This window comes from Eschrichtius robustus, chromosome 4 (assembly GCF_028021215.1).
Source record: "Eschrichtius robustus isolate mEscRob2 chromosome 4, mEscRob2.pri, whole genome shotgun sequence".
Classification (NCBI taxonomy): Eukaryota; Metazoa; Chordata; class Mammalia; order Artiodactyla; family Eschrichtiidae; genus Eschrichtius; species Eschrichtius robustus.
This window is the reverse complement of record NC_090827.1, coordinates 65078529-65150617: the sequence shown is the minus strand read 5'-3', so window position 1 is coordinate 65150617 and position 72089 is coordinate 65078529. Positions and strand designations below refer to the sequence as shown.

General features: G+C 34.2%; 1 protein-coding gene and 1 long non-coding RNA gene across 2 annotated transcripts; one reads left to right on the top strand and one right to left on the bottom strand.

The window, feature by feature from the left end:
• Positions 1 to 15920: 15920 nt before the first annotated feature.
• LOC137764133 (UDP-glucuronosyltransferase 2A2-like) lies at positions 15921 to 63532 on the bottom strand. Its single transcript, XM_068542856.1, is given in 8 exon segments — positions 15921 to 16200; positions 20206 to 20425; positions 20892 to 20979; positions 23468 to 23599; positions 26101 to 26249; positions 50024 to 50266; positions 50269 to 50652; positions 62815 to 63532. Coding segments are annotated over 8 exon segments (2214 nt in total).
• Positions 16002 to 47448, top strand: LOC137764137 (uncharacterized). Its single transcript, XR_011073923.1, has 3 exons — positions 16002 to 16059; positions 17018 to 17170; positions 47389 to 47448. It is a non-coding gene; the product is annotated as an uncharacterized lncRNA (long non-coding RNA).
• Positions 63533 to 72089: the final 8557 nt, after the last annotated feature.

The following is a 72089-nucleotide window of genomic DNA, read 5'->3' as shown; positions in this document are numbered from 1 at the left end:
AAAATTCACCTATAGCCCAACATCCAGGAAGTTTGGGAGAAACTTTTATCTTGCTAGTTGTAGAATTATGATTCTTTTTGGGCACTGGCATTTTGTGAAACCTTTGGGGGAGGGAAGGTGAGGCTGGGGAAGAAATGTGAATTATGTAGAAGGGTGTTTTCATGTTTCCTACCCTCTCCTAGAACCAGTACAACTTTCTTACCTGTGTCAGGTCCTAGTTCACCAGCTTTGTATCCAGTGATCATCTCATACAAGTTTGGCTTTACTTGGTGATAGTGCCCACAGCTAAGTTATCTGACATATTTGACTTTCAACAGTAACAAAAATGGTTTTGGATTTTGTTTTATTTCCTAAAAATATATACAATGTCAGAACTTCACATTTTATATACTAGTATCTGGCTATTAGTATTTTACAGGAACCGTAGTTCTTGGTGACTATATATACATATATATATATTGGGTGGGCCAAAAGATTTGTTCAGTTTTTTCTGTAAGATGGCTCCAGTAGCACTTAGTTGCCTTTAACTTCCTTCGAAACAATTTGGTTAGATTGCATGTGGCAGCTGTCAGATTAGCATGCATTTATAAAAAGACTTATCAAAATTGGTGAATTTTTGTGTAGCCATTGTAATATTGAAGAGGGAAGAAAAAAAGCAACATTTTCGGCATATTATGTTTATTATTTCAAGAAAAGTAAAAACTGAAACGTAAAACAAGATTCGTGCAGCGTGTGGAGAAGGTGCTGTGACTGATCGAATGTGTCAAACGTGGTTTGCGATGTTTCATGCTGGAGATTTCTCGCTGGACGATGCTCCATGGTATGTAGACCAGTTGAAGTTGATAGCGATCAAATTGAAACAATAATTGAGAACAATCAACGTTATACCATGAGGGAGATAGCCAACATACTCAAAATATCCAAATCAAGCGTTGAAAATCATTTGCACCAGCTTGGTTATATGAATCGCTTTCATGTTTGGGTTCCTCATAAGTCAAGGTAACAAAACCTTCTTGACCATATTTCCTCCTACGATTCTCTACTGAGATGTAATGAAAACGGTCCTTTTTTAAAGCAAATTGTGATGGGTGATGAAAAGTGGATACTGTACCAAAATGTGGAACAGAAGAGATCATGGAACAAGAGAAATGAACCACCACCAACTACACCAAAGGCCAGTCTTCACCCAAAGAAGGTGATGTTGTGTATATGGTGGGATTGGAAGGGAGTCCCCTATTATGAGCTTCTTCTGGAAAGCCCAACGATTAATTACAACAAGTACTGATCCCAATTAGACCAACTGAAAATGGCACTCAACGAAAGGTGTCCAGAATCAGTCAACAGAAAATGCATAATCTTCCATCAGGATAACTCAAGACCGCGTGTTTGTTTGATGACCAGGCAAAAAACTGCTACAGCTTGGCTGGGAAGTTATGATTCATCTGCTGTATTCACCAGACATTGCACCTTCAGTTTTCCATTTATTTCGTTCTTTACAAAATTCTCTTAATGGAAAAAAATTTCAATTCCCTGGAAGACTGTAAAAGTCACCTGGAACTGTTCTTTGCTCAAAAAGATAAAGAGTTTTGAGAAGATGGAATTATGAAGTTGCCTGAAAAATGGCAGAAGGTAGTGGAATAAAAGGGTGGATACGTTGTTCAATAAAGTTCTTGGTGAAAATGAAAAATGTGTCTTTTATTTTTACTTAAAAAACCGAAGGCACTTTTTGGCCCACCCAATATATATACATACATGTGTATATATATATGACTTTTTTTGTATACTAAGCGCTGTTTCAGTGTTACAATCATTTTTAGAGTTATTGTAATCAATGTGAATATCATGCTTTTTCAAATCTGAAAAAAAATAAATATTTATTTGAGTAGAATATTTTCTCTCACTGTTGTATTTTCTTAATATTGGGGTGACGATAGGTGTATACTTTGAGGAATCATACTCTAATTTACTACTGATGTTTTGGTCAAAATATAGCATTTATTTTGAAATTTTAAATGGTGTTTGTTATGGGCTGTATTGTGTCCCTCCAAAAAGTACTAACCCCAAGTGCCTCAGAATGTGAGTTTATTTGGAGATAGCACTTTGAAAGAGGAATTAAGGTAAAATAAGGTCATATAGGGCCCACCTTATATGGAGGACTTGTCAGAAGACCATGTGAAGACATCAGAGGAAGATGACCATATGTAAGCCAAGGAGAGAGATCTTAGATGAAACCAACCTTGCTGACACCTTGACTTTAGACTTCAAGCCTTCAGAATTGTGAGAAAATAAATTTTTATTGTTTAAACCACCCAGCTTATACTACTTTGCAGCATTGGCTCTAGCAAACTTGTACAGTGGTATATAGGAACAAATTTGAACTTTGAGTGTTGATGTGTTATGAAATACATTTTCAAAGTGTTGGGTTTGTATCAAGGCATGAAAGGAGGATTTTGCACCATTTGGATACATATATAACAAGTCATATGTATATATGATACATATATAACAAGTCAGATATATTTATCAAACTCATCATTTGAAGAAAGACCTGTCATGCTCCATGTTTATTTTCTGGGAAATCATTTGTATATTGAATAGTTGCATCTCAGATTTTTGTTTAGCTTTCATAAAGTTATAGTAGTAATAATCATTAACTCCAAGTTTATAAATATATTAGTTTTCTCAATAATAAGAACAAAACGTTGTACATTTGAGACTGTAGAGACAGGTGGTTAAGATTAGGATAATTTTTTTTGCTAGAACAAATATAAGAGTTCAGAGTTGGTGAGTAATTAGGAGAGAATGCAGAAATATATAGAATTAAATAATAAGGAATAAAAACAGACTAGGTGGTATACACACCAACTTTAAAGAAGTGCTTATTTTTAAAGTTTTAGTGGAATTTGAACTAGATAATATAGCAAGAGTATTTCCACTTTCTGTGTAACTATTTATTTATTTGACCCACATGCACTTTTGTTGGGAATGTAAATTGGTGTAGCCTCTATGGAAAATAGTATATAGTTTCCTCAAAAAATTAAGAATAGAGCTACCATATGATCCAACAATTCCACTTCTGGGTATTTATCCAAAGAAACTGAAAACTCTATTTCAGAAAGATATATGCACCCTTATTTTCGTTGCAGCATTGTTTTTAATAGCCAAGGTATGAAAGCAACCTAAATGCCTATCAACAGATGACTGGATAAGGAAGTGTGGTATATGTGTGTGCATGTATATATATGTGTGTATATATATGTATATATATAGATAGATAGATAGATATACATTTACATATATATACACAAACACAATGGAATATTAGTCATATAAAAGAAAGAATTCTTGTCATTTGCGACAACATGGATGGACCTAGAAGGTATTATTCTTAGTGAAATAAGTCAGACAGAGAAAGACAAATATCATTTAATTCCCTTATATGTGAAATCTAAAAATAAAACAAACAAACATAAGAAAACAGAAACAGACTCATAGATAGATACAGAAAACAAACAGGTGGTTTCCAGAGGGGAGAGGGCTGGGGGAATGAGTGAAATAGGTGAAGGAGATTAAAAGGTACAAACTTCCAGTTATAAAATAAATAAGTCAAAGTGATGTAATGTACAGCATAGGGAATATAGTCAATAATATCGTAGTATCTTTGTATGGTGACATGTTGTAACTAGACTTATACTAATGATTGTTTAGTAATGCATAAACATGTTGAGTCATTTTGTTGTACACCTGAAACAGATATAATTTTGTAATGCATTTATACTTTAATAAAAGATATAATAAAACTTCTATTCCATAAGAACATAATAAAAAGCCAAAAAGAAAAATAATTTTAAAAAATCAGAGAAATTGAAATATATAAAATGATTATAAAAGTAAAATATGTCAGTTTCACTAGAATATATCACTGGATAAAAATTTCCAAGTAAAAGATGTAAAGCTTACATAGGTTATAAAAATTCAGTTATGCACTGGGTAAAAGAGGTATACCTAGATATTAGTATAGTGTGTAACTTCCAAATAAGTAGAAAAAAAATAAAAAAGGAAAAGCACAGCAAAACAAAAAACATCCAATTCTAAAAACAAAAGAAAAATGGGAAAATATAAACTGAAATCCAGAAAACCCATGAAAAGATAATGACAATGAAATATAGTAGTTTCCAAATAAATAAATGCAGATTAAAATTTTGTGTTTAGAAAATACTCATAAACAGTAGATTAAAAAATATCTAATTATATTTTAGATAAAAAGACAACATCTAAAGCATTACAACATTTACACATTTAAAGTAAATATATGAAAAATATATCACATATATACTTGACTAAAGAATGCAGATATTGTTATATTGATATTAGAAAATAATTTACGTTGACTAAAAAAGCATTATCAAAAACAAAAGTCACTGAGAAAAAAATATTAAAATTTTCAGTTCACTGGGAAACTATAATAATTCTATGTGAGTGCAGCTAATAACATCACCTTAACTATAAGGGAAACTTTGATAGAAGTACATGAAAAGTGTAAAATTAAGTGAAAAATTGAGGTGGATATTTTGATTATATCTACAGTGTTGTGATAAAGAAAATGTGGTATTGAAATCTTTTTTAGATTTACAATGCAGTTATACACACAAATTTGCCTAAATAATTGTGGTATATTGATGTAATGGGATATTACAATGGTGAAAACGAACAAGCTACTGTTATTGCAAAAAAATGTCTGTAAATCAGAAAACATATCAAGAAAATTAAACATGGGAAATTTTGTAATCAAACTGCTTTATTCACACAGTTGTACAGCCACACAGACTTTGCCTCATTAGCCAGAGATAATGAAAGGGTCACATCTCTGCTATTTTATTAATTCCAGATAAGTAACACCAAAGCAAGATATAAAGATTTCCACTTCACAGTCTCAGGTGTAGTGGTATTTGTCATTCTGTGGCCTGCACTGGTATTTGTCATTCTGTGGCCTGTGCAAGTACTTTGTTTGCTTTTCCAAAAAGCTAATGGGTAGGACCAGCAGTTATATACAAGGAAACAAACAGGACTGACAGCACTTAGGAAGCCGGACAATTGAAACATTAGTGAAAGAGTTTTAAAAAGGCAGTGTTAACTTCTAACAAAAATCCCGAGAATTATCACTGAATTAGGTACGTGATTACATTGACGTTTTAGGGAAATGATGGGAAAGAGATAAGATTATATGAAAAGAACTTATTTTCTTTACTTTGATAAGTGGTAGGTCCTTATCACTGGAGCTGGAAATCAAAAATAATTGTATTTTGTGCAGCCCCTACTCACTTACTATGAGTGGTGACTGCAATTGGCACAAGCCTCTCCTACTACTACATGAGGATGGCAGAATATGGAGAAAGAGAAGTGGGGCCTCAGATGGAGACAGGGGAGTATGAAGTGGTTCATAAAGCCTGGACACACTCCCAGTAGAACAGGAGCAGAGGTCACTGCCTAGAGCTGGCAAAGGACACAGAGTTCACCAGGAGTGCTGGAAGATTTCTGAAGTGCTGCCAGCTGTAATTTGATGGTAGGTAAGATGAAGAGAGTGCTTCTCAGTATATGGAAGAACATAAGCAGTGCCTAGCTTGAGTTTAAAACACTTGAGTGCCTGTAGAACTTGAAGGAAATGTGAAAAAATCTTATACTCTACCTTTGAAATAGAAAATTAATACATCCAGACAGAATTTCCTAAAGGAAATGATTTTTAAAATTTAAATCAGTTTTACAAGAAAATATCCAAATATATTTTAAGTGTCTTTGTTTCAATGGCTCTAAAGGGAGCTGCTGCAAAAATTAGTTTATATAAGTATTTTGTGGTTTAGCCTATGATTCAAAGTTCAGCTCAGCTACTTCTCAGATATAGCCATTGTATGGCAGTGTGCTTGTTATTGATTTTTTTTTCATGTTCAAGTTCACATCAACGAAGGCACAAAGTTCCTTGGTTTTATACCATGTATCAATTAGAATACTTAAATTATTTCACAGTTGTTAATTCCTTTATTCTTGAATCATCCTCTCCTGGTTCCCTAACAACAGAACCCCCAGTTTTGCTCCTAATAACCAGCCACTCTTTCTTATTCTCACTTCATAGCTCCTGTTCCTCTGTCTCTGCTCTCAATGGTGACCCTGGAATGCTTTAATTATTCTTCATTTATCTCCCCAGATCTATCATCCTCAATTTTATTTTCTAATTTTGGATCTCAGGATGCTCAGCTTTGTGCACTACATCAACTAAATTCCTCTGCTATGTGGCTTCTGGCTGGATTTAGACAATGGGGGAAGAGAAATTGTATTTCATCACTGTTCTCTTCCTGGATTGGGACCGTGTCTTCAGCAATCGCTTTATCCTTCCATTACTACATTTTTTGCCATCTGTTTCTTCCTCCATGTTCCAATTCTCACTAATTTCTTGGAACGTTACTGCTTTCCTTTATGGTTTAGCCTAATAGGATATTAATGGCTTCCACTTTTACTAGTCTTTGGGTGCCTCACTATTCCTTTCAGTTCCCTTCACATTGTCCAGATATTTGTTAAGTACTCTTTTCATTAAAGTATCCCAATTTGAAATAACTGAGGTAAATTTTTTTATCTGCATGGAAAGTCAGTGATTCTGGTTTGGTAATAGTCATGGCCTCAGGAAAGAGACTATATAGTTAGAATCTGAGGTTGTTATCATATTTGATTAATATATGGGTACCTTCCTTGACAGAAGAAGCTAAAATATTGTAATGTTTTCATATAGTGGTGTATTAGTCTGCTCAGGTTGCCATAGCAAAATACCATAGACAAGGTGGCTAGAACAACAGGAATTTTATTTCTTCACAGTTCTGGAAGCTGGGATACCGAAAATCAAGGTGCTGGCTGATTCTGTTTTTGGTGAGAGCTGAGGACTCTCTTTCTGGCTTGCAGACAGCTGCTTTTTCCTTGTGTCCTTGCATGGTGGAGAGAGAGAGAGAGAAAGAGAGAGAGAGAGCAAGCTCTATAGTCTCTTCCTAAAAGGAAACTAATCCATTGGATTAGGACTCCACATTTATGACCTCACTTAACCTTAATTACATTCTTATAGGCCCTGTCTCTAAACACTGTCACATAGCTGGTTAAGCCTTCAATATATGAAATTTGGGGAGGGACACAATTCAGTCTATATAAATTTGTACCATGACTCTTCAAATAATCTTGGTTCGAAATGTGTTATAATTTGAAATGTGTTGAAATGTTTATAGTGAGTAAGCTTTGTGAGTTCAAATTAGCTCACTGTGGTTTTAATGGAAGTTTCAGACGGAAATGAGTGCTTCTGACTAAATTGAAAAACACAAAAACAGAAAAGATTAGGTTAAGACCTTGAACTCATAACTCATGGATGAAGAAACAAAATCCTGTATGGAAGTTGTAAAATAATACCTTATATGATGTAGCTGAATTGAAATCATGACTATCAGTCCCCAAATCTAATAGTGGTGGTAAATTACAATGCTCACTGGGTTAGGTTTCTAGGCCTGCCATAAAAAAATACCACAGATTGTGTGGTTTAGACAGTAAATTTTTTTTTCTGAGTTCTGAAGGCTAGAAGTCTGAAATCAAGGTGTTTCCAGAGTTGCTTTCTCTGGGATCTCTCTTCTTGGCATTTAGATGGCTATCTTCTTGTTCACATAGTGTTCTTTCTCTTTATGTGTTTGTATTGACTGTGTTTCCTTATTTTCTGTGTAAATGATGCTCTGGTATTTGGGACCTTGATCCTGGAGGGATCCTGGAGCTAGCTCCTCCCAGGTCTAGCTAATTCTTAGAGCCAGCAAATGACTTCCCTGAATGATTATTTTTTTAAAAAACACTTAAATATATGCTGTCTACAAGAGACTCATTTCAGCTATATGGACACACAGACTGAAAGTGATGGGTTGAAAAATGTTATTCCATGCAAATGGTACCAAAACAGAACAGTCATTATAGTTTTATCTTTCATTTGAAAAGATACATGCACCCCAATGTTCATAGTAACGCTATTTACAATAGCCAAGAAATGGAAGCAATCTGTGTCCATTGACAGATAAATGAATAAAGAAGATGCGGTACATATACACAATGGAATATTACTCAGTCATAAAAAGAATGAGATAATGCCATTTGCAAGAACATGGGTGGACCTAGAGATGATCATACTAAGTGAAGTAAATCAAACAAAGACAAGTATCATATATCGCTTATATGTGCAATCTAAAAAAATGATACAGATGAACTTATTTACAAAACAGAAACAGACTCACAGACATAGAAAACAAATTTATAGTTATCAAAGGGGGAAGGGAGGGACAAATTAGGAGTTAGGGATTAAAATATACACACTAGTATATATATATAAAACAAGGACCTACTGTATAGTACAGGGAACTATACTCAGTATCTTATAATAACCTATAATGGAAAAGAATCTTAAAAAGAGTATATATATATATATCTATATATATATATCTATATATATAGATATATATATACACACGACTGACTCACTTTGCTGTACACCTGAAACTAACAATATTATAAATCAACTATATTTCAATAAATTTTTTTAAAAAGATCAAACACTAAAAGAAAGAGAGCAGTTGTAATGATATTAGACAACATAGACAAAATAGATTTTAAATCAAAAACAGCTGAAAAGACAAAGAAGGACACTAGATAATGATAAAAGTGTCAATACACCAGGAAAATATAAAAATTATAAATATATACACACCCAGTATCAGAACACCCAAATATGTGAAGGAAACATTGACAGAACTGAAGAGAGAAATAGATAGCAATACAATAATAGTATTCAATATCCCACTATCAATAATAGATTGAAATCTAGACAGAAGATCAATAAGGAAGTAGCATACTCAAATGAAACAATAGACTAAATGGACCTAGCAGGCATATATAAAACAGCACCCAACAGCAGTACAATACATATTCTTCTTAAGAACAACAGAATGTTCTTCACAATAGATCACATATTAGGTCAAACACAAGTCCTAACAAATTTAAGAAGATTGAAAATATACCAAGTATCCTTTTCTATTACAATGGAATGAAACTAGGAATTAATAGTAGAAGGAACACAGGAAAATATTCAGATATGTGGAAATGAAACAACACACTCTTGAAAAATCAATGGATCAAAGAAGAAATTAAAAGTGAAATTAGAAAATATCTTAAGATAAACAAGAATGAAAATACAAGCTATCAAAACTTGTGAGATGCAGCAAAAGCTGTTCCAAGAGGAAAGTTTTTAATGATAAACACCTACATTAAAAAAGAAGAAAGATCTCAAATAAAACCTAACTTTACACCTCAAGGAAGTAGAAAAAGAAGAACAAACTATGTCCAAAATTAGTAGAAAGAAGAAAATCATAAAAATTAGAGCAGAAATAAATGAACTAGAGAATAGAAAAACAGTATTAAAAATCAATAAAACTGAGTTGTTTTTGAAAAGAGCAACAAAATTTTAGCTAGACTAAAATAAATAAAGAGAAAACTCAAAATCAGAAATGAAAAAGGAGACACTGAAAATTATGCCACAGAAATAAAAAGACTATTATGAACAATTATATGACAACAAATTGGTGAACTTAAAAGAAATGAATAAATTTCTAGAAACATACAACTTAACAAGACTGAATCATGAAGAAATTGAAAATCTGAGCAGATCTATAAGTAGTAAGGGCATTGAATCAATAATCAAAAGTCTCCCAACAAAGCAAAACCCAGGAACAGGTGACTTCACTGATTAATTCTACCAACATTTAAAGAAGAATTAATGTCAATCCTTCGCAACTCTTCCAAAAATTTGAAGAGAAGAAAACACTCCCAAATTCATTTCATGTGCCAGCATTATCCTGATACCAAAGCCAGATAAGGACACTTAAAAGAAAACTATAGGCCAATATCTCTGATGAATATAGATGCAAAATCCTCAACAAAATACTGTCAAAGAAGACTCAACAGCATGTTAAAAAAGATCACACATTCTTACCAAGTAGGCTCTATTCCTAGGATGTTTCAACATAAGAAAATCAATCAATATGATACACCACATTACAAAATGAAGGCTAAAAAAATCACATAATCATCTCAATATGCAGAAAAGAATTGACAAATCCTACACCTTTTCGTGATAAAAACTTTCAGCAAACTAGGAATAGAAGGAAATTACCCAACATAACAAAGGTCACATATGAAAAGCTCACAGCTAATGTCATACTCAATGGCGAAAAAATGAAAATTTTTCCTCTAAAGATCAGAAACAGGGCAACGATGCTCACTTTTGCCACATATATTCAATACAGTACTGGATGTTCTAGCCAGAGCAATCAGGAAAGAAATAGATATAATATCCATTCAAATTGAAAAGGAAGAAGTACAATCTATTCACAGAAGGCATGATCTTCTATGTGGAAAACCCTAAAGATTCCACAAAAAACTGTTAGAACAAATCAACTGATTCAGTAAGTTTACAGATTACAAAATCAATATAAAAAAATTTCCCTGGACTTCCCTGGTGGCGCAGTGGTTAAGAATCCGCCTGCCAATGCAGGGGACATGGGTTTGAGCCCTGGTCTGGGAAGATCCCACATGCCACGGAGCAACTAAGTCCGCGCGCCACAGCTACTGAGCCTGCGCTCTAGAGCCCTCAAGCCACAACTACTGAGCCCCCGTGCCACAACTGCTGAAGCCTGCGCGCCTAGACCCCGTGCTCCGCAGCAAGGGAAGCCACCGCAGTGAGAAGGCTGTGCACCACAACAAAGAGTAGCCCCCGCTCGCTGCAACTAGAGAAAAGCCCACACGTAGCAACGAAGACCCAACGCAGCCAAAAATCAATAAATAAATTTATTTTAAAAAAATTGTTTCCTACACACTAACAATGAACTATCTGAAAAGGAAATTAAAAAAAAGTCCCATTTATAACAACATTAAAAGGAATATACTTAGCCAAATATACTTAGGTATAAACTTAGCTAAAGAGGTGAAAGACTTGGATAGTTAAGACTACAAAACATTGATAAAGGAAATTAAAGAGGACACAAATAAGTGGAACGGCATCCTGTGCTCATGCATTGGAAGTACTAACATTATTAAATGTCCATACTACCCTAAACGATCTACAGATTCAATGAAATCCTTATCAAAATCCAACTGCAAATTTTTACAGAAATAGAAAAAAATTCTAAAATTGATTTGGAACCACAAAAGGCTCCAAATATCCAAAACAATTTCAAGAAAGAATAACAAAGCTGGAGGCATCACACTACCTGATTTCAAACATACTGCAAATAGTATGGTTCTGACTTAAAGACAGACATATAGACCAATGAAACAGAATAAAGAGTCCAAAAATAAACCCACACATATATGGTCAACTGATTTTTGACAAGGGACCAAGAATACACGGTGGGGAAAGGATAGTGTCTTTAAAAACTAGTGTTGTGAAACCTGGATATCCACATGCAAAAAAATGAAATCGGACTCTTACCTTACATCATGCACAAAGATTAACTCAAAATGCATTAAAGACTTAAATGTAAGACCTGAAACTGCAAACCCCCAAGAGGAAAACAGAGGAAAAGTTTCATGGCATTGGTATTGACCATGATTTATTGGATACAACACCAAAAGCACAGGAAAAAAAAGGCAAAAATAGACAAGTAAGATTACATCTCACTAAAAACTTCTGCAAAACAAAGGAAACCATTAGAAGGTTTAAAAGGCAACTTAATGAAATGGAAAAAAGATTTGCAAATCACATATCTCATAAGGGGTTAATATCCAAAATATATAAGGAACTCCTACAACTCAATAGCAAAAATCCCCAGAAAACTTAATTACAAAATAGGCAAAAGACTTGAATAAACATTTCTGCAAAGATAATATACAAATGGTGAACATGTATGTGTATATGAAGAGATGTTCAACATCCCTAATAATTAGGAAAATGCAAATAAAAACCAGTTTGATATCACCTCATACCTGTTAGGATGGCAATTATAAAACAAACAAACAAACAAAAAATAACAAGTATTGGCAGGGATCTGCAGAAGTTGGAATCTTTATGCACTGTTGGTGAGAAAGTAAAATGGTGTGTCCACTATTAGAAACAGTAAGGTGATTCCCCCAAACAGTAAAAATTGAATTACCATATGATGCAGCAATTTCTCTTCTGGGTATTTATCCAAAATAATTGAAATCACTATCTCAAAGGGATATCTGCACTTACATATTCATTGCAGCATTATTCACAATAACTAAGATATAGAAGCAAACTAAATGTAAATCCACAGATGAATGGATGAGGAAAATGTGGTATATACATACAATGGAATATTATTCAGCATCAAAAATGAAGGAAATCCTGTCACATGCTACAACAGGGAAGAAACTTGAGGACATTATGCTAAGTGAAATAGGCCAGTCATAGAAGAATAAAATACTGCGTAATTCCATTTACATGAGGTATCTTAAATAATCAACCTCATAGAAGCAGAAAGTAGAGTGGTGGATGCCAGCAGCTGGAGGGAAGGGACAATGGGAGTAGCTATTCAAGAAGTATGAGTTTCAGTTCTGCAAGGTGCACAAGTTCTAGAGATCTGTCGTACAACATTGTGCATATAGCTAACAATACTGTGTTGTACATGCAAAAATCTAAGAAGGTAGATATCATCTTTTTTTTACCACAATTAAAAAAAAAAGAAAGAATATCCAAGTGTACCTGCTGTGCTTGTAGCAGATAGCAGATAGTTAAATAAATGTTTGATAAGTGTCAGAAAAATAGAAGTCCTAGGATTCTGGAGCACTACTATGACCTATTTTTCTGACGTCTCTTCTCCATTAGAAGAAACAGTCCCTGGCTTGTTATTGAGCTCTGGTTGAGAATGAATACCTGATCATGGGTACCAAGTGACTGTTACTTATGATGACTATTATTTTGCAATAACAAAAATATAAGTGAACATTAGCAGCAACATTCTACAATTAAATAGATATAGTATATATGAGAACAGGCCAAAGCAGGTCCAGAAAAACAAGTAAATTGTCTCTGCAGGTGGCTTAGACTTTTGTGGAACCTACCAATGCTTTTAAAACCTCTCTATAGTAGTTCTGCCAGCATCACAAACCAGGGACATAGTCTTAATAAAAGTCATGGTAATGATATCAACATTGTGTATGAGCAGGAAACGTATTTACAGCTGAGGAAATTCCACAAAGTCTAATATCCATGGAATTTGCTGATTTTACCAGGTTCCCCATTAGGTAATGAAAGCTTTTCAGGGTTTTAGCTGGGGGTTAATACCCTGTATATTTTAGGTTCTGTCTTAAAGGAGGCAGTGTATGCTTTAAATTATGGCCTGATATACGATATATTCTGTATTTCTGTTTGAATACACATGGGTTACGATATCAAGGGGTTAAAAGTGGGAATGGATCCTCTAACAAGTATGCTTCCCTATTTCCCTTAGACAAGTTTGTTTTTCATTACTACAACTTGGAGACAGGCAGTTTGGAGGTTGCATTTCTCAAGAGACCAGTGATTCCACCCAGGCATATGGACATAATTTACTTAGATTGGAAGCATGCATACTTCTTAATTATTTTGAGCTCCTCTGCATCAGAATTCACTTAGAGAAGGGCTTACTCTCCTGGCTGTGATAATTTATCCAAAATACCAAAGATAAACTAGGTTGCTGACACATGATAAGTGTAGGCAAAATTATGCCTAGTATCCATCTCAATACTCTGATGTCCAATAGTAAAAGTCAGTGGAAAGCTGTGGCAAACCAGTCAGACAAGACATATTTTCACATTGATTTGGAGTGGAGAAAGATTTGGATCATCCTATCAGGTAAAGAACCCTGACCGGAGGATAAACGGCATGTGGAATGTTTATGAACAAAGTAAATAAAACTATTAAGTTCAGTCTCTCGGTCATACCTAAGGTCTGAGAAAGTAAGATTTATGTATAAGTACCCTGGCTGATGGGACTTGGTTTCTGCTTTATTATCCTAGAATGAACAGTTTTATGAATGACTGCTAAGGAAAGTCCATTCTTAACCTTTTTTAAAAAAAAAATCCAAATATATGCTGCAGTTATTCTAGCTAATGCAGTTGGTATCACCCAGGAACTTTTGCCAGATGACTTCTGATGATTCTCAGGCAAAGGAAGAAACCTGTAGATGATCAGAGGGCAGAAAGGGAGAAATCAGGTGAGCAGCAGCTGTAGAGCTGAAGTAAGTCAAACCAAATGGGTGCCTGCACTTGGGCAGTGTTCAGGGCCAGGGATGGCCAGCCCACCTCTCATTAGATCTTAGCTATTTGCTACGTTCTAATTACCAGAAATAAATTGAGCATAGAACAAACATAAACAACTCTTCTCCAAACATAATTGTAAAAGTCAAAACGTATCCGCATGAATCACTCTTTTAGAAAGACAGCATTTAACAAACACATTTTCAGCCTTCACAAAAAAATTTGTAAAATTTATTTGCATTTTCAGTAATGTACATATTCAAGAGGAAATACCTGTATGTTCTGGTGATACAATTATTTTTAAATTGGAAGTAATTTTCGATAAACCATATTGAAATAAAAAAGAATTTCAAAAAGTTCAGTAAGCTGATAGATGTCATTTATTGCTTCAATTATATATCAAATACTGAAATTAAAACTTTAATTAGACATGTCATTAAGTTTATGATGGGTAAAGAAAGTAAAATCTTTAATCTATTTGTTAAATTAATGCAAAGCTGAATCCAATATGAACATTTCTCTTTAGTGCTCTGCATTGATGCATGTTTACTACAACGTATCTTTGGTCAAACAGGTCTGCTAACATCTTATATCCTTGGCATAACAATTATTGATGAATTTAAATTTGTAGGCGATAGAGACTGAAAACTAATATAATAATCGTATCTTTCAGGTAAATATTTGTTTTTGACAGAAAACTACACCTTTGATTATAAATAGCAATTGTAGATTATGAGCATTAATGATTTTTAAATATAATGAATTGACATTTAACTTTAAGATTATCAACTGTACTGTAGATTAAAATTTTCATAAAATTATTTTAAAATTTTCCTATATTTCTTGTTATTTTTTTCTAAAAATTATCTGTTCCCCCTTAACATATTGCTTACATTCTCTGTCCCTGAGAAAAAAATCAATGATTCAATCGATCTCTTGTTTGAAGGCAGTGCTCAGTCTCTTGCACTAAAGGGCACACAAGAGTACTTGCTGACTAAAGGCAGGAATGTGGGTATGATTATCTATGTGTTTAATGGAAATTTGTAGACCTTTCATGGTGTGATGTGCCGTCACAATTATTATCAATTCGTGCTCTGACCCCAGTAACACTGGGCAAGCAGAAAGACTTATTTTTATGACAAATGAAATCATTACTCTTATCATATACTAGTCTCCTGTGATGGTTTCCTAATTTGTATGTTCTAGAGGAACTTGTGAATTTTTTTCTCTGTGGTCCCTGCATCTATCAACTTTGGCTTACATTTTGTGTGTTCCCCAGGATTCAGCATATTGTCAGTCAGCATATCACTTAAGGTTAAAAATAGAGAAAAAATTGATATTATTAATAGAATAAACATAGAATTATTAGTGAACCTTTGTCAGGAATGTTTGAGGAAGAGGGTAAAGCCACCTGGGAAAAGACAGAAGAAGAATGGGACATGCCCACCAGTTAATGCTATTGTTGAATTCTAGACTTTATCTCTAGCTTAAGGTAGAGAGGAATGGGAATTTTGAAAACAGGATGAAGATGTTATGTTTTCATTAAGGTCATTGTGGCTAGAATGAACAGAATTGCCCATACAAGCCTTTACCAAACTTAGAAAGATCTATTCTCTCTTTTTCTTCTTTCCTGTTTTAACACATTTTAGACAAGAAAACAAACAACATTTTGTGACCAAGAATACAGCAGTTGCCACACAGGCCAGCAAGAACCCAATCACATCCAAAGAGTGGTACTGGAACCAGGTGAGGTCGTGGGCAGCTGGCCTCAGGTGCTTGGCTCCTTTGTGGCGCATGACAAACTCGATCCAGAAGACTGCTCGGTCCAGGGGCTTTACAGGCTGATCATGGTGAATCCTTGATAACCTCACAGCATTCTCTTTATAACTGGTAGGCCAAAACAAACAAAAACATAGAAATTATAGAGCTTTTGTTTTCATTAAAAGTAAGTATACGATACATGATATGCGCTATGCAAGCCAAAAGCCATAGGTGTGTTCAGAAAAACATTTTAATTCTTGGCTGTGACATGAAGTTTGCTGGTCGCATAGCATGTTAAGAGTTGTGAAAGAGGGGTGTGGAAGAAATATATTCTTAACGGAATGTGGTAAAATGCAAACATATAAAAAAGATGGAATAAGTCAGTTGTAAATGTATAGCCTCAATTTTCCAAGAAGGAATTTTGGTATTGTGTGAATTATAGTTTCCAGGACTGTTCCAGACCAAGACTCTGAATAACCCTATTTTGAGAGAAAATACCCATTAGAGAGTCCATAAACATGGCCTCTAATGTCAGACTAACTAATGATGACAGAAACAGAAACTGATAGTCAACAGTAGTGAGACATTTTTGCAATGTCTGAGATCTTGACACTGTGATAATTCCTCCATTGCGCACACCTGTGCCTTTGTGATGCAAAAGACAGTGTCTGTATATTGGCAGTGTCAAGACTGGATGAAGATATTAAGGTAATTTTAGAAATGACAAGGACACGGGTTTTGAGTTTTTAAGGTAAATAGAAATATCTCACTAGCATAAAGCCCATAATCAATGTGGCACCACAAGAGCAATAGTTAACAACTCTAATAGTCTCTCAAACAACAATAGTTATAGGTATGTCTTCAAAAGGCATGTTCTGTCTTCACTGGAGATTTCTTGGTGGCTGAGCCAGAATTAGTATGTTTACCTTTGGTTTTGTGTTAGAGATAAAAGTTCCAGCCTGGAGACATGAAGATGACAGAAGGTAGAGATGTGAAGAGATGTCCTGGTGCAAGTTGGACATTGTTGGGATCAGAGAAGAAGAAATGTAATCATCATTCACCAGTGAACATGGTACACAACATCCAGCAGCAAGAGGTAATTTACTTGTGCTCTTTTTTTGTGCACAGTGAGAAAGAATAGTCATACTCTCTCTTTTTTGTTTGTTTGTTTGTTTTGCTTTTTGTTGTTGTTTTCATACTCTCTTTCAACCGGATTGAAATATAGGTAGGACTAGAAGAGTAGTTACACAAGTTTCATCCTAATACATTTTAGGCAAACTACAGTGGTGATAAGAGACTCTCTGTCCAAATCATATTTTTATTCAAGGTTTTCTCCACTTATAGATAGAGATTTAAAATTTGAAATATGCATATACTTGACAGATACACTTGTACATGTGAATACAAATAAAAATACAGTAAGCTTTCCTACAAATGAGATAAGATAAAATATGACTATGCCCATTAAGATGATTACTTAATATTTGTTGTACACTGTTTTATGACTGTTATGTTAAAATATTATGAAATTGCTATGGTTTATGTATTTAAATGTAATCTTCGTGTTCCTTAATTCCTTTAAGGAATAAGAAAATGGAATATAAATGAATTATATATATACTCTACACTAAACACTTTTGTTCCCAGATAATTTCAGACTTGAATTAAGTTTAGGGTTAAAGTTAAGGTATTTTTAAAATAAGTAATTTCAGGTATTTTCCTGGGAAATTCTAAGAGTATAATTTTTTCACATCAATAGTTTTCAAATCAACAAGAAAATTTAGTAAGCCTTCTATAAAACGAAGTAGAATTTTTAAAAATTACAGAATTTACCTACTCTGATATTTAGTAAAATGAACCAAATTATCAGCAATTAACAACTTGGTAATAGCCTAATAGATTAGACATCAAGATCATCATTTATGAGAAACAAAAGATCATAGTAAGCCTTGCTGAAACTCCTAACCTCCGTTTCCAGATCCTGAGGATATCTATAATATTCTGAAATTTATGATTTGAATATGTATCTTAACAAAAATCTTTTGACTGCAATGTGAGTGGGAGGGGAAAATGGACCACCAGGGCTGACTTTTTAGGATGAGTTCAAGGCAGATATTGAGTGCCTTCCCTTTTGGAAATGAATACATTGACCACTTTGTCTAGAAAACCTTGCTGCTAGGGTTTTAACAGATGGTTTTTCACAGACTAGTTCCACTAAAAAAAGCTGCAAAAAATTCCATTTAAGTTTACCTTCTCGCCTACCTCCTAAATTGCAGGTTTCAGTAATGTGAATGGAATATTACAACTATCCTTCAAGTTTTGCCTCTGAATAAAAATAATTGAGTCTGAGATAAACTGGAAACAAATTTTAAAATAAGGTATCTATACAAATGTGGAGCAAATAGTGAAAGCAAGATGAAAAACATGACAGCAACTTACACAGTATTGGGGAAAAGAACATAAAAATGACGGACTTAGAATGTAATTAGGCATAATACATAATTCAAAAGAAGAGGAAAGTTTGAGTAGAGTAAGAATGTGAGAGTTACGAATAAGAGCTCGAGGATCAGATTATGAAACAAGAGGAGGTAACAAAAGACAAGGTGAGCTATTGAAATTAGTTGTTAAAAATAGCACTTTAAAGGATTAATAAGAAAATTACAAATAGCAAGCAATGTTCATGAAAAAGTGAATTTACTAATTTATGGACTATTTGATGGAATCTCAGTAAATTAAGAAAAGCAAAAAATGATTAGAACAGTTAGAAAATAATAGAGAAAGAAAACAAACTCAAATATTTTAACATAGGGAATATTAAAATCTGATGTCCCTGAAATAAAGTTTAAAAATGGAACTAAAAGACATTTTAATAAACAAAAAAATTAATTTCTGAAAAGAAAAATTGAATAATTTTCAGCCTAGATTAACAGTGGTAAAAGAACACACTATAATCCCAGAAAAATGTAGAAAACAAATGGTAAGGATATACCATGTTTAAGTTTCTGAATTTAAAAAATACTATTTCTAGGCTGAACAAGAAACTCTTAAAAAGTAATACTGATCAGAAAGTCCTCAAAACCCTACAGCAGCATTTAAAGCCAGAAGATCATAAGTAACCCTGCACAGTTCAAAAGGAAAGAAAGTGAGATCTAAGTATGTTATATTCAGATAGGTGTCATCCTCCCATCAAGGCAATGAGCAAATATTGTTAACTGTGATTTCAGGGAGTCCACAACTCTTTGATGAAAGAAAATTCCACACGAAGCATTCAGTTAAGAATGAATTCAAAACATTTTGAAGAATCTCTGATTCAATGGTGAACATTGATTCTCTTAAAATATGTGAAAAGATTGAATTACTGTGAGGAAAATAAGTGCCATAAATATTGACAAATCAAAAATTTAAGTAATATATATTAGAGATGAGATAACTTCCAATTCAACTATTAGTGGCTAAAATTAAAACACATTGTTAAAAATAAACACTATGTATATATATATTAATTCTCAACCTTGGTGAGACCTTTCGGAGAAAAATATTAAGATATAACGATCTGTATCTAAAGTTCATATAGTTTATAAATGTAGTTTACAAATTTATTTTATCTTTAGCTGAATCAGAGAAAATTTAAAATTTTGTTTAAAAATACATATATAGTATCAATCGATATTTATAAAATTATTAACTACTCTAACTACTCCTCCCTGTATATATGCATATACTGATTAATGATATACACAGAGTGTTAACAATGATTATTTTTGAATGATCAATATTGGGTGAATTATCACTTCCATTTTTGTACTTACTGAATGGTTATAATATTTAAATAAACATATATATTTATTTATAAAATAAGCGGATTATCCAGAAAAATATCTAAGAATTTATGTAATCACCAACATTATGTATTTTGAAAAAACATTAATAGAATATTTGAAATCTTAGTTTGTTTTTTCATCTCAATCACTTCAGCAATTTGGGAAATGAAATAATAAAATAGTTTTTAAATGGTCATGTTATAGTTCTTATTTGAAAATACACTAGTTAGAAATGCATGAAACATTGGACATTTTTGAGTATGCTGGGGAGCATAATTAATGACAAGCCTTTAAAAGTAGTAGTACTTACGAAGGTTCATTAATGACTGTTCTCAAGGCGTTGAGCAAATCTGCACTTGTCATCGTGTTTATGTTCACCTCCACAGCTGCTCCTTTGGCCTTCATGTGAGCAATGTTGTCAGGCTGATCAGCAAACATGGGAACTCCCACCATAGGCACCCCATGATAGATAGCTTCATAGATCCCATTGGTTCCACCATGAGTGATAAAACCTTTTGCTTTGGGATGACCTAGTTTGGGGATTGGATGAGAAGCGGTGAGGATTTCATGATACATAATACATTAACAGAATTTCAGAGAGAGATGGGGAAAAAACTATTGGATAACTCAATGAAGAAGGCAGTGTTTTCTACAAAAGCCAAGAACATGGGGAATTGCTATCTCAGAAAATCGTGGTCCCTGAAAAAGGTGGAATTAACTTCCTCTGCGTTGTCTAGAAAGACTTACTGAGGAGGTCATATCAGAACCGAAATTGAAACTTGAAGAGTGATGAGAGTCTTAACTGAAGATTCTCTTTTATGAACCAGAGTAAGCATCAATCTATGAAATCAAGGGCCAATTCTTTAATTATATCTGCTTTAAAACTGCAAGTAAAATGTGGAAATTTAAATATTTAAAATGTTTATTGAATTTACTTGCTGTTAAACAGTTACTTGCCCATCATCCAACTGTACAGCTTTTTTTTCTTGGTCTTACCAAGAAGATCATTCTGTGGTATCCAGTCATAGAGCCGAGTATTGGCTCCTAATGTGGCCGGTTTCTTTCCTTTGTATCTCCATAAAACCTGTGGAAGACAATGCTTTAATTTTTCAAGTAAAAACACAAAATTAAGGCATTTTAAGGCCATAGAGTTATTTAGAAATCATATAGTCCATCTTAGTTTTTTTTTTTTTTTGACTATTTGAAAGCCTGTGTTGAGGTATTACATGAAGCATACAGAAGTTCATAAAAAGTTCAAACAACTGATGTTCACTTATATCTGTTACAGCAGTTAACTTTAAGTCATAAACAAAAGAATATTGTGAAGAAAGTTTTTCAAGAAAAAGTATACTAAAATCTGAAAACAGCAAATACCACTTGATGTTCTGAAAGGAGAAAAATTATAATTTGTAAGTTTTATTAATTTAAGAAACATAGATTGGGTTCTAAATAATTTGTTGGATATTCAAGATATAATATATCATATTTAAATCTATAACCATTATTTTGTTTTCAGATATTTTATAGCTGGTATGAGCGCAGATTACTTTTCTTGCATAAAAATATAATTGAATAGAGAGGGTCATGAGCATAATGTCCTTCCTTATTTCTTTGTATTTTGAGAAGAATTGATAAATGAGAGAAAAGTGCAGTTTGCTTCCCTCCCTGACAAGCTCCAAGGCATGACAGTTGTATTCCACATGCTTCAGATGGCTCCTGCTTTCTTGGAATCAACTCTGGACCTCAATTCCCAAATGGAGACAAATCCAAACATTTTTCACTTTCATCTTCTGTTTCAGTTATTTGTGAAACTGATCCAGGTTGCATAGTAGTTTATCAAGGAAGATTTTATTCTAAGCAGCACTGCAGTCCTCTGTGCCTAACAGGCTGAAGACCCAGTGGAGAATCTGATGGTGGAAACCGGCAGCTCTTTTCTAGGGACAGGATAGAGGGTTTTTTTTTCAGGTAGCCTAAAAGGCTGACTCTCTTGTTCCCCAGGCTATGGCTCCAAGGACTCAGGCACGTCCCAGGCAGGAAACCAGGCATGACTGGAGCAGAGCATCACCAGTGTCATCAGCAAAGAGTCTGGGACATTGACATATTGAATGACTTATCCCAGCCAGGCGGGTGTGAGGGGTGCACATGTCCTCCAAATTCTGAGTTCTAAGCATCCTGTTCTGCCCTCAATGGCCGGCAGGTGGTGCACAAACCTGCCCTTTCTTAGCCCATCCTCCTTTATGGGATAGTTGAGAGGAACATACAAAAGAGGTAGTTTGCAAACGTTGAGAGATAAGGTAAAACTGTTTGCCTTTACCTTTTTTGAAAGGGCTTGTAATAATAGTCTATTAAATATAGTATTATCGCTTAAAAGCTTTTGGAAGTGAGATTGTGTGTGAAGAAATAGAAAATAAATAGGACTAGTTTAGGCAGAATATGAGGGTTAAAAAGCATTAAAATGAACATGAATACTACGTAACTTTACTTGTCACGAGGCCATCCTAGTTCTTAAGTTTCAAAGGTAATGTTTTCCAAAAATGTAATTAGCTTTAAAATTTTTTTGGCTGCTTTTTGGATGATTTGTTGTCTTTCTGCCCTCCCTCCCTTCCTTCCTCCTTTTTTCTTTCTTTCTTTCTTCCTTCCTTCCTGCCTTCCTTCCTTTCTCTCTCACTTTTTCTCTCTTTCTCCCTTTTTTGTTTTTGAGGGGGAATGAGATAGAGGATTTGTTTATACTCTATTATTTAATGAAGTATATTGTTAGGATGCTAACATTTTGTTACATAATTTTTTTCTTTCTTTCTTCTTTTTTCTTTTCTGTATGACGATTTTCAGATTAAATACTAATAGGTGGCAAACTCTTTAACAGGAAAGTTTAAAAATAAAAATCCAGAGTTTTAACAGGCCTAAATAGTACACTTACAATTATAGAGTTTTACGTACTTTAATATAAAGATACAGGGTATTTTGTGAATGGAAGTATATAAAGAGTAGAAATCTAGAATTAACAAAATTAAAGTTAATTGAATGTCATAAATTAGAAAATATATACTCTTTGACAATAACATTAGGATCTTTAATTGTTTTAACTGTAGAAAATTTATTTTAGAAAGATTAGGCTTCTATTTCTAAACCAACTATACTTTAATTGAATCCTAATAAAGCCTAGAAATATAAAGTATATTCTTGAACATGATTCTACTCTACTGTATGTGTAATCTCTCTTCCTGGACCTTGAAGCTAACACACTTTAGAACTTTTGGGAAGAGTCAGTGCAAGTCATAAGGTTTCAAAGAGTAAAAGGTTATTAGAATCTTAACATTTTCACCTCTATTTCATTGAAAATAAGTGACTTCACAAAAAGATGTATTTTCATAGTAATGCAAAGGCTCAGTAGGCAAATGGTAAAATGTGCCCAAAATACATTTTAATGTTTTGAGACATTTTTACTTAAAGGTGGTGCCAGTTCTGCTCGGTGTATGATGAGTTACAACTTCGATCTAGAAAGAGTACTATTAGCCACACACTCTCTCCAGTTGGCAGAGCGGCTGCCCACCATGACTGGAGTTTGTACTAACCTTCTGTGGAATCTGGGCAAGGGCTGAGGCAATGAGATTGGCTTTTTCTTCTGTGAGGTTTTTGACCATTGACCCCAGAGAAAACACCACAATACCATCTTCGCCTGAACTTTGGACAAATTCTTCCATTTCCTGCAGAGATAAAATTCTCTCTCTTACACAAGTGCAGGATCACAGGGGGAAAAAGGCTCTCCTGCATTTCTAAATAGGCAGACTCAAGAGAAGTGTCAGGGACATTGTTAGACTGATTCTGTCTTCTGCCACATAGAACCATCTAGTCTCTTTAAGAGGAAATGTATTTCTGAAAACTACGGCTTAAATATATAATGAGTGATTACACATAAAGACATGGAACCAAACCATTATACAAAATGAATAGGCGATAAGAGGCAGATGTTCTCATGGTACATGGAACTATTACTCCCAAGGCTTAATTTTATGAACCAACAGAGCTGTTTGCAAACTTGTAAAAATATTCCTTGGAAGGAAGCCCAAAGAAGGGTTCTGAATGAGGCTTTTAAATTTTTTAGCATGCCAGTTTACATCCAATAAATTATGAATAACTTGATCTAACTTCCTGTTAGGCGTTCAGAATATTTTTCTCATGTTTATTATTTCCCTGATTAATAGGGCTAAAAAAGATTTTTTAAGAAATGGTGTATATAGTAATATATTTGAAAAGATGATAATGCAGTTAAATTCCTGCTACAATCATGATAACACTTATGAGACTGTTTTTCTGCCTTCCCACAAGAGTGTTACACTAACTGCGTGCCCAGAATTTGAGCCTTAGCACAGATTCTCTGCAAATAAAATTCTCTTGATCATCACTTACAGTTGTGCAAACTAGGCATAGCAAAGTCTGGGATTGGGGTCTTTCACATAATCTATGTAAATGTCACCCTCTAGAGATATGTCATCTCTTTGTAACTATTCATGGTCACCCTGCAATCACTATGTTTCTCAGTTTAAGGCTAGTAAAATTACAAGGGGAAGGACAATGCCATAAATGAAAGTAGACTGCTATTTTTACTTAGTTAATGTTAAGAGAATATCTGATGTCCCAGGAATTGGTATTTTACCATTTTGATTCAACTCCCTAAACAGATAGTGATTGAATAAAAAAACATTACACACACACACACACACACACACACACACACATATGCAGGCACATATACACACAGGTATATTAAGACATACACACTTACCTGTTTGATTTGGATTCTTGATTTAACTCTCATTTCTTTTCTATTCTGTGTATCCAGTGACTGGCATAATTCTTTCGTCAGAGATATAAGCCAAGATTGGTATTGCCCAAATATCTATATTAATAATTGGGTTTGGGATGGAATAATTTTCCCATCTTGTGAAACATGTCTGAGTCATTTTTGTGAAATTGTCTGCATGTGAAAAGTGGGGTTGGAAAGATAAACATAATATGTGGCAAGGTATTACGTAATGAGCCATGGGATATGTCCTATCTCTTTCTGTACCTTTATTTATTTTAGATATTGGTTTACTATCTCCAGTAATAACACTCAATAGAGCTTGTCTTCAGCTATACCTTAGTTGGTATGAAAAGCATATTCAGAATCCTGAAGTAAAGTTTTAAACTTCAATATCCATCTTACTCTAAACAGAAATCAAGAACTCTCCTGGGAACATCATTTAACCTGCTATCTTCTACAGAGATTATGTTTGTTTACCCACAACCCAAGCAAATGAATATCTGTCTCTCCACTGCCTATTGATAAAGATAAATACAATATTCTTACTGTATTTACCTATTATTCTCCTCTGTTTCTCATTATTGTTTTCTTCCAATATTTCTGGCAGTCCATATTTATTCTTTGATAACATTGGAATATGGGTATATGATCTTCTTTTTTACTCCAAAAAACCCCCTGATATCATGGTCATAAAGAACCAATTCAGCGTTTGAGTTTCTCAGTTTTATGATTTCTACTTTATGTTGATGACTCCCAATTTATTTCTAATGTTCTCTGCTGAGACTGAAACCTTGTATTAACAGATGATTTCTAGAAATCCCCACCTGAAAACTCTTTAGACTGCTTAAAGTGAATTTGAAATTGAGCTCATCATTGCCATCTCAAAAAAGCTTTTTCAACTAACTGTTTCCTGGCTCAGTAAATCTCATTGCTCTCCAAGAGGCCCTGTCTGATTCCATGCCTTCCATTAACACTTCTTACTGACCAAAGCCTGTCAGTAAGAGTCTGCCAAGACTCACGAAAGCATCTTTATCACTCAAATGATCGCAGTAAATGTCCCTATTTATAACTCTATTATGCTTGTTAGGAAGACTACAGCAGTCTTCTTAGTGATTTCCAAGGCTCTAGCTTCCTGTTCTTCAATCCAATATCTATACTATGGACACAATGATATTTTTAACACGTCAGTTGGCAGACTTCATTCTCTGCTTAAATATCAAAGTAAAGTAAAAAAAAAAGTGATATCATTCGTAAAAGACCCCTATGATTTTGAAAATAGATTTGGTGTAGCAAACTGAAGACATCCAGCAGCATAGCTCTGTTATCGACACTGTAAGCTTTAAGGGAAAATCAGGATTTTATCATAAGGTACAAAGAAGCCCTCCACTGTAATAGACCTACCTTAGGTAATGGTTTGGCAGGTTTACAATGCAATCCTCCTACAAACTCAAAATTAGGTAAGTATGGACGAGGAAATTCAAAATCCCAATATGTCCTGATTAGCCAAATTTCCGCTTTCCCCATAGTCTCACATAACGTAGTGGGTCTTCCTGGAGAAAATGAAGAAAGTTGGCTAGAAGTTATTAGCATAAATATTTGCTGGGGAAAAATTGCGCCACTAATTTTCTGATGTGCTATTAAGGAAAAAAATAAATCTAGTTTCTCTAGATTACTTATCACGTCTAGATGTTAAAAGGAAAGGGAATTTAAAGTAATAAGGAAAGAGGCAGAAAGGGAGGGAAGGAAGAAAGGAAAGAGGATAGGAAGGAAGAGAGGGAGGTGGGAGGTGGGAAGGAGGGAGAAAGAATGTTTGAGTAGTGAAAGAACAGTAATATGTAAAATAAAAATAAAATCAATAAAAACAAATAAAAACAAAATTCTTTTACAAAAATAAGTTCTTTCAGGAAATAAATTTTAGCCACAACTCCAAGTACTGATGGATTTAATATTCACTGTTTTTCTCCAATTAAAGGACAGATGACAGATTAGCCCCAACATATTAACATCAAATCAATTCTCAGTGGTTTTCTAATTTCCAGTCAGGACTGTATTTCTACCTTTCAGCTTGTTACAATTCCTGGTTCACTCGTATTGTTGAAGAATCCTACCAATATCTGTTTACCTTATCTTGCTGAGTCAAATCTCATCACTAATGGCAAATAATGATTTGCCATTATTTTCTCAGTGGGAAATCCCTGAGTAATTTATACCTAATACAACCCCCTTTGGAATGTAGAGTACACATGCATGCATTATTAATATCACACACTTATTGTAGTGTTACCTTTAAATGATGTTTTTTGAAAGGGACAGATTCTAAGTATTCATTTTAGGAGATTTGTGGAGAAGAACGAGTATTTGCAAATTACCAAGTCAATCATTCATATACACAGAAAACGTGTTTTGCATCTAAGTAAAGAAAAATTCAGATGAGAATGTTCCTTTCTTAAGGATTCTATTCAGAATTGGTGATCATGTATATCCCAGGTTGGATAGCCTCTTTTTAGAATCATTACTACTTTGTAGTGCTTGGATATATATCTGAAGTTATATAGGCAATGATTTAACTTGATAATGAAGAAGCAGTTTCCAAGGACACTCAGCTTGAAATTGCCAGAGACTGGATGAGAACACTGCCTCACAGTTTCCCACCAATATGTTATTGTTCTTTAGATGTCCTGTTCCATGCGTGTGACATCCTGCCTTGATTACTAAGTCCTTAGGTGAAATTATTGTGTAAACCCGTAGACCACATTTTAAGAAAGACCTAGCTTAAAGTTTTCACTAAAATTCTATATTTGAAACAGTTATGCACAGTGTGAAATACAAAGCCAATCAAATGTGAGGAGAACAAAACTGAGCAAAAGTATGCAAAAGTTGTTAAATACTTTCATAAAACATTCTAAATGTTATGCTGAGGACTTGTAAAACAAAAATATGGAATTAAACTTTACCACCAATCTTTTTCCTATAGTTATATTATTACACAAAATGAGTTATGAACACAGTGGAAAATTATATAAATAATTGATAAATGGCCATTAAATTTTAATTACCATGTAAATATTGTTATTGTTTGAATCTATTACTTTAATCCTACATGGTGAGTCTACTGAGATGCCTTTCAATTTCAAAGAATTCTTAGAGGTAGCCTGAATGTATGGCAAAAGGCTTAATGTAGGTGAGTTGGATGGAGGGAATTCAGCAGAGGACAGTTACCAATCTCTCGGCGGTAAGTCATGCAAGCCTCAGATATCAATCTAGAAATAACTTTTCTAGGCTCCTTAGCTTATTGATTTCTTTCAACGGCATGTGAGAAAACTAATATGCATAATTTCTGTATCACTTTTTAAAAATTAATACTTTACATTTTTAGAGCAATTTTCGGATCACAGCAAAACTGAGGGGAAAGTGGAGATATCTCCCATGTACCCTTGTCTTCACACATGCATAGACTCCCTCAGTGTCAACATCCCCCAACAGAATCGTATGTTTGTTGCAATTGATGAACCCACACTGAAACATTATAATCATCCAAAGTCTGTGGTTTACGTTATAATTAACTCCTAGTATTATAAATTCTGTGGTTTTGGACAAATAATAAAGACATGATCAATCATTATGGTATCATACAGAGTATTTTCACTACCCCAAAATTCTTTCGTGCTCTGCCTATTAATCCCCCACCCCTATCCAACCCCTTAGCAACCACTGATTTTTTTTTTTATGGTCTCCACAGTTTTGCCTTTTCCAGAATGTCAGAGTTTGAATCGTACAGTATGTAGACTTTTCAGATTGGATTTTTTCCTTAATAATAGGGACTTAACGTTCTTCCATTGTTCCACGTCTCTTTGTGGCTCAATGACTCATTTTTTAGAGCTGAATAATATTCCTTTGTTTGGATCTGCAACTTGGTTGCTTCCAAGTTTATCCATTCACCTACTGAAGGGCAACGTGATTGCTTCCAAGTTTTGCCAATTATGAATAAAACATCTATAAATATCCACGCGCACATTTTCGTGTAAACATGTTTTTAACTCCTTTAGTTAAATACCAAGGAGTGTGATAGTATGGTAAGAGTGTGTTTACTTTTATAAGAAACCACCAAAGTGTTTCCCAAGTGGCTGTACCATTTTACATTCCCACTAGCAATAAGGAGAGTTCCTGTCCCACAACTTTCCAGCTTTTGGTGTTGTCAGTGTTTTGCATGTTGGCCATTCTAATAGATGTGTAGTGGTATCCCATTATTATTTTAATTTGCATTTCCCCCAAACCAATGACATGGAGCATCTTTTTATATGCTTATTTACCAACTATACATCTCCTTTGTGCAGTATCTGTTATTGTCTTTGGTCTACTTTTTAATCAGGTTTCATGATGTCTTACTGTGGAGTTTTAAGTGTTTTGAAAAAACATTTTGGATAACAGTTCTTTATCAGACCTGTCTTTTGCAAATATTCTCTCCCAGTCTGTGCCTTGTCTTTTCATTCTCTTGACATTGTCTTTCACAGAGCAGAATTTTCTAACATTTTGTTGAGGACTTCTGCCTCTATGCTTATGAGAAATATTGATCTGTAGCTTTCTTCCCTTGTAATGTCTTTGTCTGGTTTTGACATTTAGGTAATGCTATCCTCATAAAATGAGTTAGAACTTATTCCCTCAGCTTTTATCCTCTAAAAATGACTATAAAGAGTTAGTATAGTTTCATCTTTGAATTCATTTTTGTTACATTTTTTTTGGTTTTTCTTAGGATTTGCATCTCTCTGCTTATACAGTTCATCTGTTTTTACAGGCTGTCCACTTTCTCGATTTAGAGCCTTTAGCATATTAATCAGAGTTGTTTTAGGTCCTTGTTTTGATAATTACAACATTCTTGCCATCTCTGGTTCTGATGATTGTTCTGACTACTCAAAATGTGTTTTTGCCTTTTGGTATGCCTTGTAATTTTTTCATCATAGCCAGTCATGATGAACTGGGTAAAAGAAACTATGGTAAATAGGCCTTTTAAATGTGTTGGTAAATTGTGGGGAGAGAAGCAGTCTATAGCCCTAAGATTGGTCTCAGTATTTTACTGAGTTTATGCCTCTGGACTCATCACAACTCTTTCTCAATTTTTTCTCCCACTTTATTTGGGGCAGGATGGTCTAGAGTTGGGTATATCCCTTCTCCATGTGGTAGGCTAGAGGGGCCTGGCGTTGGGTATTTTTCTTCCACAGGTCAGTTAGGATCTGATAATCCCCCCAACACATTGTGCACTGGTTAACTAGTTTACCCTGAGGACAGACCTTTTTAGGAAGAACAGAGTGCTCTAGCTTCTTTCAGAATGATTCCTCTTCCCCTCCCCTAACTGGAAGTAAGGGATTTTTCTTTGATATTTACTATGGAAAATTGGTTGAGCTCCTGGAAGTAAATCTCACAATATTGTGGGGACTCCCCTATGACTGAGTCCCACTGGATTTTTTAACTCTCAGATTTGTCCACACTGAAACTCCAGCAATTCACCAATTATACTTCAGGTGTTCCTACCCAGGCACTGGTTCCTGTAGTGATTTTCAATCCTGAGTCTCTGCTCTTGAGTGTTCAGATACGCTGAAACTCTCTGTATATTCCAAAAGAATATACAGATACATTATTAGAATAAATATAAGAGTCTGATAATTTCAGTGGATACAAAATATTCTGAAATGGCAACTGTAATTTGTGTGTATGAATAAAAGAAAATATAACTAAAATATATACTTTAACTTCTAATTTTTGAATAATTGTATAAGAGTTGTGTAAACTATGTCTGATTAGAATTATAAAGTCTTATTGAAACCCATTTTAGAAAAATAAATAGAGCTATCATGTTCATTGATAGGAAAATCAAAATTCATAAAGATGTCCATTCTCTCCAAATCAATCTACAGATTCCTTGTAATTCTTATTAAAATCTCAAAATCCCAAGGTTCATGAAACTTGATAATTTTTGTAGAATTTTACATTTAATTTTTAAAATTTATAATAGAAGAGCAAAGAGCTAAGGATAACTAAGGTGCTCTAGAAGAGATACAAGGGGAGAGGGTATTACCCTTCCAGTATTTTGAGCAGGATGACCAAATAAGATGTCTCTCATGTATCCCCCCACCCTTCAACAACAATGACTTGGCATTTATCCACAGACAAATGTGCCTTTGTTGGAGATTCAGGATACAGATAGGAGATTGTGAAATCCAGGTGCAGTACTAGAAAGACAAAGACCTTTTGAGAAGGCAAGTTTGCAATCAGGTGACAGACCCACAGAGTGTGATCCTGGTTGCAGACATGGAAAAAAGCTCTGTACCCCTGAGAACTCAGCTACAGCCTGTTTCTCTTTGGTTCTGTCACCAACACCATATGCCAAGGAACCCAAGAAGAGTCATGCCCACCTGCATGTCGAGTAAGAAACACACAAACCTCAGTCCCAGCTGTGGGCCCTGAAGTGGCCCATGAACTGGCTCGAGCGCCTATGGGATCCCCGGAGGCAAAGTTTGCTAAACTTGGTCAGACTGTAGATTCTGAAAGGGCCCTGTAACTGGGCTGCAGCCCCTCCCAGCCACAGTCCTCAAGTAGCCTTGCTGGCACAGCAGCCAGGCAGGAGGCACTCCTCTCTGCACCCCAGGAGATCCTGAAAGGCTCCTATACTTGACTCCAGCCTGCTCACAGCCGCAGTCTGCCTGCCATCCTGAGGGTTCAGGGTCCCAGAGGGAGACACTTTGAGCTACAACCTGGAGATTCTGAAAGCGCCCTAAATTGGCTCTAGCCCCTTCTAGCCACAGTCTGTGAAAAATCCGGCTAACTTGCAGACTTAGCAAAATACACTCAAGCCTGTGTCCTCAGAGATCCCAAAGAGTTCCCTACTTAGCTGCAACCCCATCACAGCTACAGTCCATTAGCAGATCTGCCACACAGGGACCCAGTAAGAGACACTCCTGTCTGTGCTCTCAGAGACACTGAAAGGGCCACACACTTAGTTCCAGCCCCTCCCAGCCACAGTCCATAAGTCTAATTTTTGATGGGTGGGTAAAGAAGATGTGGTATATATATATATAGATACACACACACACACACACACACACACACATACATAATGGAATATTATTCAGCCATGAAAAAGAAGAAAATCTTGCCATTTGTGACAAAATGAATGAAACATTCTAAGTGAAATAAGTCAGACAGAGAAAAACAAATACTGTACGATCTCACTGAAATGTGGAATCTTAAAAAAAAAAAAGGCCAAACTCAAAGAAATGAGGACTAGATTGGTGATTGTCAGGGATGGGAGGGGGAGACTTAGGGAGATGTTGGTCAAAGGGTACAAGCTTTCAGTTATAAGGTGAATAAGTTCTGGGGATCCAACATTCAGTATGATGACTATGGTTAACAATACTGTACTATATACTTGAAAGCTGCTAAGAGAGTAGACATTAAATGTTCTCACCACAAAAAAAGTAAAATAGGTGGGGTGATGGATGTGCTAACTAACATTACTGTCGTAAACATTTCGCTATACTTCTGTGTGTATCAAGTCATCATGTTGTGCACTTTAAAATTACACAATGTTATATGTCAATTATGTGTTAATAAAGCTAGAAAAAAGAACAAGTACAAGAAAGAAAGCTAATGAATAGAAGAAAAACCACTTAAGTAGTGAAATTTCTGAATGATAAAGCAAGCATTGTAGTTAACTAGGGAAAAGAAGAAGCCTTGAATAAATAGTAATGGTACAACTCTTTATCCCTGGGCAAGGGTAAGAAGAAAGAAAGGACAGGAGAGAAGAAGAGAGGGAAGGAGGCAGGAAAGAAGGAAGAAGGAGGAACAGCAAAGGAAGGAAGGTGAAAAGAAAAGAAATTGAGCACAACCTACAAAATACACAAAAATAAATTAGTAAGTAGATTAAAATCTTCAAAAGCAAGGCAAGACCATAGCTTCTTTGGAGACAATATAAAAGGAAATCTTTATGCTTTCAGAGTAAGAAAGGGTTTCCTCAAGTGCATAAAGAAAATGGTTAATTAATTTGACTCCATTAAGTTTAAAACCTGAAGGTCTTCATATGATATTTAGGAGAATGAGAAGCACATCATAAACTGCCAAGAAGATGTTTGCAATACAGGAAACTAACAAAGGCTTATATAGAGTATACAAGGAATTTATTGAATCAATAATGAAAGCACAAGCAAACCCATTAGAAAAAATGGGCAAAAGACATGAGAAGGATATTCACTGAAAAAGAAATAAAAATGGCCCCAAAAATATGAAAAGTTACTTAATCTTAGTAATAGAAATCTAAGTAAACCTAAGATGCAATTTCAGACCTACCACATTGACCAAACTTAAAAAAAATCATTATTTTGAGGGGTTATAAAATTAGAACATGGCGACAGTTGCTGATGACTGTTAATAAAAGTCATTCAATCATATGCTAAGTAAGGATGTGGTACTGTGAGGACTAAAATGCTGTGTTGGTTAAGGTAAAATTTTGTATAGTCTTGGTTGGAGTATAATTTTTTGAGAAAAGTCTGAAATTACCTAGTAGGGGAAAAATATATATATATATACAATTTACATCCTATTGATACTATTGCTCTGTTATTACAACAGAGGATATATACAAGAATGTTCATAATAGCAGCATTATATAAAAAAAATTGTAAATAGATAGTTGTCCATCCACAGAATGTCATGATGTAGTCACACAACAGAACACTATCTATAGAGCTTAAAAAAACCCCCATGATTTCATCTTTAAGAGTATTGAGCATAAGCAGCACATCTATGCTTGTATTTGTATAATATTTAAATAAACTAAACAATAGAGTGTTGAGGAAATCACATATAATGGTAGACATCAAATTTCCAAGAAAATGTTCACCAAAGTCAGACTTGTGGTTTTTACTGGAAGAAGCATGCTTCTAAGAAACTGATGACTATCTATTTCTTAACTTGCTTGTAGGGCACACAGAAGTTTATTTTACTATTTACATCAACTGTATACTTACATTTTTTCACTTTTTATTGGTATGATATTTTCTAAAATCTGAAACTTCATGTGTAATATTTTAACATATATAAAAATATTTTTATGTTGATGTAAATTAGTTTAAAATTCCTAAGTCAATTGACGGGCTTAAAAAGATGTTTGTAATGCATATCATAGAAAAAAAGGCTTTAGAGTCCCTAAAATTCCAGACCGGTTAGAGATCAATAGAATAAACAGCCCATAAGAAAATGGAATAATTGCTGACCACCTAAGAAAAGGTCTGAAGATAAAGGTTAAATGTTTCAAAAGTTTTAGAGGGCATTGTGGCAGAGATATAAGTACCAAAGTTTAGGGCAATTTTTTTTTTTTTTTTTTTTTTGTAACACCAGAGCTGGAACAATCGAAGTATAGCTTTCACACTAGACCAGTTCAATGATTTGTTATACCCATTCATATGAATATTACTAAATCAATATAAAGGATAATGTAGATTTTAAAATGTTGTGTGGAAAGATGTCAAATCTATATTAAGTGAAAAAATAGGTAAACATGAATATTTAGTCATCGTTCCTACCGGTAAAAGAAAGAAAAAAATGTATATTTATGCTTAATAATACATAGACAATATCTTGATGTAAAAACAAGAAAAGTTAATAGTGCTTATGTAGGAGAAACATGAAGTTAATTATCATTCATTATATATACCTTTGTTCCATTAGAATTTTTTAGCAATTTGTATTAGTTATTTTTATCATGACATCAGGAATGAAATTATACTCATAGTGCATTCAGAATTGCTTAATAAAGAACATGAGAGTACAACAATGAAAATCAATGACAGTACTTACAGTAAAAGAAAAACCTATTAAAGATGTTAGAGTTAAAAATTTGCCATTGATCCTAAGGACTGTATTTGTTTCATAATACGTATACATACAGAATCCTATACCTTTCCTCTATTTATGTATAATATGACAAATGTCCTAGAAAGTTATTGATTAGAACTAGGGCAGCATCTCTAACAGAGTATATTTCTAATTCTGTGTTTTGTGTTTATTTGTGAGGGAAGAATTGAGGCCAAGACCCTGGTCTTATTTACCTTAAATCCACACACTGCCTATATCCAGGAAGTTCCTATCAGTTGTTAAATTATTTATTGTGAAATCAATTCAGTGTAAATTCAAAATCGTGTGTAAATCTAAGGATTTTTAAAGTGGGTTCTTTTGAGTATTAGCTCTGTGAAACAATGTGTCTATTAAAAATCAGTGCTATGGACTGAACTATGTTCCTCTAACATTAACATATTGAAGTCTGACTGTATTTGAAGATAGGTCCTTTAAAGAGGTAGTTAAAATTAAATGAAGTTATAAGAGTGGGGCCCTAATCCAACATGACAGATCACCTTATAAGAACAGGAAGAGACACTATGAATGTACATATACAGAGGAAAGACCATGAGAGGACATAGCAAGAAGGTGACCATCTACAAGCCAGAGAGATAGGCCTCAAGGGAAACCAGCCTTGACAACACCTTGGTCTTGGACTTCTAGCTTCCAGAACTGTGAGAAAATAAACTTCTGTTTTTTTTATGCCATCTAGTCTTTTAGATTTAGTTATAGCATCCCTAGCAAACTACTACATTAAGGAAGTTAAATTAGTTAATTTTTCTAATACCCAGTATGATCTTTTGTTTGTTAGTTCATGTTTCTGCATGACTCTCAAAAATATTTGGAGTGATAACAAATGCTGGAGAGGGTGTGGAGAAAAGGGAACCCTCCTACATTGTTGGTGGAAATGTAAGTTGGTGCAGCCACTATGGAAAACAGTATGGAGGTTCCTCAAAAAATGAAAATTAGAACCATATGGTCCAGCAATCCCACTCCTGGGCATATATCCAGAGAAAACCATAATTCGAAAAGATACATGCACCCCAATGTTCATAGCAGCACTATTCACAATAGCCAAGACATGGAAACAACCTAAATGTCCATCGACAGATGAATGGATAAAGAAGATGTAGTACATATATACAATGGAAGACTACTCAGCAATAACAAAGAATGAAATAATGCCATTTGCAGCAACACGGCTGGAACTAGAGATTATCATCCTAAGTAAGTCAGAAAGAGAAAGACAAATACCATATGATATCACTTATATGTGGAATCTAAAATATGACACATATGAACCTATCTATGAAAGAGAAACAGATTCACAGATATAGAGAACAGACTTGTGGTTGCCAAGGGGGAGGGAGGTGGGGAAGGGATAGAGTGGGAATTCTGGGTTAACAGATGCATTATTATATATAGAATGGATAAACAACAAGGTCCTACTGTATAGCACAGAGAACTATATTCAATATCCTGAGATAAACCATAACGGAAAAAGAGTATAAAAAAGAATGTATACATATATATAACTGAATCACTTTGCTATACAGCAGAGATTAACACAACATTGTAAATCAACTATAGTTCAGTAAAAAAAAACTATTTGAAGTGAAAGCCAGCCTCAGCCGATGGGATCAGATAAGAGCTAGATATGTGAAAATTGTAAAGCAAAACTATTCTTTATTAAAAAAAGAAAGCGATTAAAAATAGAACGTATGTAACTAGTGAAGTGAAAAATATGCTGTTTTTAACACCTCAAGCTGTAAACTCTTTTAAGTTTTTCTATTTAATTTTCCAGGTTTCTGTATTATGCTCCCCCAAGAAACATAAAACATACTAGGAAACTTTTCAGTATGACCAGCTATGATGAAGCAGTTCACCTAGGACTTACTGAAGTTTCATCCCAAATTTATGAGAGAGATAGGAATAGAAGGTACTCTGGTCCAACAGGAGAATGGTATAAATTTTAAATCTAATAATCTATGATTTTCAAAATTTGTAGAGCAAAATTCAAAGTAAGTTAAATAACAAATTTAATCCCATTGTTAATATAGCTTAGGTTTCAGTTTTTTACTGGAACCAGGCAAGAAGATTATCTTCCTCTTTCAACAAACATTACACTCTCTTTACCAATAAGAAGTCAAACGTCCTCCTTTATGAAAACTTAGTGTACTAAACTTATTTGTGATATCCTGCATCTGACAAAAATACATCTTCCACTGGATTGACATTTAATAGCATGTTTTATATTTCATTTTGTTTTGGTAACAATCTTTTAAGTATTGAAGTATCCTACAAAATAGATGACTGTAAAGAAAGAGTAACCATAGCAAGATATTTCTTGCCTCCCCTTCCCAATTATTTATTGAATAACAGTTCTTTGCTATCACTTGTGGAATTTTATGTGGAAGTGAAAGTTTTAAAAATATATTCCTTTCATCTTCCTAGACTTTTCTTAAACCTCCTTAGCTTCTTCTGACAACAACTTTAGAATGAAAAGCAGAGTCTCTTACCTAATACTTTACTGTAAAACTGGTCCCAAAGCTGAGTGTCATATTGTTGGCGCCCGAAGTCAAAGAAAATGGAAAGTATTAAATTTTTTACCCTTTCTGGAAATGTCATTTTGTCTGTTAGTCCTACCATGGCAACAGGCACATAAGAAGGCAGAGCTGGAAGTTTCCCACAATATTCCTCCATTGTGCTACCCAAGGAGAGCCTTAGCGTGTACACAAAAGGGACTCCCAGAAACTCAGCAATCAGCTCTTCACAGGGCATCACAGGGTCTATAATCATAACATTATAGTTGGTTTCCTGGAGTTTCTTCATGATTGACTGGTTGTAGACAACACTCTCACACAGAAGTGTTAAATGTCTACTTATTTGAAGAAAAAATTCTTGCAGTTGTTTTGCTGATTGTTAGGGTGACAATGATGTCATGACATTAACAGACAGGTCTGAAAAGTCATTTAGTGTATTTTCAGCAGTCTCTCTGTCCTGTGGCACAGGGATCACCTCAAAGTTCAGTGTGGAAGGCTTGTTGTGATCCATGATGAGATTTTGTGGGGACACCAACACAGTTACTTCGTAGCCCCATTTTGTGAGTTTCTCCAAAATAACCTTTAGATTGAGCCAATGACTCATGTCACAGGGCCACACCAGGACCTTCTCACAGAATCCACAGCCAGTGTATCTGAGCTGCAGCAGTAGAATTGCTGAAACCCATTTCTCAGACACAATGACAGCAGCTCACTCACTCACTGCTCTACAAAGGTTGAATATTTGCTGGGCACAGAAATGAAGTGACAATTTAGGCATAGATCAAGTTAAAAATTAATTTCTAGAGTTAGGAAATGGCACTTACATGCAGAGAACTTTGCCAGTGTTTTTAACTGTGCACAGTACTATATGAAATTTGTTCAGGAGGAGATATGAAATATTTATATATTTTGGAGGAAATGATTACCACATTCTAGGAGTTTGTTTTAAATATGTTAAAATAGAAAATATATTTTTAAATGACAATTTTAAAATGTGATAGAAGAAGCCATTTAAGTAAGTCTAGTAAATAATATGGTATATCTTTTGGAACTGATGATTAATAATTTGGGGAAACATAAAATGTAGGTCTGGTCATAAGGTTGGTCACATGCTAGTATGCGGATAAAACACATACATCACATAATATAGAAGGAATATACTAAATACTGTTCAAAGGTACAGAGTTTCAGGGCCTCAGAAAATGCTGTCACTCTAATGTGAAGAAAATCAGACAAAGCTTCAAGATGGAGGGGACATTTCAGCTGAGCCCAGAAGCAAAGATTACAGGAGAAGGGTTCTGAAGGTGAATAGAAGAACAGGAGAAAAAGATGAATATGTAAGTCATGGTCATTTAAGCATACAGTTATTAGTTCAGTATGTATGGAGCAGAGGCTATCACAAAAGAACTGTGCAGAAAAGGAAAATATTAGTTACAATAAGACACTTTGGAGAGCCTTGAATGCTGTACTCTGGGTTCAGTTTTAATCTCCATAAAAATATGTCTACTCAAATTTTCAAATCAGGTTCAGAAAATGATCATATATATCCTTTAATAAAACTATTCTGGCCTCTAAATAGGATCTGAGTTGTAGAGAAAAAAGAATATGTAAGTGGTTAAAAATTAGGAAAGCAAGATTTGATGAGAGTATCAGGGAGAATATAATATTGATTTGTGAATGGAGAGCATAGAATGAAAGTCTTAATGACTGATGCGAAGTGAAAGGTGACCAGCAGTTAACAAGGAAGTGCTTGGTTTACACTTTGAGCAACCAGAGTGTGATAATGACACTAGCAAAATCATGAAACACTAAAGGAAGAGTAGCTATCAGAAGAATTTTTGACCTGCAGTGTGTAAGTTAAAGACTGGACATGTCTGTGAATCCAAGAGAGGGGTAAAATTTAGAAGTACAGATTTTGTGTCCAATCATCCATCCATATTTCAATCCAATTCCAATTCTTCTCCAAATTCTTGATATTTCATACCTTCAACAAGCAATTTTTAGCACTTATTATATACCAGATTCTATATTATTCGCAGGGCATAAAGAGACAAGTAAGATACAGTTCTAATTCAAAATGATCTCACAGATTATTGCAGAAAATAAGTTAACCAGTTACCTAATACTTATTCTACAAGTATAAGGGAGATGGATCATATAAGGTAGAGATGAATTGAGGAAGGGCAAAGCCCATGAAGGAGGTTGCTTAGTGGAGGAAGGAAATGATGGAATTATGAGTTAACTAAGTCTTTAAGAGTCTATTTAGCAGGTTGAAAAGTATCACTTAGAAGTAAAAGATAATATTAATGTATCTGTGTTCTAAGAAGTGTGGCATAGTTATACCAAGGGTTATATTCAGTTACAAAATTATACTGATTTCAATAATTTGAAAGAGATATATTGAAATTTCAAATCCCTTGAGAGCTTATCTGTTTTGCTAAAATGAAAACACAGCGTAGGTTTGCTTAGAAGATGCCAAGATAAATCCAGGACCAAGGATTGAGGGTTGTGGTGTGTTGCATAGTTAGGCTAAGTTCTGGTAGTAATTGGTAAAAAGCAGAATCCAAAAGAGAGTCAGAAAACAAGAAGATAGGACAGAACCATAAATCCACGAAAAGAAAAATTGAGATAACATTATAATCTTAAAGGAAGAAGGTCCTTTTATACAGGATAAGTAACCCAGAAGTGATTCGAAAAAAAAGACTGATAAATTTATCTACTCACTATGACAAAATTCATATGTTGTAAACAGCTTAAACAAAGTCAGAGAGAGCAGAGATATATAATACAGTTCAGAAATTGACCACAACATACATGTGTAATTTGGTAGAGAAATATTTCTAAGTTCTTTTATTATATGAGAAAACTAAGGTAGAACTCAGATTTTGAAGAAGGATTTATTTGCATAAATTTAAAAGTATAGGCTTTTTTTCACTTACGTAAAACTGAAACATTTAAAATTCTAGATAAAATGTAAAATTGCCCCATTAAAATTCATTTTTGATTTGGCAAGAAAGTAAAACGGCAGCAGGATCAAAGCAGGATTTCTGATGTTCAAGCTTGTCATTTCTTTGAAGAATACACAGTATAGGGCAGGAGTAGGGAGAAGGAAAGTCTGAAGGTTTGCCTAAGACCCCACACCCCGCGTATGCTCATGTAATGTTAGATTCTCAAGATATGGCCTCACTTTTATGAATAATTCCTTTACACAGAAGTTTACAGCAAGGAAAATTGCTATTTTTGACTTGCCATTGTATGGATGAAAAAAATCTTCCCTTAGAATTAACACAGTCAGCTTTTGTATGGATTTCCAGCTCAAACTAGAAAAGGCTCTTTGAAGAAACTTTGACCCCAGCTTCAAAGGTTCCCACAGATAAAATTTCAAGGGAAATAAACAGCTCCTTTTCACAAGGAAACAAGGCTTCAGGACTGAGAACCAGAAAAAGCAACAGAGACCAGAAATATTAGCACAATGATTTGAAATATTATTATTGTTTGAAATGAAAAATAAAATTATTTTGTACAATATATTTAAGGCTATGAAAGTGAAGTCCGAAAATATGGGCAAGGAACAAGAGATTAAAAAGAATAATTGTGAAAATTTGCTAAAGAAATAAAGTGAATTTCTGGAAATTAAGAATTCAACAAATAAAATTTAAAAGTCAATTTTGATTGAAGTGCAGATTAAAAGCAACTGTACAAATGAACAGTGACCCAAAAGAGAAATCAGAAGATGTTACGTAGAATTAAGTTCTGAATTAAAAAATGAAATAGGAAATATGATAGAATGGTGAAGAGGCATGGAGAATAGACTTAAGACTTGAATCTAGTTAGTGGTTTTGCCTACTTGGTGCCTCCTCTCTCAAGTCTTTTTTCACTCTTTAAAGCTTGTGCATTTTTCATGCAACCAGTCTGCACAGCTAAGCCCTACATTTATGTTCCTTTAACCAAATCTTCCAATTACTTTAAATTTTTAAATAAATAATCATTTTAAACATAAAAAGTTTCAAATTAAGTTTAGAGATTTCTGTATACCCTGCAGTAGTTATTACTATGTGTTTGCCTAATAGTGATTTTCTATTTCCATTACTCCTTCTGTAACTATTAATTGGAAATTTACTGTAAAGGTTTGTAAAAATATGGGCAAACATATGAATAGCATGATTTGCATAGTCTCACAGTATCTCCCTTCAAGATACTTATTAATTACAAAAGGTGAAATAGGGAGAATCCTGGCAGACACCATCTTAACTAAGTGATCAAAATATGGTCACTAGTAATAACCTATCTCTATGATGTGCCTCTGCTATGTCACACTGTGAAGGACACAAGATCGCTTTGGTAGTATTCTTACCCCAAATGCATCATCTCACCCTAATCACAAGAGAATACCAGAAAAAACAGTTGAGGGATATTCTGAAAAATAACTAGCCAGTACTCTTCATAAAGGAAAAAACAAAGAAAGACTGTGGGAACTGTCAGAAATTGAAGAGTAGGGAGACTGGACAAGTAAACACAAGGGGGAAACCTGGATTGTATATTGGAAAGAAAAAAGGGTATCATCAGGATAATTGACAATGTTTTAATAAGAATTCCAAGTTTTGATAATTTTATTATGGTTGTGTAAATGTAATGTTAGAAACCCAGTCAATTAAAAAATTCAATTGTTCCTTCTATATTTATTAATTAGAATTTAAAGAATTTCCTACTTATTCAATTATTTATTTACTTATATTGCTATAACTCAAAAATTTATTTTTATAGATTCTATTTAATTTATTATCATTATTTATTTTATTGCTCAAATTGTCACAGATTTTGGAAACTTTTTCATATATTAGTTCCTACGTCCTTTTGATATGGCCCCATCATTTCCAAGCACTCTTTACTTTCTGACACCACAAAATGTTTCAGGATCTTCTACTATTTTCACAGCCCCAACCTTAAAATCAACCATTTCTTCAATGAATGCTGGTTCATTTTATTAGAGAATGGCACTTAAAACTCAAGATGAGCATGTTAGGTGTGTTCAGTGCTACTGGGGTTTTAGTCTTATTCAGAAGACAAAGCTAGTAAATATACTTGCACATACTAATACTCACATAACAACATGGGGAATATAGCCAATATTTTGTAATAACTGTAAATGGGAAGTAACTTTTAAAAATTGTGTTTAAAAAAGGATGCACTAGGGGGAAAATAAAAGAAAATAAAACTGCCATAACTTTCAAATGCTATAGTTGTCTACATTGAAATTCAAAGAAACATATAGCCACTGCTAAGTTACAGCTCTGCACCTAGAGAGACAAACTTTCAACTTATACATATATATATATATATAATATTATATATAATGTATAGAGAGATGTTCTGCATATGTAATGTTTTACAAACTTGAACATATCCATAGTATAATATTGCATACACAAACATATATATTAAACATATGTAATGTTTTTAAGTTGATATGTCTAGTTTTGTTCCTGCAGAATGAATGGCCCTTCTGCTTCCTCAGAGCTGTTGTCTGCTTGGATCTTGTGCGTCAGCTCTTAATTGGGTGGGGAGGTGACATATTTAACCTATTTTGTACTTAGTGTTTTTAGTGTTATATTTTACTGACGGTAATAAATGTCATCTTATGAAAAAGAAAAAAAGAATTAGCTGAACTTTAACTCTGACTCCCTATGCAAAGAATTACCAATCTCCTGGTACTTTCAGGTATAACATTTAGCTTTAACAGGGCCAAAAAAAACTAGTCCACTTATTGTGTAAATATGTGAGGTTCCTACATTGAATGGGAAGATTGAGTTCATCATTTGATAAGCCAACTTCTATATTAATGTTCATTCAGGGAGTCAGTGCAGAATGTTAAAAATAAAATTCTTTTTAGGGAGAGGGAAGGGAGGAGAGGCAAGATAGGGGTAGGGGATTAAGAGATACAATCTACTATGTATAAAGTAAGTAAGCTACAAGGATATTTTGTACAGCACAGAAAATATAGCTAATATTTTGTAATAACTATAAATTGAGTATAAGCTTTAAAAATTGTGACTTACTATGTTGTACACCTGAAACCTATAAAATATTGTAAATCAACTATACCTCAATAAATTTTTTAAAAAGTAAAAAAAAAATTTAATAAAAATGCTTTGATAAACTGAAAAAAAGGTGATATGTCTATATAATATGCACTATATATAATAGTATATAATATATAATACCACTTTATATGGATAAATGCATATGTTCAACTTTAAACAATATCTACAACATCAATATCAATATAGACACACACACATATATATAATACTGATAATTTTGGAATAAAAAAACAGTAAGAATAAAAAATAAAACATCATAGATATTCAATAAAACAAAGTGTAATTCAATATTGCAATGTAAATTTCTGTGTAAAATGTTTTTCCTGTACCATTTATTGAAGAGAGCATCATCCTTTCTCCATTGTATGTTCTTTGCTCCTTTGTTGTAAATTAATTCTCCATATATGTGTGGGTTTATTTCTGGCCTCTCAATTCTGTTCCATTGATTTATGTATCTGTTTTTCAGTCAATGCCACGTGTCTTGATTATTATAACTTTGTAATATAGCTTAAAATCAGGGAGCGTGGTACCTCCAGTGTATTGAGTTCTTCAGCTCCAGAATTTCTGTTTGATTCTTTTGAGAGTTTAAATCTCCTTGGTAAATTATTCTTTCTGTTAATTAATTCATTAATTGTATTCCTGAGCTCATTGAATTGACTTTCGGAGTTCTCTTGTAGCTTGTTGGGGTTTCTTCATGATAGCTATTTTGAATTCTCTATCAGATTGTGATATTCAGTGATTTTAAGATTGGTTTCTGGACAACTGTCATTTTCTTTTTGTGGTACAATGTTACTGTGGATCTTCATGGAGCTTGATGAGTTGTTCCTCTGCTGGCACATTCAAAGTAGTGAATGTCTTTCTATTGTTTTCCAGTACGTGGCACCATAGCAAAGGTTTTTCGTTTCTCTTACCTGCGCTGACTGGTTATATTTGAGAGTAGGCACTTTCCACCCTCTGCTAACTCTGTCATGGGTGTTGCCTAGTGCTGGCATTGTCACTGCTTTGGAGTCCCTGGTGCCTTGCTGCTGCTGATGTCACTGGCATTGCTGCCTGAGGCTCCAGGATAGTGGGTGCTTCTGCTCTGTCTGCCATCTCCTGAGTCACGCATGGGCTTGTTCTCCACAGGGGGTGGGGGAAGATGGAGGGAAGTGGGGGTCACGGGTTCCTCCGCTGTTTTCGGGGTTATTGGGTTCACAGGCACTACCACTGGAGGCAGGGGCGAGGGCCTGGAGTTGTGGGTGTCTCCATGGTTAGAGGGACAGAGTCATAGACACTGCTCCCACTGCTGCCTGGTTACCTGTGGCTGCAAGCACCATTGCAGCCAGGAGGCCTGAGTCGTGTGCACTGCCTTCCCTGCTGTAACCATGTTCTCTGGGGCTGAGTTGCTGGGATTACAAGCATCACCTCTCCTGTTCCCTTGGTTACACCTTCTCTAGGTATTCTAGTCCACTCACATTTAGATGTACACTTGGTACATCTAGGAAGGGCATTAGCTGCCAAATCACTGAATAGAAGACTAGACCAGAGATGCTTGATGGATCACAGATTGAACATGAATGACAATGTAATGATGTTACTTTTACAGTTAAAATGATTATAGGGTGTATTAAAAAGCTCAAGAGAGAAAAATGGAAGTCCAAAGAAAACAAAAACACTAATTCAAAAAGATATATGCACCCCAATGTTCATAGCAGCATTATTTACAATAGTCAAGTTATGGAAGTAATCTAAGTGTTCACCAACAGAAGAATGGATAAAGAAGATGTGAGGTTTTTATATATACACATACATAGACACAATGGAATATTACTCAGCCATAAAAAAGAGTGAAATCTGCCATTTGCAACAATGTGGATGGACCTAGAGGATATTATGCTTAGTAAAATAAGTTGGACAGAGAAAGACAAGTGCTCTAAGTTATCACTTATATTTGGAATCTAAAAAATAAAACAAACAAATGTACATAACAAAACAGACTCACAGATATAGAGAACAAACCAGTGGTTACCAGTGGGGAGGGGGAAGTGGGATTAAGAGATACAAACTACTATATGTAAAATAAATAAGCAATAAGGATATATTGTACAGCACAGAGAATATAGCTAGTGTTTTACAACTTTAAATGGGGTATCATCTATAAAAATATTGAATCACTGTCATACACCTGAAACAAATATATTATAATATTGTAAATCAATTATAGTTCAATAAAAAAAGAAAAATGGAAGTAAGTAAGAAAACTGAACTAAATGGTAGGAGTTATTCAGTCTGATAAGTGTCTAAAAAGTTCTGGAGAGCTGCCATGTTAGAAAGGGATCTTAGAGATTGATTGACGTGTTGGTTACAAAGGTATATACATCTGATAAAACAAAGCACTGTATGCTTTATGTACTTTTTAAAAAGAAACATGCAAATTAACCTTTAATAAAAAATAATAATGAGCACATCAACAATATGGTTACAATTAAAATAAAAGAAAAAAGAAAATGCCCAGTGAGATGAAAATGGAAAACAATTGGAATCCTAGTAAATGGCTGATGAGATTATCAATCAGCACAAGTGCTTGGGAAACTAGAATTTAGCAATATCTTCTAAAGCTAAACAGATGCATAACCTATGACTTAGCAATTCCACTCTTATGTGTATACCCCATACTATGACATACATGTATTCACCAAAAGAAATGCACAAGAATGTTCATAGCAGTGTTTATCATACATAGCCAAAACCAAGATACCCTACATGACCAACAACAGTAGAATAGGTAAGTAAAATGTATATTAATTCAATAGACAGATTTGAGAATGAACATACTATACCTACATGCAACGACCTGGACAAAAAAAAAAAAAAAATGATGTTAAATAAAAGGAGCAAAATACAAAAGAGCCATAATGTGTGGTTCAATTATACAGTTTAAAATCAGGCAAGTTTAATCTGTGGTGTTAGAGGTCAAGAAAGTCGTTACCCTTAGATAGGAGTTGTAGGGACTGATGTAAGGAGGCATAAGACGTTATGGGTGTAATAATGTTTTGCGTATTGGCTTGGGTGCTGGTTGCATGGGTGGCTTTATATTGCAAAACTGCAATGAGCTGTACAATTTATGATTTATGTTTTACCTCCAAAGAAAGGTTACAGAGAATTTTAAAAATCTCACAGCACTGGCCACAGGAAGACCGTATGTGAGAAGGAATTAAAAGCCTATGTGAGAGCAGATTAACAGAGAGATCCACGTTTTCCAGGGAAAGGATGAGATATTGGCAATGAGGATTAGAATGGGAGTGAGTTACAGAAAAACAAACAAATAAAATAATATTGGGCCCAGAAAGGGTGCCAGAAATCAAATGTAAAAAACGTAGTGAGTAACCTAGCCCAGTTTCAGTCAAGTGGGGTAGATGGGAAATGTTATGAGGCTTATTTATTTAATTAATTTATTTATTTTAATGGTCTGGGAAAAGGTAGGGATAGTTCTAGGGAATCCATCTAAAATTTAGCAGCAGGGAAAGAGGGACCAACATGGAACCCACACGGTACTTAGAGGTAAAAGCAGGCTGCACTGGATGAGTGTTACATAGATTAGTACTGGGCTTTCCTCTCTCCTGTCTGCAGTGTGCTGGGAAAAATGGAGACAGACCAGGAAACCAAAAGACACAGGCAAAATGGGACTATTCAGTTTCTTTACCGGTTTAACTATTTTCATTACAACATTCAAGTCCTTGGCCTTCCTATAGCTGTAGCAAAGGCTAGTCTCAAATCCTTCCCACATGAGAACTACCTATGTGCTATATGTACAGCAAATCTCTCTGAGGTTGGGGGAGAGATCAGACTCAGTGCAATTTGAAGATGCCTTGCAGAACAATTAGCCAGGGCAAGATTTATTAATAGATTCACTCCTTAATATGAATAACAATATCGGCATATTCCCAGATATGCCTGTTCCATTAGGTGTTAGAAGCATATTTAAAATTGAATTGATGATAATTTTAATTTACTTCATTCATAAAAGATTTCTTCACTGATAAATAAAACAGAATTTTTAACCAGTGAAGTTAGATATTTCCTTGTTACTTCTATTTCTTTCAAAATAGATTTTTGAGGGTTTTTGTTTGTTTTTTAACCACATTTAAGCATGCTATTTTTCTCTTCTATTTTTCTCACAGAACTGAAGAACACTCATTGAAATGGAAACTTCCCAGAAATTTGACATTATGAAATCTCTTGTGTTCAAAGATAATAATATCAAATATAAGGTACCTGCCCTATTTCAGTATCAATTTACATTTAACAGGTGTCTCTAATACTTTAAGAATGTAATTGAAAACAAAAGACAAATTGGATTTTACCAGTTCTTCTTGGAAATATAGCTTGATTTGAAATAAAATATTCAAGGTAGTTATTTGTTGTTCAACTACATTTAGTAACATGAGGAGCATAAAGGATTTAAGTAAATAAAATATTTAATTTCTTAATATGTGGGATTTCTGAAGCTAGATTAGTATACTATGCAAATAAGAAGTTGGGAACATTCTGTTTCACAAAGGCTTTTTCACACGTTATATAATTTGTCATGGTTTCCTTTGAGAAGGGAGATTTAGTATATCCCAGAGGCTGTTTATGTTCTACAAATATTTACTGACTACTTTCTATGTACATAGTCCCATGATAGTATAATTAGGGCATTGTCATTACAGAGTTCTTGTGTAGTTTGGTGTAAATAATATTCAGCATAAGTATAATCCTTCATAATTGACATAACATTTCCATCCATAAAGTGTCATATGGTCATCCTAAAGAGTACTGTGAAATAATTTCCCCATTTTAAGGAGAAGGATGTGCTGTGACTTGAGTTTACCTGCCTGATATCACACATTTAGCAAATGGAACTTGAACCCAGAATCTCCTGTGCTTTGCAAGGCCCTTCACTATTTTACTTTTTACATCTCCCTATTTATAGACAGTTACCTTATTCAAAACCCACAGTAGTTGGTGTGTGATACATATATGCGCAGTGATAACTATTATAGCACACATTTCAAATGTCTTGGGAAATAATCATGTGAATAACACCTAAATTTAAAGCGAAATATGTTTTTGAAGCATATGAAATTTGGAACCCAGAAAAAAAGAAAATATAGTTATATTACATTATAAAAGATATAAAAACACAGAATTTTACTTTCAAAATTCTACCATATCCACAAAAGTATGTGCAAAATTTAATTACCTTGCATATGTTTTATTTATATGTGTGTGATATGTTCAATATCTTTCCTCTAGACTAATTCCACAAAGAAGTTTAAAAGTGATGGAAAACAGGATAAAGAGTATTCCAAAATCAAGGAAAGAGAAAAATTTTACAGATTCTACTTGTGAAAGGTAAGATTTAAGGTCAAGTTATATTAAATCTTTATTGTAAATCCTTATAAGTCCTGCATCTATGGCCTGCCATGGGTTTTTGCACTTGTTTTTACCTATGCCTGAAATGATTTTCCTCCAGGTATCCTACTGGTTCTCACCCTCACTGCTCTCAGGTCTTTGTCTGAATGTCATCTTTTCATTTCAGACCTTCCTTTGCCACCCTACTTATAAGTATAACACTACTTGCAAAACTGTCTAGTCTTCGTGTTTTACTACATAGCATATATCACAGTCTAACACCCTGTATATTTTATAGATTCATTTTATTTGTTGACTGCCTGCTTTTACTAGTGTGAGCTCCATAAGGGTAGAGTAGAGATTTTGATCTGTTTTGCTAACTGTTGTATTCCCAGTACATAGAAAAGAGGTAGGTACTGGGCTGGTATTTGGTAACTTTTCTACACAAAGAAAGCGAGATGGATGGAAGGAAGGAAGGAAGGAGGGAGGGAAAGAGGAAGGAAGGAAGGAAGAGGGAAGGAAGAAAGTAAAAGAAATGAAGGAAGATAGGGAGAGAGGGAATAAGGAAGAAAAGAAATAAAGGGAGGGACAGAGGAAGGGCAAAATGTGAGTAAAAGAATAGTATTTTGCATATTACCTTTGTAAGAAAGTACCATTGGTAGCATCAACTATTAATTTTTGCTGTTAATTAGTATCCCTGCTACTACTAATAGATCTAGAGAAAAAAAGCATTAATTAGAAAAGAAAACAGAAAAATAAAGAAAGGAAGACTCATGAAGATGAGAAAAAGAAATAATATATACAATGAACCAGAACTGGCCTTGACAGTTTGTTTTATTTTGTTTGATGCCCATAACGGGATCTGTGAGACAAGGAACCTTGAGGTTTGCCAAAGGTCCCTGAGCAATTAAGTTGGAGGCAGTGCTGGCACAAGCACCCAGGGGAACCTAAGGATGGAGAGATAGTGAGAGGCAGAGAAGAGTATAAATTCAAGTTTCCAATGCCTAATCCTAGGCTTTTTAAAGCTTCCTCAGACAAAGAAAAAGTGAAGAATGAAGAAGGGAAAGTAAATCAGGTATCACTTCAAAATGTGTGTCAAGGTATTTTTTAGCAGTGTCATAATTTACCCTAGTAAAAGTATTTTCATTTATATTTGAAGATTGATTTACACATTGAAAAGCTATTACCTACATAAGCACAACATTATTTGCTTTGAGACAACAACATACGTATTAATACCACCACTCCCTTTTCTAGGAATTTATCCAGAAATAATGTTCAAGGATGTGTACAAAGATATAATAAGTGTATTTACTTCAGCTTGGCATGGGCAGTGGTATGGAAACCTTCTGCTGTATTAACAATAAGAATAAATAAGATATCTGGAATCAATAGTAAGAGAATATTATAGAGACTTACCTAGGATTTTGCTGTAGTATGAATTCCATTCTCCCCAGTAGGACTGAAATATATAGTCTTGCAGAGGATAAGATGTGGTATTTTTAACCCTTTTACCAAAGGTCATCTGGTCAGTGAGCTCTGAAAGTGCCGCAGGTACATAGGAGGCAGGTGCTGGGATTTTTCCACAGTGTCTCTCCACTGCTGAGGCTGGAGAGAACCTCGACCTGTACATAAATGGAATTCCTGATTTCAGAGCAACAGTTCTCCACAGATTGTTACTGGGTCGGCTAGCAGCACATCAAAGCCTCCTTTCTGAAGTCTTGCCATTAACTTGGGGCTCTTTAATACTCCATCACAGATTTGTATATTAATTCAAAAAAAAGTATGTAGGAGTTTTCCTAGTTCTTTGTGGACAGTCCAGAGTGTGAGAGGAGTTGGTCTGTGATCTATCCACAGCATTATCAGATGTTCAATTAAGGAGTCGATGTTGCTTTTCTTGTAGGAAACAGATATCACCTCAAAATTCACAAGAGAATCATCAATGGAGTTGACGAATAGAGTCGCTGATGAAGCCTGTACAGTCACATTGTGATTTCTTTGATTCAACTCTTCTAAAATGATCTTAATGTTTAACCAATGGCTATCATCTGTTGGCTAAATTAGCACATTCCCACTTAGAACAATTTCAATCAGAGTCAAATTAAAAATCAGAAGATGGGAAAACCTCTTTGGCATGGTGATATCCATTATGGAAACCATCCTACTACAGATCTTTTAAGACGAAAAGAAACTTTCAAAGTATATTTAGGTAGATTATTTTTTCAAACAAAATAATATCTAATGCGATCGCTACACTCATTCATAAGTCAATTGATCTATAGATTAAAAGGAAAACAATATAACTCAAATTCTTGAATATATTAATATGATTAGTCCAACAAAAGAAATGAAATCTGGCCCTATTTTAAAAAAAAAGAAGCAGGCAGGTTATAAGCCTGATATCTGTGTTCTCTGTGAAAATAACCATAATTTATAAAATGTGCCTTCAATTTAGTATATCTTTCCCCAAATTAGGTTAAGTGAAAAATAATACTTCCCACTGCTAAAGTCACTTTGCCAACACTTGCAGAACTTTCAAGCTGGCTATCTTTATTATAAGGCATTTCTACATGCATTGTCTAACTCAATCCTTTTCATAATCTTGCTTAGCAGACGTGATTTACTCCATTTCATGGATAATGAAACTAATGTTGAATTGCAAAAGCAATTCAGAATATCCAGAAGCATATTTGACAGAGTAGTACAATTGGGACGATAATCATAACACTATTTCACTCATTTCTGGCTTTTTACAATGTCATGTCTCATCTTTGTTAAGTTTCAGGAACTTTGGCAATGCCCAGTGACCAGCATTATTATCATTTCCCCATGGCTCATATTTAGGAAAATATTAAAAACAAGCTTCCCTTAGAGGAGGTTTGCTCAAACACTTCAAGAACTTTTAGATTAATTGGGTAATATAGTAATTTACTACACATTTGATAGAGGACAGTTTTCTTCTCTGATAAAGCAAATTGATCACTGTCTCCTTGTTGCAGGGAAATTTTTTATTTTCTTCCCTATGATATCTTTATACACAATCAAGGAGACAGCGACCAGCACCCTGAGAAACCATACGCTTTTTACTCAGAGCTGTTTAGTAGCTTAAATTAGGTGAACTCTAGAGTTCAACAGCCCCGGATTCAAAAACTGACCCTTAACAAGATTTGTGACCCTGATGAATTATCTAGACCCTCTCAGCCTTAGTTTTCTCATGTGTAAATGAGAGATGATGCTAATTTGTTATATTACATTGTAAATTAGCAATAATATCTGCAAAGCTGCTTTGCAGACTGCTTGGTTCAGAGCAAGAGTTTAGTAATGTTAGCAGTTTAATAAATTTGTCTAAAGATTGACCAGTAAATCAGCGGGTTAGCTACAGAATTACTGGCTAGACATGGATGTAATGATATCTGTTAGTTGAGGTTCTTAGTGAACGCCAAACTGAACAAGGGCAACTATATACTGGTGCTATTTTAAAAGTTAAAATCTTTAAAGGCTGCCATTAAAAAGAGAAAATAAGAACAAATAAAGTGATTAAAAGGATAGAAACCAGGAACTGAGATTGGAAATTAAGTGCTGGGTTTTCTCTTTATGATCTTTTGCCCTTGAATTGTGTCATTGTGTCACTTTAAGGAACAAAAGGACCAGGAAGGCAGAGAAAGGGAAAGAGGGGAGAGAGAAGTGATGTTTTTAGAATGATTGTATTTGTGTCCTTTCAAGAGCTAGCCTCAATTTGGTTATAGGGGCAGTAATTTTAAAATTAATTAGATTTTGAAACAAAACAGCAGGAGAAGAGTATGACTAATCTTGATGGCCATTAAAATGGCCTAGTGAAGAGAATTTAAAATAGCTTCATAAAGAAATCTGTTGCTGTCATGACCTTCTTATAAAAAGGAGACAAAAAACAACAACCTGTAAAGGATAACTGAAAATTTATTTATAAAATACTGAGATTTATTCAATTATTGAAGTCCTTGTAAGTATAATATAGTAATTAATTAGACATTACTCACTAGCAACTGCTATGATAACATTTAAAAGCTTATCAAAATATACCCAAGAATCAAATGCAGGTAGGCAGCCCTAAATTACCCTGAATTTAAACAAAAATTCAAGAGTTCAAGGAGTTAACTTTCCACTGTTAAGTGGTCTCTTCAGGACAATAACAAAATTATATAATTTAATAAAGACAATAGGAGATAATAGAATTAATTAGTAGCTGATATATATATATTATTTTTGTTTTCAAATTATTCTTGGATGTTAAAGTGTTTAATCTCATTGCCATCAGTGTAGGTGTCTGTTCCGTTTATTCTCTGGTTTCCTGTATACCTGAAATGCTTCATAATTTACAAATTCAAAAATGATGAAGAGATTAAAAAATAAATTATGTTTGGGGACACATGCAGTATAAGCTTAGATTTAAATTTCCATCAGTGAAAAAATAATATGCTAAATATGCATAATTTCATGAAAAAATGAAGTTCTGTAATTTAAAACGACCACATATTTGTTTGCTTTATGAGTTCACTATAGCTCTTCTGGATACGGTTTCAGTAATAGCATGTGGGATTGTCATTCTATAGCCAACATAAGTCCAGTTTGCCCATCTCCATCATTTTGTATGTAAGAAAATAGATCGATCAACAGAGGTTTAAATAATCTGAAAGTCACAATGCTGGAAATGCACTAGTATTCTGGTTCCCAGTCCAATGTTCCTTCTTCTGTAATCTACTTTTTAAATTGAATAGTTGAGATACATTTTATAACAGTAAAAATTAGAAAACATTACATTTCACAATGGTGAATATTTGATAATGACATCTTAAACATAACTAAAGAGCTCAGAAAATAATTTAAAAAACATATGCCTGTGAAACAATACATAAGTACCATGAGTGAAAAATAGTCATAGAAAATTTGCACCAATTACGATATTGTTCTTGTACTTTGAATTGTCGGAGAGGAAAAAATCTTTCCCTCTACCTTTTCTAGGTTCTTTTGGCTCATCTAAAAATTAAATCGACGTGACACAGATGAACAGGAGAAAAACCAAATTTAGTGACATGCGGGGTCTCCTCAAGACTATGAGGCCCAAGAACAAGTTAGGCAACTGAGGCCTATATGCCACCTGAGGGAAGGAGAAGGGGGTAAGGGTTTGGGGCTTTAGAGTGGAGGAAGGCAATTCACATATAGATGGAAAAACAAATATTTGGTAAACAAATGTTTGCTGTGCCATAGAGACAATGGGATGCAGATTGGACTTTGCTCTCCAGGCCCTGCTGAGTTTTCCTACCACAGTAGCCATTGTTCTCTGTAGATTTCTCTGGTGAGAGGGCACTTCCTGGACAGGGCCTCTTATCTAAATTCTTTTAAGCAGTTAAAGGGAAGGTAAAAAGAAAGACTTCCTGAGTCTTTGTCTCTTAAAAGCAATCAGCTCCAGATAATCCTCAAGCCAAAGAGACACATTTTGGGGTGGAAGATTTTGTTCCCCTTCAGAATCAATTGCTCCTTTTCATTCTCTATTTTGAAAGAGAGGACTCCAAAGGGGAATAAAACAGACATACATTTCTCAGAATAAGATTTAACGAGGTTTTGTATATAACACTTGTTGGAGAATGTTAGTCATCTGTATAAAACTAAATTAGACTTAAAGTATCTTAAAATGTATAATGCTATTAGTTTGAATTGAGAATGTTTAAAACAACACTTTTGTACAGGAGTTTTTCTTACAATTTTTTTCCCCAAACACATGCCCTGGCTTGAAGCTTTCCTCTTTCTGTACATTGCCCTGGATGCTAGGATTTAATTGTGCTGATCATTTCTCGTTGTCACTCAGATTTGGAGGTGGCTCCAGAGGCCACAAAAGCCTACAAACCAGTCTTCACACTGTTTTAGGAACCTGAGTAATCAACTCTTTAGTAACTTTAAAGTTTTAGCCTTACATTAGTACTTCAATTTTGTTTGAGTTCCTTGATTGTCATTTAGTTAATTCATTTGAAATTTTATTTATTTTTAATTTTCTTCATTTATACGTTTTTAATATGATGGATTGTTTCTTTTTTGTTAACATCTTTATTGGAGTATAATTGCTTTACAATGGTGTGTTAGTTTCTGCTGTATAACAAAGTGAATCAGCTATACATATATCCCCATATATCGTCCCTCTTGCATCTCCCTCCCACCCTCCCTATCCCACCCCTCTAGGTGGACACAAACCACCAAACTGATCTCCCTGTGCTATGCAGCTGCTTCCCACTAGCTATCTATTTTACATTTGGTAGTGTATATATGTCCATGCCAGTCTCTCACTTTGTCCCAGCTTACCCTTCCCCCTCCCTGTGTTCTCAAGTCCATTCTCTATGTCTGCTCTTTATTCCTGTCTTTCCCCTAGGTTCTTCAGAACCATTTTTAATTTTTTAGATTCCATATATATGTGTTAGCATACAGTATTTGTTTTTATCTTTCTGACTTACTTCACTCTGTATGACAGACTCTATGTCCATCCATCTCACTAGAAATAACACAGTTTTGTTTCTTTTTATGGCTGAGCAATAGTCCATTGTATATATGTGCCACATCTTCTTTATCCATTCATCTGTCAATGGACACTTAGATTGCTTCCATGTCCTGGCTATTGTAAATAGAGCTTCAATGAACATTGTGGTACATGACTCTTTTTGAATTATGGTTTTCTCAGGGTATATGCCCAGTAGTGGGATTGATGGGTCATATGGTAGTTCTATTTTTAATTTTTTAAGGAACCTCCGTACTGTTCTCCATAGTGGTGGTATCAATTCACATTCCCACCAACAGTGCAAGAGGGTTCCCTTTTCTCCACACCCTTTCCAAAATTTATTGTTTGTAGATTTTCTGTTGATGGCCATGACCAGTGTGAGGTGATACCTCATTGTAGTTTGGATTTGAATTTCTCTAATGATTAGTGATGTTGAGCATCCTTTCATGTGTTTGCTGGCAATCTGTATATCTTCTTTGGAGAAATGTCTATTCAGGTCTTCTGCCCATTTTTGGATTGGGCTCTTTGTTTTTTTGATATTGAGCTGCATGAGCTGCTTGTAAATTTTGAGATTAACCCTTTGTCAGTTGCTTCGTTTGCAAATATTTTCTCCCATTCTGAGGGTTGTCTTTTGGTCTTGTTTATGGTTTCCTTTGCTGTGCAAAAGCTTTTAAGTTTCATTAGGTCCCATTTGTTTATTTTTGTTTCCATTTCTCTAGGAGGTGGGTCAAAAAGGATCTTTCTGTGATTTATGTCATAGAGTGTTCTGCCTATGTTTTCCTCTAAGAGTTTTATAGTGTCTGACCTTATGTTTAGGTCTTTAATCCATTTTGAGTTTATTTTTGTGTATGGTGTTAGGGAGTGCTCTAATTTCATTCTTTTGCATGCAGCTGTCCAGTTTTCCCAGCGCCACTTATTGAAGAGGCTCTCTTTTCTCCATTGTATATTCTTGCCTCTTTTATCAAAGATAAGGTCAGCATATGTGCATGGGTTTATCTCTGGGCTTTCTATCCTGTTCCATTGATTTATATTTCTGTTCTTTGGCCAGTACCATACTGTCTTGATTACTGTAGCTTTGTAGTATAGTCTGAAGTCAGGGAGCCTGATTCCTCCAGCTCTGTTTTTCTTTCTCAATATTGCTTTGGCTATTCGAGGTCTTTTGTGTTTCCATACAAATTGTGAAATTTTTTGTTCTAGCTCTAGTGAAAAGTGCCATTGGTAGTTTGATAGAGACTGTATTGAATCTGTAGATTGCTTTGAGTAGTATAGTCATTTTCACAATGTTGATTCTTCCAATCCAAGAACATGGTATATCTCTCCATCTGTTTGTATCATCTTTAATTTCATCAGTGTCTTATAATTTTCTGCATACAGGTGTTTTGTCTCCTTAGGTAGGTTTATTCCTAGGTATTTTGTTCTTTTTGTTGCAATGGTAAATGGGAGTGTTTCCTTAATTTCTCTTTCATATTTTGCATCATTAGTGTATAGGAATGCAAGAGATTTCTGTGCATTAATTCTACCAGAAAACTACTAGAGCTAATCAATGAATTTGGTAAAGTAGCCAGATACAAAATTAATGCACAGAAATCTAATTTGAAATTTTAAATTTAGGTGAGCTTTCTTTTTGCCCCTTTGTTTTACCCTGTATAAACTGAGTATTGTCTAAAGCTTTCTTTTTAGCCCTTGGTCTGGCATTAAATCCTTCACCACTTCCTTGATTGTAACCCCAGACAAGTTACTCAGCACCATTACAAAATAGGGGAGAATGACAGTGCATATTTTCTGTAGTTATGAGGACTGAGTGAAGCAATGCATGTAAATTATTCAGAATAGCATTTGTACTCAATAAATGTTAGCTATATTTGATATTGTAGGGAGAGAATCTGACTTTAAAATGATCAGTTTAACCAGATCAGATCGCCTAGATCTCATCACTTAGACCCACCTCCTCTCTTCCACTCCTCAGACAATAGCCCCCTGGGACACCTGAGCTTTAGTGCAGATGTTCCCAAACACTTGCAATTTCCTCCACAAGTGTCAGTGATGCTCAGTCTCCAGGCACATCACAAATGATCTATCACTAACAATATATTCAGTTGCAAAGTTCAAAAATGATTTAAGAAATACACAGATATAAAGCTCAAGATTATACCTATAAAGATTATAACCTTCATTCCCTTTCATTGAGTGGGAGCAAAAAAGAGTGAAAGCTGTTCCTGGGAATTGTGCATGTCCCACAGCAAGTTCCATCTTGGTTGTCATGCCGCCTATGGCTATCATCCAGCTGATGGGTGATTGTGTAAAAGGGAATGCTACCAGTGGTGATTTGAAAAATTCTAACCAATCAAGATTAACTTAAATTTTGAAATAGAAGAAGAAAGGAAGGAAGGAGAGAGGGAAGCAAAGGAAAAACAGGAAGAGAATAAAAGAAAGAAAAAGAACGTTCCAAACCAAAATGTATTACTCTTCAGGGAAAAGAAGAGTGTATTCCAATATATTTTTTTCTCCTTTAAAATGACAACTGGAAATCAAGCACTGTGCAGATACAAACACTCAAATATGTCTCATTTCTAGCACTTTATTTTACATTAATTACCTGTGCTTAGTGAGTAACTCGTTCATGTAAAGATCTGAATACTACGGTCAAGATTTTTTCTTTTATGAAGGTCTGCTGTTTTTCCTATTGAACTTAATATATTTGCATGATTGTCTATTGTTATTATAGATGGCATTCGTTTTTAGAGATTATTCATATGTAAAAATACATTGTATATTTATATAAATCTAATATGTAAATGTTACTCACAAAAAAACTCTTTGTTTTTATAGTAGCCACAGGGTAAAACTGTTGGTAGCAAGAGGTAATATTTATGGATTATAAGTATTTTTACTGGCATTAAAATGCTACATTATCATTTCCCTAAATGTTTCCCCAATTTTGGTGGCAGCTTTTTTTCTTGTTAATATAAACAAAAAATAAAATTTACCTGGATCAACTTTAGACAAATATATTTGAAATCTGCAGAAGCCATTTCTAACTTTCAGTTAAAGTGAAGCTCTCTTAAGACCAGAAAGTTATCCTCAGGCAAATTACCCCAGGCAACAGTATTGCTATGCCTAAAGGAATAACAAGGTGCCTAGTGATAACAAGGCCCAATTAAACTCAATTCGGCAAATTAAATAGGTGAGAAATAAAATAGTAGACTGTAAAAACTGAATACATAGAAAGGAAGAAGAAAAGTACCCAAGAAAGTTTAAACCTAAAATATTCTGAATAATTGATGAATTTGTACCTGAAGATTTTAAAGGAGAGAAAAATTGTTCTCGATGCTTTGGTGTCAGAAAGACTTGTTTGAAAATTCTCTCAACCTAGTAGCTATATGATTTGATTTTAACATGTTCACTATTTCTAAGCCTCAATATTCTCATTTGTGATAGTAGATTTTTCTTCACAAGTTCATGGCAAGGATTAAGGTATATATTACATGTGAAGCACTTATCAACAAATATTGCCTGCTCTTACTATAATGATATCCATGAGTTTCAACCAAATACCTGTTACCTGAAATAAAAGAAGTAATTTTCACATGATAATATCCAATTCATAGCAATTAACAGAGATAGACTCACTCTGAGGTTCTTATAGCATACCACTGCAGAAAAATAATCTTATAGAAAGAAAGTTGTCTTCTATTTATTTACTCAGGTGTGACAATTTGAGAACTGAGTAGATATGGATTTGTTGAAATGACTTTGATTAGAGCAGTCAAGCTAAATTAAAAGGTAAATTCAAATTACAAATTGGAAATAAGTTATTTTTACAAGTCAGTTCCATTCATCATCCTCATTTATCAATCCACATGTACAAAGTCTTGCAAAAAAATAAATTACTCTGTCATGTCAGTACTTTTATTTTTTACCTGACCTTTTGAATATGAGTGCTCAAGTCCCTGGACATCAATAAGAATATTGTGTTTTAGTAAAACAAAGTTTAAGTAGCCATTCTAAGTCAGAAGAGTGTAATTTGATTAGAAACATGAGATTATCAAAATCAGAGGGTAAGAACCTTTCTAGAAATCTTCATTACATTCCCATGAACAAATTGTTAAGAAAGATTAATCTAATATCTTAAGACGGGAAAATAGTGTGGTTTTATTACCAGCATTAACTTACAAGCAAAATACAATAAAACATGTGATTTTGAGATTGCCAGCATGGAGAAGGTTTATCTAGGGGTAATTTCACCAACATAAATAAAGAACATCGTAATCCTGATAATTATTATCTCAAGCTTGAGAACAAGTAGTTGATAAAAACGTTAAGTGATGAGATGAAAATGTAGACACATACTGTGACCAAGGAACTCTCCATGTACATTCCTCTAGTTCATTAACTGAGATTCTGCACATGTTCAGATGTCACTGTTAGTTTACTACACGCATGAGGAGATTAAAGAGTTTTCAAACTCTTGACAGCTTTGCTGCCTTATAAAATTGCCATTTCTTTGTCCTCTTTCTTAATTTTTAAGGTCCAGTTTTAGCCCTATGATGTTGACCATTCACTTTTATCTTCATAAGGTAGTTCATGATTGTCATATTAGCTGAGTTTATTCTCTCTAAGAATCAGAACAGGTAGACTTTTGTTTGGATTCCAGGAGATAAATATCTGTTTTTGAGTTTGGGGGTAACTATTTAATATATCCAGAGAATATGATGAGCCAATTGTAACTTACATCCCTCTTAATACTCCTCACCCATAAACCCACTCATATATGGTCAATTAATTTATAACAAAGGAGCCAAGAATATACAGTGGAGAAGACCAGCTCTTCAATAAATCATGTTGGAAAACCTGCACAACCACATGTGAAAGAATGAAACTGGACCCCTATCTTACATCATGTACAAAAATTAACTTGAAATGGTTTAAAGACTTTTATGGTTTGGACTGAAACCACAAAACTCCTAGAAGAAAATATAGGCACTAAGCTCCTTGACATAGGTCTTGATGATGTTTTTTGGATTTACTACCAAAAGCAAAAGCAACAAAAGCAAAAATAAACAAGTAGGACTACATCAAAGTAAAAAGCTTCTGCACAAAAAAGGAAACTATCAACAAAATAAAAAGGCAACCTATCATATGGGAGAAAATATTTGCAAATCATATATCTGATAAGGGGCTAATATCCAAAATATATGAAAACTTATACAACTTAGTAGCAAAAATACAAACAATATGACTGAAAATGGGCAGAGGATCTGAAATGACATTTTCCCAAAGACATACAGATGGCCAACAGATACATGAAAAGGTGCTCAACAACACTAATCATCAACGAAATGCAAATCAAAACCACACTGAGCGATTACCTCACACCTCTTGACTGTTACCAAAAAAATAAAAGATAAATGTTGGTGAGGATGTGGAGAAAAGGGAACCCTTGTGTAATGTTAGTAGGAATGTAAATTGGTACAGCCACTATGGAAAACAGTATGGAGGTTCCTCAAAAAATAAGAAATAGAACTACCATATGATCCAACAATTCCACTTCTGAATATTTATAGAAGGAAATGAAAACTAACTTGAAAAGATATCTATACCCACATGTTCATTTCAGCATTATTTACAATAGCTACATGTGGTATCACATTTTCTTTATTTATCCACCAATGTTGTTTTCATGTCTTGGCTACACACACACACACACACACACACACACACACACACGCAAATAATGGAATATTAGCCATTAACAAAGGAGGAAATCCTGCCATTTGGGACAACATGGATGGACCTTGAGGACATTATGCTAGGTGAAATAAGACAGAAAAAGACAAATACCATACAATCTCACTTATATGTGTAACCTAAAACAAAACAAAAAAAACCCCTTAACTCATAGATACAGTAGAACATATTGGTGGTTGCCAGAGGTGAGGGGTAGAGGGTGGGTGAAATGGGTGAAGGGGGTCAAAGGGTACAAACTTCCAGTTATAAAATAAATAAGTCCTGGGAATATAATGTACAGCATGGTGACTATAGTTAATGATAATATGCTGTATTGTATATTTGAAAGTTGCTAAAAGTATATTTTTAAATTATTATCGCAAGAAAAAAAATTGTAACTATGCGTGGTGGCAGATGTTAACCAGACTTACTGTGGTGATCATTTAGCAAATACATACAAATATCGAATCATTATGTTGTACATCTGAAACTAAGTAATGTTATATGTCAATTATATCACAAGAATAAACCATTTTAATCTCTTCCTCATCCCTCTTAATACTCCACACCAATCAATTATCAGCTCTTATTAATTTTACCTGAAAAAGAGCTAACACTAATTTGAATAGTTACTAGTTCCTAGACACTATCTTAAAATCCTTTTATATGTTAACTCATTTAGTTCTTTCAGTAACCCTGTTAGAAATGGGATAAATAAGTGCAGGTACAAGAGGCTTAATTACCCGTCCGTGATCACACACTCTTAATTGGAAACTGGTTATCAAAAGCCTGCTCTCCTAAGTGCCTTACTTTATAGTCTCATCTGCATTATTTTTCTCCACCTATAAGCTACTTCACTAGTGCATGCTCTTATGGCATCTTTCCAGGAGGGATGCAATAACCTACTGTCTAACAACCCTCCCACTCTAGGTCCGCATCTATCCAAGTATTTTACATAAAACGCAATCCAGTCATAATGCATCTCTTTCCCATAATGCAACTTTCCCAGTTGCTTTTTAGCTAAACACTAAAATGTTTAGCATGACATACTAGAGGCTTTGTAAATACGTATTGAATAAATTCATTCTTGCAATCCTGACATCTCCAAAATTCTTCCCCATGCTTCCTGACTTTATACTTTGACCTTCATAAATACTGAATCATCAGTAATACCCAGCACACACATGCTATTTTAAGACTCCACAATATTGGGCACACTGTTTCCTTCCCCACACTTAGTTTGCAGGAAAATTTATATTCACTGTTTAAAGATTTCTTTTTGAGGTGCAACACCTCAACTCTGAAGTTTTTCAGAATACCACTCTCTCTCGTCACATACTGCCTGTCTCCTTTATACTATCTCTGTCCTTTATACATATTTCCATTACTCACATCATTCATACCGTAAGTATTCCTTTTCCTGTCTGCCGTCTCTTCTGCTTGACTGTGAAATCCTTGAATCCAAGAACTTGATCTCAGTCTTTGTTGTAACCTCTCTATCTAAGGGAGAGCCTAGTAAACAGTAGAAATCTATGTGCAATAATCAAACGTTTTCCATAAACATGTATGTTTTTAAATACACACGCACAAATGTTTATAATAATGGGCTTGTAGAAAGCTTAATTTCTTCCAGCTTTTCCCATACCCCACTGAAGTTTCTAGGCAATTTCTATTTTCAATGCAATATCTAAATGAGAATTTAGTCCTATTTTTAAACTTAGGTATTTGTCACCAGATGTTATCCATAAAAGAACTTATTTGGTACCTTCAAGTCCATAAAATTAGAAAACAACACACTGTAGTTCCAAAGCATAGTGTCTTTTATGTTCTTTCCTGCTGTCAAATGATAGTAATAGACAGTAATCAATATGTAGGATTGAAGAAGAATAGCCATAGGGAAATAGAGAAGAAGTGATACAAAGCTCTGTTTGTTCAAACTTAAATAATAAAAAATGTAACATACCCAAAGCTTTACTATAGTAGGAATCCCATGATTTCCAAAGCGTATTAAACATGTAGTCCTGTAGATGGTAGGAAATGAAATTTCTTATTCTGTCAGTGAAAGACATCTGGTCAGTAAGTTCTGATAAAATAGCAGGAACATAGGAAGGAGGGTATGGTACCTTCCCACAGTGTTTTTCCACTGTTGAGGCTGGAGAAAACCTCAAGGAGTATATAAATGGAATTCCCAGTTTTAAAGCTATTATATCACCACAAGGAAATACTGGATCTGATACCAAGACCTCAAATTTGCTTTTCTTCAGCTTTTCCATTAGATTTTGGTTTTTGAGAACACCATCACAGACTTCTCTAGCCACCATATGGAAGTCCTTGATGACTTTGGCCATCTCCTGATAGAATCTCCAAATGGTTAAAGGAGATGGTCTATTTTCCATCCATGTCAAAACAAAGTCCTTGATCAATCCTTCTATTCTTTCTTTGCCAAAGGGCACCTTATATATTTCAAATATCAGAGATGGGTTAGAGGTCGGCGTGATGAAAAGTGCACCAGAAGAAACTAGGACAGTCACATTATGCTCTTTTTTAATTAGCTCATCTATAATTATCTTAACATTTAGCCAGTGACTACCTTCCATTGGCCAAACCAAAACATTCCCACCAAGAGTGGTTCCTAGGAGACTTATCTGAAGAGCCAACAGCAGAATGTTCTTGTTCAACATGATGTCGCTTGATGTAGAAGATTCAATGAGGCGTGGCGCAAATGAATTTCTCTGCTTTTTAAGCAAAAAAGGAGAGACAAATTATTTCTAAGTTTTGATTCAAACCACTGATACTCTTAAGAGCCTTCTCTCTACAAAATGATATTAGTCATGGTAGCTCTATAATCATAATTTTGTGATAATTGGAGATTTAGGGGTATCATGTGTCTTGTCTCTCAACGTGTTGCTTTAGCTTTGGTGATGATTCTTGCTCTCTGATCCTTTTCCTGAAGTTGATCCTTCAACCCTTTCTTTGCATCTTATAATTGTTAAATTATTACTACTAAGCTGCTTAAAGCCACCGTGTGTCTCAACTCTACACTCAGGCCTAGGAACCAAAACCTCAGACAGGGCTAGAACTTACTCAGAAATGTAGAGTTGCTAATGCTATAGATTTTCCAAAATTTAATACATTTTATATAATGTCATTAGTAACATTCAACTTTTTAAGTAGTTCTTAGTTGTTAATAGATAGGATTATTGCAAAGAGAATACTTATAAAATGCAAAGAACAAAGAAATATAGTGAGTGCAATATTTAGTACTACTTTAATAATATGTTTAGGAAAATATTTTATGTTAATGAATTACTGAGAAAAAATTACAAGTAAATAAATAAACTATGTGCAAGTAATATATACAAGAGCTGATGGGTAATGTTACATGTGAATAGGAGCTATTTGAAGAGAATTGCTAATTCAAACATCCTTCTATTGAAAGTGCTGCCCCAAAGCTAGCTAAGCCTATGTGAATAAACTATTTTACATCTAGACTCAGATTTTTAAAATTGTTACTAGCACTTGTGTTCACTATGTGTCAGACATTGTGCAAAGTGTTTTACATGTATTAATCTCATTTACTTCTCACTAAAGAAAAGATCCAGTGAACCAGTTACTATAATTATTCCCACATACAGAAAGAACCATTGCTCAGAGAAGCTGAGTAACTTGACAAGTTCATACAGCAAAATAAAGAAGGAACTGGTATTAACAGCTTTAAGGCTCCTTACCTCCCATAGCCTACTGTGTTAAACACTAGGATAGATTAGCCCATGAGAGTATATCATGCCCCCTTATCAACTATAAGACACCTATGTATATGAACCATAAAGTACCCCAAACATGCTGAGACAATATAAACGGCACAATATAAATTTGTGTAAGTCACACTGAATAATGTAGGATCAAGTCATCCCAGTAACGTAATCTCTATGAAAACTGTGTATGTGCATGCATATGTCTATGAGTAAGCAGAGATGAATCTTTTTGTTTTAATGTCTGTTGAAATCAGAAATCTTATTTTTTTTTTAGTGGTGTCTCTTCTGAGCTCCCCATCACCAAAGATAATCTGTAGTGAAACATTAACTGCTTCATTAAAACAGTTACTACCTTTACAAAGTATTATTCAAAGCTTAGCAGAGTAATCAGACAGTTCATGGGGTGGATGTCAATTCAAGGCTCTGTGCAGTAGGATTTTATGGTATGCACAAAATTTCTGTCTGCTGGTGTCACCCTGGTCCACAGTTACTTGCCAGGAGACATTCAAATAGTTGATCCACTAGGATGAAAAACCGGTCACAGTGTATTACTATTTTATTCATTTTATTTACTAGTGGGGAATCAGATCCAGTTTAAACAACTAGAATATAGTCTTTATTCAGGTTATATGTGTTGACTGGGTACTTACTAGGCACAGAACTCCCTACTAGGCAAAAGATGAATCAAAGAGATACTAATATTCATCTTACAGTCTATCAGAGGAAGATAAGAAAATTGCATACATAAATGTAACAAAAATCGGCATAGTATATTAAAGTCAGCATGATATTATAAAAAGAATTTAGTTTTTAGAATCAGACGAAGAAGTCCTAGCTTAACATTATGCTGCTTAATATTTATGAAACTTAGTTTTTTCATCTGGAAAATGAAAATTAAAAACAACTTAGGATGCTTCTGTGAGTATAAAATAATACAACAAAATAGATAATAAAATATCTATTAATATATAATAAATGAATAACTTACAATAAATACTATAAATTATGTAATTATATATACAATATATAAGATAAATATATATTTAAATAAATAAAATAATATTGATTAAGCAACAAGTATAGTCCCTGGAGTAAAGGACATGTTTAAAATCTATTATCTTTCTCTTTTAATTCCTTCTCCTTCTCTTAATTAGAGAAAATGCTAAGTGCCATCAGATGAAATAACACAGGTAAAAAAAATGTTTCAAAGCTCTACAGAGTAGAGATTGCTTTCAGGTTTCTTTTTGTGGGGCATAAGGATAGGAGAGTCTTCATGAGAGATGTGGTATATGACACTTATCTTGGAGTCTAAAGTATCTGGACATTAGTGATGAGTAATGTGCACAAAAGAAACCAGTGTTATGTCATAAACTTTTTGATTTAAAAAAATATCTTAGTAATATGACAAGTATTAAGAAATTTGTCAAACTATTGAGGTTAAATTTTAGATTTGTTTGTGTTCTTAAATTTAATAGAAAACCAAATGAAGAAATTATATTGACCATAGACGTTTAAAGAAGTTGTAAAAAAAGGTTTTTTTGAAATGTGAGGGTCTGAAAATGTGATTTTAATTATTCTGACCTTAAGAGCACTGAAAAGCTAATATAATCTTTCCAGAAATTTTTTGAGAGACTACAGCTAAAAATATGATTAATATATTTGTGAAATCAATTGAATTCTAAGAAAAAGCTAGCATATTTGAAAAGAAGCTAGCATATATGAATATTTTTATCATAGATGATGATAATAAAAAATGTGCTTTACCTAATTGCACAAAGGAAGCAAACACAGTATTTACAATACCAAAATTGGTTGCACAACAGGATTTTGTTTAGAGAACCTTTAAATTTTCTGTTTTTAATAAATAAAATTGACTTTGCATAAACTTATTTGAGATTTATTTGAGATATATGTATATTTAAAATATGTAGGTATAAAAAATCCACTGCACAATATTAAGAAAATAAAATACCCATCGAAGGATGTCATCTTGATCTTTATACATGTTCTGTCTTAAAGACCATAGTGGTCACTTGTGAGAATCATCTTTGCCTTCATCATACATCGGTATAAGTCTTACTTGTTACTTTATGTGTTGGCTAATGCAGGAAGAAATAAGTTTTCCACTGGTTGGAACTGAGGTAAGTGAAGCTTTAAAGAGGCCCTTGGGCTCACATTTAGATAAAACTCTCAATTTACTGCTCTATAATACAATTCCCTCAATATCTATAAAATTATTGTGAATTGTATAACTGGAGTTGGGGAGGGACTCTCAAGTTATTTCCAGAAAACTGAAAACATTTTCAAAGGGAAGCAATGGAACAAACCAGAAGTTAACCATCAAACTTGTAATGATTGATATTTCTTTTAGAATAAAATATAAAGTCTACATGTACATTACGCATTGCTTATGTATTGCTTGTCATGAGATTTAAAAATTTCTTACCTGAAGTTTCCAGCCAGAACTTTAATAGTGCTCATTTGCCACCAGGAAGAAGGTGAACTTAGATAAATGCTAGTTGAGGAAGCACAAATGATGAGACATATGATCTTAAGTGGAGAAAAGATTATACAGATCATTTTACTCTTTGCATTCTCCCCCATTACATTATAAAGCAGATTAACATTTTGTTAAAGGTGTATCCTTCTACTGGTTCCCTGGAAACTATTTGAATTGAATATTGCCTTTGCTATCATGGTCTCTGTGGCCTCCCACCTCCACATCAACCAAGTATGTCTGGATGTATCTGAAATAATTACTGGTAATGATTAATAACCGGGTTATTATAAGAAGTAGGTAAAATTAATATCTCTCAAGTTCATGCAACATAAAATTATTATTACTATTATTATTAATTATAAAGAGAATAATTTTTAAAATTGGAAGTGTCTTTCTTCTTTTCTGCTGAGTCCTGTAATGGTGATAATAGTTTATGTTAATTCAAATACAGGAACCACGGCAGAGCTGAATTGCTCTGTAGAATGAAGAAACATCTCTGGAAAATCTTGGTGGTTTTACTGATCTTTGCATTTATATATTTAATAAAGGTACTAATTTAGACCATTAAATAAGTGTTTTAAAGCTGCACACTTTCATTATGCAATATCCTTGAGAATGAAAATTACAATTACATTTCTTTGTGCAACCATTTTGAAGGGGAAAAAATAATAATTGAGTATGTCTTTTAGCAGTGTCCCAAATATGTCATTTAGTAAATAAGTACTGGAATAGAACATGACCATTTATTGTTGGACCATTTATTGTTGTAATTGATAAACAGTTGTGGCAATAAATTTCAAACGGATTGTAAATAGGGATTAGTCTCACAGAGATGCATTTTATGTGATGGCAATGGAGGGGAAACAAGGAGAGCAGTGGAGGTGCCACACAGCATTTCAAGTTTAATTCCCTTAGATTGCATACACGTGACTACCGCTACTCTTTCTCAATTTGTGGAGTTAAAGTTCAATCTAGATAAAAGAAACTCAGTACCGTACATGTTTTATAGAATAATTCTCCATCTTCGAATCGCTAATATAATTTACCTATCAACTAAATAGAATAAGTCTAAGTAAATATTTCAAGATAAGTCTATAGGTAAAAACTTTCCTGAATCTTTCCACATCTAGTAATATATTTTTCACCTTCACATCTGGATGACAGCATGGGTGATAACTGATTTCTTTGACGCTGACATTTTTCACTAAATATCTAGTAGATCATATTGTATTGTCCTTTTCCAACTCTTGTTACAAAAGACAACAATGAAGTCAACAACTTTTTCTGCCAAAATGCCAATGTGTGTGCAGTTGTTGGCATGTGTGTGTTTGAGTTACATTATTCCTATAAATTATTTTGTCATAATTTGTCTAGGTAATGTCGATGGAAACAATCAATAAAAAATCCATAATAGGAATAGAAAAGAGTTTTATTTGAGGCAAACTGAGTACCATCGCTCAGGATACACAGATTCAAGAAGGACTTGAATTGTGTCCTGCCAGCCTACAAAATGGAGAAGTCTTATAAAAGCAAAAAGTGTAAAATTACGTAAGTTGTTTGTCAAGGATTATAACCAGACCTGGCAAGAAGAGTGCTTGTTAAGCAAAGATTGGTTGTGGTCTGAAATTATTTCATAGGTACAAGGGGAGACCTTGAGACTAGAAGGTTGCAGTTGGCAACTTCTGGCAGATATTATTTTGAGAATGACTCGTGATATCCTTGAGCCTAATACAGTTCAGATAATTCAAGTAAGTTCTCAGTGACACAGGTACATTGTCTGAACCCATGTCCACAATGGCCATGCAGCTCCATTTTGAATTCCTGAACCATATTTACAACATTTTGATTTTTTAAATGTATTCTTTTCTTTAATGGTTAAAGCAGATGTACAATGCATGTTTAATTGGGCACAAACAGGTTGTTTATTGGTTTTGTTTTTTGGGTTTTTTTCGAAGTATAGTTGCTGTACAATATTAAGTAAGCTACAGGTGTATAATATAGCGATTCACAATTTTTAAAGTTATGCTTCATTTATAGTTATTATAAAATATTGGCTATATTCCCTGTGTCATACAATATATCCTTGTAGCTTATTTTATACTTAATAGTCTGTATCTCTTACTCCCCCAGCCCTATAATTCCCCTCCCCGCTTCCCTCTTCCCACTGGTAGCCACTATTTTGTTCTCTGTATTTGTGAGTCTACTTCTTTTTTGTTATAGTCACAAGTTTGTAGTATTTTTTAGATTCCACATATAAATTATACTATACAGTACTTGCTTTTTTCTGACTTATTTCACTTAGCATAATGCCTTCCAAGTCCATCTATGTTGCTGCAAATGGCAAAACTTCATTATTTTTTAATGGCTGAATAGTATTCCATTGCCTATATATACCACATCTTCGTTATCTATTCATCTGTTGATGGACACTTAGGTTGCTTCCATATCTTGGCCATTGCAAGTAATGCTGCTTGAACTTTGGGGTGCATGTATCTTTTCAAATCAGTGTTTTTGTTTTTTTAGGCTGTATACCATGGAGTGGAATTGCTGGGTTATATGGTAGTTCTATTTTTAGTTTTAGTTTTTTTTTTTTTCGGTTGAAACATGTTTAAAATTGATTGATTGATTGGTTGATTGAGGGTTTAAACATGTTTAAAATTGAGGGTTTAAACATGTTAAAATTTTAAACATGTTTAAAATTGATTGATTGATTGAGGGTTGATTACAACAGTCAAAACTGGCAGAAATGGGAGAAGAGGGAAACGTGACCCTGCCAGCTCCCCACTATTTTTAGTTTTTTGAGAAACTTCCATACTGTTTTCCCCAGTTGCTGCACCAATTTACATCCCCACCAACAGTGTATAAGAGTTCCCTTTTCTCCACATCCTCGCCAACATTTGTTATTTGTGTTCTTTTTGATGATAGCCATTCTGACAGGTGTAAGGCGATATCTCTTTGTTGTTTTGATTTGCATTTCTCTGACGATTAGTGATGTTGAGCATATTTTCATGTGCCTGTTGGCCATCTGCATTTCCTCTTTGGAAAAATATCTATTCAGTTTTTCTGTCCATTTTTAATCAGGTTACAAACAGGCTGTTTTGATTAGCCTAAAGTTTAAGTTAAATCATGTGTAAGCCAGAGTGACTTCTCCATACTTTAATATGTAAAAAGTTCTTCCATCAGTAACGAACTCATTCAATATATGTGTATTCTTTTTAACTCAAAAATTTTTCTTTGATAACTTTGATTTAAAAAAAAAGTGCTTTCTTATTCCGATTGGATCTCAGTATGGTAAAACTTGTATTGAACATTTTCTTACCTGAGTTATTGTTTTCCTATGTGTATCACTTATGTATTGCTGTGAAAAACATTACTCCAAAATTTAGTAAATGACAATCATTTTATTTTCTACCAATTTTGTGGGTCAGCAATTTGTGCCGGGCAGTTCTGCTGACCTCACTAGATATCCCTCCTTCTGTTAAAGTCATCTAGCGACTCTATGTGATGGTTAATTTTGTGTGTCAACTTGACTAGGCCACAGTGCCCACATATTTGATCAAATATTATTCTGGTTGTTTCTGTAAAGGGGTATTTTGGATGAGATCAACATTGAAATTGGTGGACTTTAAGTAAAGCAGATTATCCTCCATAATATGTGTGGGCCTCATCCAATCAGTTGAAAACCTTATTAGAACAGAGACTGATCTTGCCTAAGTAAGAAGGAATTCTGCCAACAGACTGCCTTTGGACTTGAACTACAACTCTACCTGGGTCTCCAGCCTTCTGTTCTACCCTAAAGATTTTGTACCTACCAAGCTACCACAATTGCATGAGTCAAGTCCTTAAAGTAAATCTTTCTCTCTACATATACCTCTATATCTATCTATCTATTATCTATCTATCTATCTATCTATCTATCTATCTATCTATCTATCTATCTACACTTCCTGATAGTTCTGTTTCTCTGGAGAACCCCAATATACTCCACTTTAGCTAGATTATGTAAGATAGCCTCACTTGTATGTCCAGTGGTTGGTGCTGGTTGTTGACTGTTTGGTTCCAGGATCCAGCCAGATAGAACATCCTGGAATGACAATTTCAGAGTACTGTTCCAAGAGAGTGAAGGCAATACCTGCAGTGCTTCTCAAGGCCTATGCTATAAAGTCATGTTTTACTTCTGCAGAGTTCTGAGGGTCAAACAAGTTATCTGGCCAAACCTAGAGCCAGAAAGAGAGGGGAATCATGGTGTCCATATTGCGAACAGTCTACCACAGGGTACATCCTTGAAGAGATTCTCAAATTTAACATCCTCATGAATGAGTCTCTTTTCATGTGATCAATTTTACACTTTAGTAATTTCTATATGAGTTTTTATCCCTTATTGCATTTTCAATTTTCTGTAAGTTAACATTTATTGAGCATTTCCAATATGTCATGTGCTATTCTAAGTACTTCACGTACCTTAACTCATTTAATTCTTACAACCCTTTGAGGAAGGTAATGTTATTATCTCTATTTTCAGATGAAAAATCCAAGGCATAGAAAAGTATGTAACTTGCTCATGTCATTCAGAGATTTAATGACACAGCCACAATTTGAATGTAGGCTATCTGACTACAGAGACTGACCAAGTGCTTAACCATAATACGATTAAAGGGAGCTTTTTAAAAAGCATAGTCTTTTTGTCCTTTTTATGCCCTGTGAATTGTGAGTGCAGCAATAAATATTGTTCTTATTGACAGAATTAGATGACATCTATCTATCTGTTGCTGATAAATAACAGAAGTGTAAACTGCTTATAAATATATCTCAAGTAAAATGTTAGAAATACATTCCAAAAACATTGTAAAAAAAATACATCACACTTAAGTGGGGTTTGTTGCAGAAATGATTCACTAAAAGGAAATCCATTGGGGCTTCCCTGGTGGCGCAGTGGTTGAGAATCTACCTGCTAATGCAGGGGACACGGGTTCGAGCCCTGGT